Below are 72,089 nucleotides of genomic sequence, written 5' to 3'. Positions count from 1 at the left end.
AGAGGCAGACAAATCAAACGGTTGATCACATGTGAAAATGAGTTAAAGTAACTTTGTCAACTTTCTTGGCTTAACTCTTTCATGAGGTCTAGCACAGACTGTAGGCTAGACTGATGACCCAATATGCTATTATTTTAAAACGATTATGCTATGATGGTGCGTTCCAAATCTCCTGTATTCTTGTATTTCAATCATTATTTTTATTAAAATTTATTTATTTTTATTTATTTATTTTTTATTTTTTTATGCATTTGTAATTGTTTCTTTCTTTTAATATGTTTATTTTTCTTGTGTAAGCTGTAAACCTGTTAAAACAAATAAAAAAGGGATAAAATGTACAAAATGTCATGAATGGGTACACATTAGTTGTGTGGGTATCAATAGGAATGACTATGATAATCCTTTATATGAATTCTTAAACTGGGAATGTCCAAAATGTTTATTTTATACTTGCCTCAATATATATCTGAAAACAATGAAAATACAGAAATCAACGATAACATTGCATGTCAGGTACCATTGATTGATAATCGTAACTTGGAATTTAATGCTGATTTACAGTTTGCAAAATTACAGCAAAAGGGTCTAAAATGTTTACACTTGAATGTTAGGAGTCTAATTAGAAACATAGATGAAATTAATTTGTTACTGACTAAAAATGAAGGACATATTTTCCATCAATGAATCATGGTTGGATGCATCAGTGTATGATAATGAAATACATATTAACTGTTATCGTATAGTTCGTAAATACAGAAATCGTAATGGAGGTGGTTTTTATTGTCTCACCTGCATAGCAGAGTGAGACTATAGGCGCCGCTTTTCCGACGGCGGCGGCGTCAACACCAAATCTTAACCTGAGGTTAAGTTTTTGAAATGACAGCATAACTTAGAAAGTATATAGACCTAGTTCATGAAACTTGGCCATAAGGTTAATCAAGTATTACTGAACATCCTGCCTGAGTTTCATGTCACATGACCAAGGTCAAAGGTCATTTAGGGTCAATGAACTTAGACCATGTTGGGGGAATCAACATCAAAATCTTAACCTAAGGTTAAGTTTTTGAAATGTCATCATAACTTAGAAAATATATGGACCTAGTTCATGAAACTTATACATAAGGTTAATCAAGTATCACTGAACATCCTGCATGAGTTTCACGTCACATGACCAAGGTCAAAGGTCATTTAGGGTCAATGAACTTTGGCCGAATTGGGGGTATCTGTTGAATTACCATCATAACTTTGAAAGTTTATGGATCTGATTCATGAAACTTGGACATAATAGTAATCAAGTATTACTGAACATCCTGTGCAAGTTTCAGGTCACATGATCAAGGTCAAAGGTCATTTAGGGTCAATGAACTTTGGCCAAATTGGGGTATTTGTTGAATTACAGCCATAAATTTGAAAGTGTGTTGGTCTAGTTCATAAAACTTGGACATAATAGTAATCAAGTATCACTGAACATCCTGTGCGAGTTTCAGGTCACATGATCAAGGTCAAAGGTCATGTAAGGTCAAAGAACTGTGGCCACGTTGGGGGTATTTGTTGAATTGCCATCATATCTCTATAAGTGTATTGGTCTAGTTCATAAAACGTGGAAATAAGAGTAACCAAGTATCACTGAACATCTTGTGCGAGTTATAGTAGTTTTCAAAATCAGCACTGCTGCTATATTGAATCGCGTGATGCAGGTGAGACGGCCAGAGGCATTCCACTTGTTATACATCAGGAATGATTTAAGCTTCAGAATATTGGAACACCATTGTTTGAATAACATTGAAGCACTTCCAATCTTGGTAGATAGTAACCATGCCAAACCGTTTATTTTTATGTCTTGGTATCGTCCTCCAAACTGTACAATTTGTATTTTTTATAACTATGAGGAATTGCTTACATTTCTCGATAGCTTTCATCTCAATATATCACTGGGGACTTAAATTGTGATATCAAAAGATCACCGTTAACTAACACTACAAAACGACTTAATCAAATTCATAATCTTTTCTTATTAAAATGGATTAATATAACTACATGTACGAGAATATCCGGCGATTCACTTAGTTTAATAGATCATATGCTATCAAATTCAGTGGAAAATGTTAAATCATTTGGTATTATACTTACTGGGATCAGTGATCATTCCCTCTGCTTTTTGATCTGGAATTTACATGTAAAAAGATTTATTCCACGAACAATAAGCTATATAGAAGAACCTGACTCTAGTTTGTGCATTGATCACTTAAAATCTCAACCCTGGCACAGAGAATACAATGCCAACGAAATAGATGACAAAGTCAAAATCTGGAGGAATTGATTTTAGATATTATTAATAATCACTTGCCTATCTGTCATAAACGTGTTAAGTCTAGACACTCCCCTTGGATGTGTTCTGAGATAAGTAATTTGATCAAAGAAAGAGATAAATTGAAAAACAAGATGTACAAATTGAAATTGGAAATACTTGAAGAAAAGAATGTATTTTTAATGAATTCAAAAGAAAAATTATCTGATCAATTATGGACCCGTTACAAAAAACTTCGAAATACGATTACGTCTAAAGTGAGAAAGTGTAAACATAAATATTACTCTGATAAACATTAGTCTGGCTTTGGAGAAAAGCACTCAACCATCACTTCTTTTATAAGAGTCACTGATGAATGGCTTCACGCTCTTGACAATGGTTAATACACTGGAGTGGTTTTCATAGACATGTGCAAGGCCTTTGATACCATTAACCACTATATTCTGTTTGAAAAACTCAAATCTCTTGGAGTGTCCGATTCTAGTCTTACATGATTTAAAGTTAAATGAACAACCTTAAGATATGTACTTGTATAAATTCCACTGTCTCTGACTTAAAGGGGATTTCCAACCCAAATAAAAACTTGTTTCTGTAAGGAAAAGAAAAATCAGACAAGTTGATAGGTGAAAGTTTGAACAATATTGGACAAAATGAGTTATGAATTTTTAAAAGTTGTAAATATTGGTAATCACTATACCCATGGAGACTTCAAATTGGCCGTATTTGGGATGTCATAGTGATGTAAGGCAAGGACTACTCTTCCTTGTACTCCAATACATATTATGGCTAAAATGTCATTTTTCCCAAAAGTTTTATTTAAAATTATAATTTTCTTTCATGAGGACATAAAACAATATACTACCTGGCTAATATTTAGATTACTGCCCCAGGGGAATGGATACTTAGGAGAAAACCACAAATCCCTGATAATAAAGTACATGGCCTATGGGAAAGTTGTCCTTGCCCCTTGTCATAAATTACTTACCAAGTTGCCAATTTGAAATCTACATAGTATTAGTGATCTCAATTTTAAAGCAGCTATAACTTTCTTATTGCTTGTCCCATTCCTTTCATACTTTCACCATTCTGTTTAATTTTTTTTCTCCTTCACAACACAACATTTGATGGCCAAGGCTGGATTCCCCTTTAATAGATATACAATATGGTGTGCCTCAGGGCTCAATCTTAGGGCCTCTGCTCTTTACTATATAAACAACATCATAAAGAATGTCGATCGATGTGCTATCCATCTTTACGCAGATGATACTGTCCTTTATATTTCCCACAAAAATGTAAGAAATATAGAAAGTATACTGAACACATATATAGTTAAACCATATTTATAAATGGATCTGTTCTAATAAGTTGAGTTTAAACTTTGATAAAACAGAATGTTTGTTGATTGGATCCCGCACTATGTTATATAAGGTTCCCCACTTCAAATATGTATACAGGGAATGTGGATTCAACCTAAAGAAAGTGCTAAATATCTTGGAGTGGTTATTGATCAGCAGTTTAAATGGGACAAACATATTGAATACTTGACTGTAAAAGTGAGCAAACTCAAGTTTTTTGGGGCCGTCTTCGACACAGTTTTAATGAGCCGAGCTTGAAATGTATCTACCTATCAATTATTCTCCCTATTTTTGACTATGCTGATGTAGTGTACGATTTCTAGTAACAAAAGATGTGTCACCCAATTGCAAAAGCTGCAAAACAGAGCTGGAAGAATAATACTTGGGATAAGTCCATTCAAACATATATCGAACTGTAATATTCACCAAATATTAAACTGGTAATCTTTGGAATGTCGTCGACAAAAACATATAAACTTGATCTCACTGCCCCTTACTTAAAAGATTCTTTTAATACTATTCATTACAACTATTCCTTACGATCAATAAGCCAGTTCGTAGTTCCTTTCTGCACATGATCAAAAGATTCTATGCATGATCAGAGGAAGGTCATTTGTATTTAAGGGACATGGTGGTTTAAAATCTAATGAGATAAACACCAACTTTGATGTCTTGATTATTCATATATTCTTTTGAATAGTGGTATTCATTTACATCCACAAAAAACAACAATGCATCCACGAACGACTGGTATTTCACAGTTTGCCAAGTACATTGTGCAACATGCTATGATATGCATTCAAAGTAGGAATGCAACAAATACCTTCATAAAGTGTTCATTGGTGTGCTATTCTAGTCACCTGGTCTATTCAATTTCTTCATCCTGCTATGTAAGGCAAGCTTACGTAATATCTTGCTTTTAAATCTGCCTATCATAATGAAAGAAATGAAAGGTTATTTAACCAAAATTGTCCATGAAGTAACTACGAACTGGTCTATTGGAAACTTATCTTTACCCAAGCTATGTACTGAATTGTGTCGTCGAATGTTTTCATACCGTGGGGCCTCGCAATTTAATTCTTTATCTCCTTCTATAAATTCATCTTCTAATTATAATACATTCATTAGGACACTTAATGACCATATCCTGAAAACTACATGTATTTCCCTGTAAACCAAAGTTCAAACATATAACTTGGGGGCACTTTTGGGGTGGCTGGTGGGTGGGGTTAGGTACTCAGTTTTTACTGTAGGGTGGGGTGGGATTGCTGTTCTTTCTCCCTTTAACTGATGTTGCTTTTACGTTACTCAAATTTGTTAATGAATTTATTTTTGTTCAATGAATTTCATGTTGTTTATTTGATATAGTTGGACCCCTCGGCAGAACAGTTGTGCTGTAATGGCTCAGCTGTGTAGGGCGATTTTATATAATTTTATATGTATTATGTTTATATTGGTAAATAAAATAAAATTAAACCATCGTAACATAGCATCCAAGGCCATAGTCTTCAACAATGGCCCCAGATTAATTCAAACCTGAAATAGCCCCCCCCCCCCCCCGTTTGAAAAGTGGAGACAAGATTATTACGTATGTTGGTTGTTTTAAAGTATTTGCAAAAAATATGTGTAGTCACAAAGTGGCAGTAGCCTTTAGTGCTCAATGAAGTGTCAGTATGACAGGAATAAACATTGGGATTAACCTGCAATACAAATATTAGGATCAATTGCCTGGTCTGAAAGAGTGTTTACCCGGGGGGGGGGGGGGGGGCACTCAATATATAATGCATAGTGGGTATGTGCTGCGGAGGGGACCCCCATTTTCACACTCAAATTTCCGTTCCAAGGCATAGCATTTTTGTCTTATTGAGAAAAAGAACAAAGAAAGCCGCTCCAAAGCATAGCATTTTCTTCTTATCAAGAAAAAAGAAGAAAGAAATCCGCTCCAAAGCTTAGCATATTTTTCGTTACGCCGTTCCGGTCGCATTGATCTGCTACAATGAGCTGCAATTTTGGTGAAAAGCGGCCGCAGAGCGCTGTCCGACCATCGCCTCTGCGCGAGCGCACCCGACGGCCGGGCTGCCGGGCTAGCTGCATCATGCACGCATGCCCGTTCCATACGGATGCATATTACGCACTCACACGCTGGCGATCCGTTCCAAGGACCCCCGTTTTCACAGGCATTTGTAGTTCCAAAGCCCGTTCCGAGGACCCTCCTTTTTACAATAAGCCCGCTCCAAGGCCCCCGTTTTTTGTCTCGCCCGCGGCACACCCCTACCACTTTTTTGGTCGAGTGCCCCCCCCCCCCCCCCCCCCGGGGTGTTTACCAATCAATACCATATCAGCCAAGCTATAGCCTAATACATTTGCTGCACCAAAACTCAGCTACTGTAACCCAAGTTGGATTCAGAAGAACAGAGTAGAAAGATACATGCAAAATGAAAAAAAATACTGTAATCACGTTAAATATAATGAAATTACATTGTTTCCCAAAGCAGTGAAATCAACTTTGTTATGACGAGAATGGTGATTATCATTGCTCACTTTTTTGTTGTTTTATATATTGTACATGTATGCATGGGCTCAAATCCCACCGCTGCCACAAGTTTGTAGATAATTCAAGAAATCACTTCACAATTGATCATAAAACAAGCAAACTCAGTCAAAACAAATAGCTAGGAGAAGCACCAAATTGATAAGAAGGAAATAAAATATACTAGTTGTAAAGATCAAAATAAAGATTAAAGTGAAGTGTAGTGATGCTGGGAATTTTCAGCTTCAGGTAATATTGTGGTATATATAGTTTTTCAGATTAAGTAAGAAATAAAACTGATCAACTAAAGAAAAGGTGATACCCTTTGGTATCTGTGGATATATAAATATGCTAGGCAGGAGGACCTTCCAATTTGTTTCCTCCTTTTTACCTCTTCTCTTCCTTTTCTTTCTTTTTTTTCCAATAGCACCATATTTTCCACAAATATTTGCCAGTGAATAATGTATTTTTTTTCCTAAAAAATATTGGTGTTTCAAGACATGTTAGTCTGTTAGAGCTAATATTGATTTGAACGAATTAGCAACTCTTTGTCATCAATTTGGCTTTTATTTCAGTTACAATATATTTGAATGAGGTACATATAGTAGAAGAAGATGATGGGAGTGATAACCAATACATATGCAAGCAAAATGTCATGTGGATTGGGATTTATTTGAGGAATGTCTTTGAGCTGTTGTGAGCAAACACCCTCAATAAACATCCCAAGTAGTACAAATGATTCTTTAATATGCTACTGGACTCCCCCTTTTCATTTATTACATAACATCAACTGGTGGAGTCCTTGATGAATAGAAGTTCTAGGCATTGAAACACGAAGAAGAATAGTAGTAAGAACAAACAGAGAATTCAATGCTGATTGTAGCTACTGTCTTAAAGTGCTTCAACCACCCCCTTCATCAAGATGCTATGAATATTGAAATGTTTTCTTTTGCAAAAACTCAAATATGGGTGTGAATGGAATTGTGATCTGTCATTTTGTTACATCCTCTACCCTTCGAAAGTGTACTTATGTGTACAAATATAATTTTTAAAAAGAGTTCCTTTTTACCTTGCGTTATTTTCTTTACATCTTGATGTAAACATGGAGATTTCTTTCTACCTCCATGATCATGTATATTCTCTGTTCGACCTTGAACGTTCATGCCATGAGGCTTTATTCAAGAAATGGTAAAATACTATAGCACTAACTGTCTCAAAATAGAATATATCTCTCTTCAGTCTCCTATGCACTCCTGTTCAAATCAAATGTCCAATGTTCTCCTATAAAAATAATAATCTGTACCTAACTGAAGTAGGGTGACCACAGAATAACATAAGATTCCCTCTTTATTCAGATTTTTTTTGGAGGACCAAAAGACGGACAAAATTGTTCTTATGTTAGTCTCGTATCGTGTGCAACAGTTGAAATATATTTTGTTAAATTTGTAATTGATTGTAATGTAATTTTGTCCAATCTTATGAGATATGTATCAAACTCTGAAATATCAATTTGGGTATTTTTTCCCTTAAGTTCAGTCTTTTTTGTTTCTTTGCTAAATGTTTTTTATCTCTGCACTTTGACCTCTATATGATTCTCTCTCCTGAATGATGCTTTACAACTGAGATTAAAGATTTTATGTTTTGCAACATAATATGTTTTTACATTAAGGTAATAATTCATTACCTTATTACCAAAGTTTGAGGCTCATTACTCAGCATCTCAGCATTTAGAAATGTTGATTTTGAATATGTCCAATATACAGGTAACCCTACATTCATATTCGTAGGTCACCCATTCACCTTTCTCAATGAGGTGCTTCCCAAAGATTGGACACACCTGTGTGTTATTTGGAGCACACCAAGTGTTTCTCTTCAGTGGAGACATCAAATAAAAAAAAATAAAAATAGCAATATGATCTCTTAACCTCAACAGCCTCTTTCTTGAGTCAATGTATTCATCATATCAATTCAGATCTTTCAAAAGCAAGTAACATTTATTTTGATAAATCAATGACTCTCACCCATTTTCCTCATTTACAGAGTTAGTTCCCTTTTAGAATAATCTAGAATAAGTACCTAAGCTTTGAAATATCAAACAATATTATTTCATACTTGTGATTCAATGGAACGTGGGCATTTAGATTTAAGTTCTCATTATGACCAGGAGAAAAATCTTGAGCACTGATTGCATTTCATCAGTTGGGCTATGAAATTTAATGTAATTCAGAGAGTTGTTTGTAAGTGGTAAATTTCATAATAGTCATTCCAACAAGATACAAAATAAATTTTGTGAGCCTGTTGTCTTCTGCAACTAGTCAGACCTGTGAACATACATATGAATGACACAATCAGTAGTCCACAGATTGATATTGTAAGGGTTGAATTTTGCCTTGTTTTGCTTATTTTACACTTTGCTTTCCATACTTCTCTTCACTTCCCATTTCTATGCCATTGTCACACATCTGTTTCTCTCAAATAGTTTCTACGTCACAGACATTCCCATTTTTGCCATTCCAACTCCATGCAGCTCCACATGATTGTATTGTCCTTTTCTCATTTATATTAAGAACATTCTTCATTCATATCATTCTATCTCATCCTCATTGCTTCACCTTTCACCCTTGGTTCTTCCACATGTCTGGGTTCTTCTATTTTCTTTCTCTATTGGTTAAATTAATCATGTGACACTATTTTTCAATTTAATATTTGTGAAAGCAATGCCTTGTGAGGTCTGGATTTCAGGCCAATAAATCAGAGCATCACTTAACTTCATTTTGTCGACATCTTTAATTTGAGTTTAGTTCAGCTGCAATTATATTTTAGGTTCTTATGTGGTGCTTCTGTCTGATATGATTTGAGTTTGCTTGTTTATGACTGTTTTTGTGAGGTGTATCTTTGAACATCCGGCTACTCTACAATATTTTACCAAAATTTGTGTAAAGGCCACAAAAGGAGAGTAAGAAATGTGATTGCGCACTCTTGAATGCACAATAAAATAGGAAGAATTCAAGAGGTTTAAAAACAAAAGCTCTGAAATGCACAAATTCCCAAATGTTTACTGATGTTCCCCCCAAATTATCCTAATTTTGGAGACCAAAAATATATTGGTGAAGCAAGATTCAGGCATTTAGTTTGTTCTGTTTTGTTTTGTTTCTTTGCAGAATCACATCATGAACGGAAATTCCCAGTTTATCACAGAATCAAACAACAATACCGGTGAGATACTAAAGGTGATGGTCACCGGAGGTGCAGGCTACCTAGGAACTACCATTGTACCTATGCTTCTAGCTCGTGGCCATGAAGTCAAGATCTATGATCGTCTTAGCTGGGGTGTCCAGTCTATCCTATCAATTGTAGGGTCACCTAAGCTCACAGTGGTGCGTGGAGACATCCGAGACAATGACAAACTGGCCAGGGAGATGCAAGACTGCAACGTTGTCATCCATCTAGCTGCCATCGTTGGTTACCCAGCCTGCGAGAAGGACCCTGATGAAGCCAAGGAAGTTAATGAAGATGGTACAGCCAACATCGTCAAGAACCTCAGACGGGACCAACAGCTTATTTACTCATCCACAGGCTCCTGCTATGGAGCGGTTGATGGCACCTGCACCGAGGAAACGCCCATCAGTCCTTTAACCCTCTATGGAAGCACCAAGGCCAAAGGAGAAGAGCTGACCAGATCTGTTGGTGGTGTTGGACTTCGGCTGGCTACTGTATTTGGCATATCTCCAAGGTTACGTCTTGACCTCCTGATCAACGACTTGACCCACAAGGCTGTTACCTTGAAGCACTTTGACCTCTACCAGGGTAGCTTCCGAAGGACCTTCCTGCATGTGAGGGATGCTGCTAGGGCATTCCTTATTGCCATGGACAACTATAAAACCATGAGTGGCCAGGCGTACAACGTTGGCCATGAATCCATGAACATGACCAAGAGGGATGTGGCTGATACCATTCAAGATCTTGTCCCAGAGTGCAAGATCACCACTTCCAACAACGGAGAGGACAAGGACAAGCGGGACTATGAGGTATCCTATGCAAAACTGCGCAAGCTTGGCTTCAAACCCACTATCACGGTAAAAGATGGTATCAAGGAACTGCTCAAAGTGGTTCCGCACATGACTGAGAATGAAGTCCGGATTGCACGTAATGTTTAAATATCATGTGTGTGAAATAGAGTAGATGTTAGGCTGTATAAGAGAAAGCAGAATTTATGACTTGTGACCCAAAGATCAGTAGATATCAACAGGCAATACTGTGTGATAACATGCATTTTTGGAATAAGAATACAGATATGCATTGTTTAAATTGCAATATTCCAAGGTTTGTAAAGGTTTCCAAATCATGTTATATTTTTATACATGTATGCTTTTTCAATAAACCTTTATTCAAAAATTTGTCCTACAAAAAAATTGGCTGTATCTCCTTGCTAATGAAAAAAGTGTTAAATTGCTTATAATATTAAGGAATTCTAAGCAGGTCCACGTCACCTCTCTCGCCCCATCTATGTGCCCCCCCCCCCACCACAAAATAAAATGAAATACTGCATGACTATAGAGTTTTTCAATTACAGGACAGACATATCCCCCCCTGTTTATGCATTAAAAAGAAAGCACATTTTAATTGCCCTCTTTTATCATCACATTGTATTAGAATGTTTTGAGGTTGTAAAAGACCTCCAAGATGAAGGCTAGGAGACTGCTACGGTATAGAGGACGTGACACAACATTTTCATCGGGTTAGGGTTTGGGTTACAGTAGGGGTTTTATGTTAGGTTTAGGATAGGGTATAGTGTTAAATCCAGTTTTGAAGTTTGTCATTCCATTAGTATAAAGAATTTACAACAGAGCAATTGTTGACAGCAAATGTCATGGAACCTGTAGAGGTGATATTGAACCATGTGACTTCAATTAGACAAGTGTAAGGACAATTGAAGCAGCTTTTCAAATAATAACTACAACATTCTGGCATTATTGATTTTGTTTCCCCTGTATATTATGGTACAGGTTATCTCTTTTTCCTAAAGAAACTAATCAATTTTGCTTTTTCTAACAAAAGCAGCATTATTTTTATATCTTGTTCATTGTGGAAATGAGAGAACAAATAATGTCAATACCCTATTGCATTTATTTTCTGTTACATGAAATATGAATTAATTATTTCCTTTTGCAATGGAGAATATAGTTTGACTTCAATCAATCAATTCTGTCAAGAGTCTATATTTTGATGAAAATTTGATGTTCGATAATAAATGGTGAGTGTATGACACCATCATCTCTCTCATTTCCACATATCACCTTTAATGTGTTTATCACTACTTTGTGGAAACAAGAGAAATTTATATTCAAATCATCTTACAAGTCTTTTAAAAGTAGGGCCATAATCCTAGAATCCTCAGAATAATCCCAATCATAACCCCCACCCCCAAATAAAAATATAGAAAAATTAATAATTTAAATGATAAAAAATGAAGTATTTTGGATAAAAAATCTGTTCTGCTATAGGGCATTGCTTTGGGTTGCTCTTAAATACATGTACGTACGGACCATGGTCATGTTTCATAAAGACTTCTTAGAATAAAAAAATGCAACAATTCTACAATCAGCCAATTAAATTGAATGAATTCAGTAGCTTTAAGCTGTTAAGTCATAAGTTTTATGAAACAGCACCTGTATTGAAAAAAAAGGTGATACGAAAATGCTACAGGTATTTCTCTCTGAGTTCTTGGCTCTATTCACTGCAAAATTTGCTCAACCCTTATTTATTTTATATTTTGCTTACCAGTGAGCATTAGAAGTAAAACTGTCAAATAACAAGGGGAAACATGAATAATAGTTCACATTTCAATTGTTCAGCTTTCATAATTCTCTAGGCCGTGTCAAATGGCTTCGGTAAGATTTTCGCCTTTGTAAAACCACAATTGATTGAATGGATCATGCATCATAAAAGTGAATTGGTTGTGGCTATAAATGGTTCAGTGCATGCCCTTTTAAATATTTGTGTAGGTGTCTAGTGTATTATGAAAAAAAGTGTATGTGATTATCTCTTGAAATGTTTAGGGTGAATGCATAACAAATTTAGTATTTGCTTTAAGGTTAACCTTAATACTTTAGTGAAGTTATGTTGGAACCCCCCCCCAAAAAAAAAAAAAAAAAAAAACAGGAAAATCTGCCAACCATCTGGCAATAAGGAAGAATTCAGATGTTCATCAAAATTTGGAGAAAAAAAAAATTTCACTAAATTCTGCATGTATATCTAAAATTGGCAAAATGATAACAGCAAAACATCTTTCTTATTTTCAACATTTACAGTAATTACACATTTTTTTCTTAATCTGTTCAGATTATCCATACGCCAGTTCATAGTTCCATATTGCGCATGATCAGAGGAAGGTCATTTGTACTAAAGTGATATGGTGGTTTAATATTTATTGAGATAAGCACCAACTTTGATCTCTTGATTATTCATTAAGTTCTTTTGATTTGTGTTGTTTACTAGATCACAAAAAACAACATTGCATCCACTAGCGACTGGTATTTAAAAGTTGGCCAAGTACATTGTTATAACAGCATGCTATTATGCATTCAAAGTAGAAATGCAACAAATATCTTCATAGAGTGTTCATTGATGTGCTATTCTAGTCACCCACATTTCCCGTTGTTTTTGTTCCAGATTTGTTCATATATTCATTAAGTTCTCTTTTACGTGTCCCCTAAAATCAAATCAACTTGATGTGACTGTTGGATTTCCCTTTGATAATGATTGCACTCATAATATCGATTGTAGTATTTCATTCAATCTTGCTTTTGAAATGTATAGTAGCAATCTTGAGCACATGTATTAACCTTTTGCATGTATTTTCTATTTTTTTATGTTGAATAACTATAAACTTTCTTCCATATACATGTATTTGTATCACCCTTGCTTCTTCAGGAAGACAGGTACTTTTTAATAAACATTTCCTAATATGAACAGAAACTAGTAATGTGAGATTTTTAACCCAATTCTATTTCATAATTTTTGAAAAATTATTTTATTTGCTTGAATGTGCCAGCAAACAGTAACTACTTTTGAAAGAAGTTCCGCTTGCATGATTCAAGTTTTTATCTTTGTATTTTCTTGCATAATTTATTTCTTAGTTTTCACTTTAACTTTGTTAACTCGAGTTGCAATTTTCCTATGTATACAATCATTATTACCTTTGAGTAATAGTTTAGCCGATAATTTATACACGTGTAGAGTTTATATTTTTGGCTGTAGTGTAGTTTAGATTGAAATAGGCGACAGTTATGATTTTCTTTAAGAGCACCTGTGAGTCTTTTCTTGTACATGATTTTGCACCTCATCTCAGCAATATGTAATTACCTTTTATTATACCATATCGAATTGATTTAGTAGAGGTACGTGAGACCAAGGAGCTTCAAACAGAAGCTCCTTGGTGAGACAGCTATTTACTCAAATTTTTATCCTACCCTTTTAGGTGTGATTTTATTACCAGAGAGACAGAGAAAGAAGAATTTAGGTGTAATCTTTCTCTGTCTACATCAGTTCTTAACTCTTCCTTGGATCATGCTTTGTTAGATAATTCTGTGTTTCTTCACCATGAAGTGATAGTCTGGTTATTTACCAAAAAATAAACAGTAATGGAATGTTGCTTTGTATTTGTGTTACAAAGAACCAAAATATCTTACGTGCCATACATCAATGCGAACATTTTAATGTTTTTTTAAGTGTTTCTTAGGGTAATGAGAACTAATATATGTATCTATTGAGAAATTATGGTAATTGTAGATACGTCGCTATTTGTGTGTCCATAAGAAAACAAAATAATATTGCACTTTATCTTGGACTATGGCTGATTGTCTTTTACCTTATTTGTGAATTCCTATTAAAAATGTTGATGTGATGATGATTTTATGATGGTGGTTATGATGATGATAATGACGATGAGGAGGAGGATTATGATGGATGTTGATGGTGAAGATGATGACGCCGATGATGATTACTTACGATTACATAATTAGGATTGCGATTGTGTTGCTGTTTTATGATGGGTGGTGATGATGATTATAATGATAGATGATGATAATGATTATATGAGGATAGTTATTGTGTTGCTGCTGTTGTCGACAATGATGATGAAGATAGTGGTAGTGAAGATGATGTTGATGATATGATGATGATGAGGAGGATTATGATGGATGTTGAAGATGATGACGCCGATGATGATAACTTGCGATTACATAATTAGGATTGCGATTGTGTTGCTGTTTTATGATAGGTGGTGATAATGATGATGATGATGTAGATAGAAGGTGATTATAATGATCGATGATGATAATGATTATATGAGGCAGGCGCGGATCCACGGGGGGCCTTCCCCCCCCCCTTCGGCTAAAAAAAAAGAGAGGAAAAGAAAAAAGAGGGGAAAGAAAGGAAGAGGGGAAGAAAAAAGGGGGGAAAGAAAAGAGGAAAGGAGAGGGGGAAAGGAGAAAAAAGATAGAGGAAGAAGGAGGAAAGAAGAGAAGAGAGAGAAAGGGGAAAGGAAGAGGGGAAAGAGATAGGAAGAGGGGGAAGGGAAAAGAGAGGAAAGGGGGGAAGAAAAAGGGAAGAGGGGGAAGGAAAAGGGAAAGAAAGAGAGGGAAAGGAAAAGGAGAAAAAAAAGAGAGAGGGGAAAGGAAGAGAGAGAGAAAGAAGAGAAAAGAAAAGGAGAAAAAAGAGGAAGAGAAGAAAAGAGAGGGGGAAGAAAAAAGAGGAAGAGGGGAAAAGAAAAGGAGAGGGAGGAAAGAAGAGAAGAAAAAAGAGAGGGGAAAGAAAAGAAGAGGGGAAAGAAAAGGAGAAGAAGAGGGGAAAGAAAGAGGAAGAGGGGGAAGGAAGAGAAGAAAAAGGGAGGGGGAGGGGGAAGAAATAAGAGGAAGCAGGGAAAGAAGAGGGGGAAGAGGGGAAAAGGAGAGAGAGGAAGAGGGAAGAAAGAAGAGGGAAAAAAGAGAGAGAAGGGGGGGGGGGGGGAGAGAAAAGGGAGGAGGAAGAGGGGAAAGAAAAGGAAAGAGAGGAAGAGGGAGGAAAGAAGATTTAAAACAAGAGAGGGGAAGAAAAGAAAAGGGAAAAAAAGGAGAAGAGGGGAAAGAAAGAGGAAGAGGGGGAAGGAAGAGAAGAAAAGGGAGGGGGTGGGGGAGAAAAAAGAGGAAGAGGGGGGAAAAGAGAGAGGAAGAGGGAAGAAAGAAGAGAAGATAAAAGAGAGAGAACGGGGGGAAAGAAAAGAAGAAAAGGGGAGAGGAAGAGGGGGAAGGACGAAAAGAAAAAAAGAGGAAGAGGAGGAAAGAAAATGATGTTCGAACCAAAAGGGCGCCGAAATGATGTTCGAATGAATGTCGATGATGTTCGAACTGGGGGCCGAATTGATGTTCGAACGGGGGGGGGGGGGGGGGGGCGAATTGATGTTCGACGTAGAGGCGCCAAATTGATGTTGGAACTAGGGGGCGCCAAATTGATACTCGAGCGAGGGGGGGGGCCGAAATGATATTCAAACTAGGGGCGCCAAATTGATGTTGGACCTACATGTAGGGGCGCCGAATTGATATTCGAACTACATGTAGGAGGGCGCCGAAATGATGTTCGGAGGATGTTCGAACTGGGGGCGCCAGATTGATACTCGAACTAGGGGGGGGGGCCGAATCGATGTTCGAACTAGGGGGGCGCCAAATTGATACTCGAACTAGGGGGGCTCAGAATTGATATTGGAACTAGGGGGCGCCAAATTGATACTCGAACTATGGGGCGCCAAATTGATGTTGGACCTACATGTAGGGGCGCCGAATTGATATTCGATCTAGGAGGGCGCCAAAATGATGTTCGAAGGGATGTTAAAATGATGTTCGAACTGGGGGCGCCAAATTGATACTCGAACTAGGGGGGCGAATCGATGTTCGAGCTAGGGGGGCGCCAAACTGATACTCAAACTAGGGGGGCGCCGAATCGATGTTCGAACTAGGGGGGCGCCAAATTGATACTCGAGCTAGGGGGCGAAATTATATTCGAACTAGGGAAGCCAAATTGAGTTCGAAGGGATGCCAAAATTATGTTCGAACTGGGGTCGAATTGATGTTCGAACGGGGGGGGGGGGCGAATTGATGATCGACCTACATGTATAGGGGCGCCGAATTGATACTCGAATTAGGGGGGTGGGGCGTGGCATTGCATGTCCTTAAAATTTCTCTATTAGGTCAGCATACCTGGCAACTGAGCGCGCTCCCTAAGTGACACCAAATTTGTGGTGGTGCCCCCCCCCCTGCCGTGACCCACGGTACGCCACTGTACCTATATATTCTATAACAAACTACTTGAATCCCCCCCCCCCCATTTAAAAATTTCGGATCGCGATTTGCGCTCGCATTATTTGCTATAAATGTATCAACCCATGAATGCTGTTCATGATTACAAAAAATATAAAATATCCAGTTTTTCAGGCCTCATGCGCTGTCAACAAATTTCACGCACTCATTAGGCTTATTAGATTAATAAATATGAAAAAAAAAATTATGAATTCATAACTAAATTGTCCCTTTTTCAGAAAAATATATCGACAAGTTTTAGGAAGAGGAATAGAAGATAGGCATCATTTTTATTTAATGACAAAATGTCCTTAGGCCTAAAATGTCTCGATCCTAGTTTAAAATAATAATAAAATATCAGCTCGCGCTTCGCTCGCATCATTTATTAAGTGCTTTCCACATCCACTTCACAATTCCCCTATATACAGTGCTTTAAATATTGCTTAAATTGACCCATTTCATATCGGAATTTCAAATATTATTTCCAGCTTGCGATCCGCGCTCGCATTATTGATTTTCATGATGAAAAATTAAATGTATTCAGAATGTCCAGATTCTGTCTAACTCTAAAACACGTGCACGCATGTTTATTGAGATACGCATCTTGATCTTATTAAAAACGTGCTAAAATTATCCAGTTTCAGATCAGAATATCAAAAAATTTCTGCTCGCGCTTTGCGCTCGCATTATTAATGTAGGAAGATACAAAAAACTACCCATCATTTTTCCTGAGTGACAAAACATGAATCGAGTGTCCCGTTGGGGGTTTGAAATATAATTTTTATAGGTTGGAATATCAAAAATGTTCAGCTCGCGCTTCGCGCTCGCATTATTTAATCGTTAAAATATGTATCGTCTTAATGGCTAATTTAAAACGTCCTTAACAGGTCCCTTTTCGACCAGGCCAGAACGCACATTAAAAATTTCTGCTCGCGCTTCGCGCTCGTATTATTAAAAATTTCTGCTCGCGCTTCGCGCTCGTAGTAATAATCTAATTACATACGCATCTTGTTCAGGTTCACAAACATTGCCCAGAATGTTCAATTTTCAGGTCAAAATACATTAAATTTAATTATATTTTTATCTCGCATAGGGCTTATGAGATTATTGCACATTAATGTTGTTTATAAAGTAAAGCTAGGAAATGACTGTTAGGACATGGGCGTTTTGCCCCCCCCCCCAAAAAAAAAAAAAAAAAAAAAAATTACGACCAAGATAAAAGAGAGAAAAGGAAAGGGATTATGGTAAAATATAATGTTATTTTCCAAATATTATGTCAAATATACTGCGCTTCGCGTTATCATTATTTATTTAGGCCTTGTGAGATACCTCAATGTGTTTTTAAGAATAAAATTTCGGAATTTCTTTAACTTCAACCCCCCATTTTATTTATTTATGTTTATCTTGGTGCCCTCTACAAAAGTTCAACAAGCCCCCCCCCCCCCCCCGTGCAACCCTGCTGAATAAATCACAGCTTCGCCACTGATGAAGAGATTGAGTCGATTGCTTCGAGATTGCATTATTCCCAAGAGGTTATCATTGATATTATTGACGGCTATTCTAAACAACTAGTAAAGAAACTACAGCCCCCGTTCACACAATATTCTAGTAGTGCCTACTCTGGTGAGAAGTTAAACCAAATTGAGACCCCCAAAATCGCTCACGCTTCGCGTTCCCATTGATATTACATTATATATTCATGGACTTTTTTTCAAGAACACATTAAAAAAGTGGTCTTTAATTGCCTTTTTTTTAAATGTGATTATGTAATAAGATAATTCAAAGTTACATTTAAGTTAGCCTGGCCGGCCGGCGTGGAGGGGGCGCCATTTTTCGAAAAGTACACATGGGCGCCAAAAATCAGGTCAAATTTGGGCCCCCCTCCCCACGAAATCTTGGATCCGCGCCTGATATGAGGATAGTTATTGTGTTGCTGCTGTTGTCGACAATGATGATGAAGATAGTGGTAGTGAAGATGATGATGATGTTGATGATATGATGATGATGGTGATGATGGTGATGATGATGATGATGATAAGATGATGGATAACATGACGATGATGGATGACGATGATGCAGATGCTGATGACCTACGATTATAATAAAGATTGTTTTGCTGCTTATTTTGTTACTATTTTTCTGTATATCATTTTTATAATCTCTATGTATTTTGCTCGTGTGTTTTGTTTTTTTATACAAAAACAAATTGTTATTCGTGCTCCCAAATGTATTGTATAATAATTTATACGAAATTAATAGAATCGATTTGAATTTGACAGATTTCACCAAACCTTTATCAATAGTTTCTTTCATTTTTCTGCTTCTATCAAAACCAACTTAGAAATCGGGATGAAGTTGACACAATTAGGTCGGGTATCCGACAGTTGTGTCTGAGAGTAATTAGAGATTATGGTTACTCGGCTGGAGGTTCCATCCTCGACATAGCGGTTCAAATACTGGTCATTAAAGGGTGACATTTTATTTCAGAATATTCATAAGTTTTAGAATGTATTAAATGCAAGGCACTTGGGGTCATGGGTATGACAATTATAGGATCGAGGGATAGAACCAGGGCCGTCGCTAAAGGAGGGGGGGGGGGGGGTGGGAGAGGGGTGCGACATCCCCCCCCCCCCCTAATTGGATATCGTCGGTAAATCATAACATAAAAAAAGGCGAGAAGAAAAAAAAAGGGAGAAAGAAGAAAGGAAAAGGGAAGAAAAAAAAGGAAGGAAGGACGGAAGATAGAAATAAAGGGACAAAGAGAAAGATAAAATCTAAGAGAGACGAGAATGGGTTGGACAAGGTTTTGATTAAGTAAACCTGTGTGTCGGTGTAATTAATGATGCGGAGTCTGCGATGTTGGAAAAATTACAAACTGTCTGTTTCGCGAGTGCAGGGCTGTTGACTGTTGTCGGAAAAATGAAAAACTGTCGGGTCACACGGGACACAGGACTGTTCCAACTCCTCCATGTACCTTGTTCTTGCTCGGTCTTTGAGTTCTATTATCTTTGTCGGTAAAAACATGTCAAAATGCATAGGGGAAGGCGGGGTAAGTTGTGACACTTTTTACATTTTGCATGTTAAAATTGATATGACTAGTAATATTGTAGAAATAAGTACCTTGCCTTTAAATTTGATTCTTGGGAAATATTTTTCACCTACATAAAACTTTCTATCCCCACACTGAAAATCGTTGTGACCTTTGAAAAAACCGATGTCAAATGGGTTATGGCTCAACTTGCCCCATCTGTGGGGTAAGTTGTGCCACCGTCTGGGGTAAGTTGAGCCACAAAAACTATGTGCAAAATGTATGCGGGAGAACCAAGATGTCAATTTTTCATTTAAAGTCTTTTCAATTGCTAATTCTCTATAAATACTAACATCTTCTAAAAGTAAAAGAACCGTCATGTGAATTTGCTCCTTTCTGCCTGCATATCAATGGCTTTTTATGTTTTTTAATTTTTTTATTATATATTACCATAAGAGTTACCATGGCTCAACTTGCCCCATGTTGGTTGGCTTAAATTAGCCCCGTCCAAACTTTTTGTGATATTTTCACATCCACACATTTCTTATGCATCCATCATGTAAAAGACTATGACAAGAGTGAGAATCCATACCTGGACTAACAATATTGTTCTTATTTCTATAATATATTTAAAGACGTGTGTGGGTAAAAAGCACTTATCTATTTTACACCCTTTTTTACTTTTTTGGCTGAAATTTGTATTTTTACCTCTAAAAAAGTACTTTTTGTTTCAAAGTTGAAACAATGTGGTGGGGTTGAGGGTTATGCAATGGGTCATCAATAAATGACACCACCACAATGTCTGACTCATTCATTATTAGCCTGGGAGCGGTGGCTCAACTTACCCCGCCTTCCCCTACTATTGTCGTTTTTGTCGTTAAATTGTTTTTTTTTTTGCAATGCGATCGTGGGAAGCTCTCTGTAGGCTACCGATCATGCCGATAATGATTATAAAGTCCTGGTTAATCTTTAAAAAAATCAACTCCCGCTTTGCGCTCGCATCAGCCATTAAGTGAAAATTTTGCTGAAAATATTGCTTTAATTTCCCTCAGAAGTTTGTTCTTTAATATAAAAAAGCGTGTAGAATGTTAAGATTCGAGTATCAAAAGTTGTCAGCTCGCACTTCTGTACCAACAGTGATATTGTCCCGGTTTATAGTCTAAATCTAAAAAAAATCAGCTCGCGCTTCGCACTCGTATTATTTATCTAGTGAGATCAATTATTATCTCCACAATTTCCTTCATGTAGGACAGAGCTCAAAATTTCACTTCCGGATCAGTACTATACAAAAAAATTCAGCTCGTGCTTTGCACTTGCATTATGTTTATTGAGATACACAGCTTGTTCAATTTATGCGGAATCTAAGTTTTGTTCTTTATACAAATACGTGTGAAGTTTTCAAGTCAAAATATCATGAGTTGTCAGCTTGCACTTCTGTACCGACAGTGAACCATTTCCTTCATGTTGGAAAGTGCATAACATGTTCCCTTTTGGGTCTGTAAATCAAATGTTTTGTTTGCGCTCGCATTATGTTTATTATAAGATACACAGCTTGTTCAATTACAGATGCAGAAACTGGGTTTGTTTTAATGTAAAAACCTGTAAAAAGTTTTGGTTTCAAGTCAAAATATAAAAAAAAATTAAGCTCGCGCTTCGCGCTCGCATTATGTATTTTGAGATACACAACTTGTTCATTTACAGATGCAGAAACTGAGTTTGTTTTAATATAAAAACTTGTAAAAATGTTTTCAAGACAAAATATCCCAAATTTTCAGCTCGCGCTTCGCGCTCGCATCATTCAGTGATACCCTTCCTTTTTATGATTCTAAATCTGAGTAAAACTTCAGCTCGCGCTTCGCGTTTGTTTACTGTGTTCTTTATTAAAAATGTGCTTAGCTAGTCCAGTTTTCAGGTCCAATATCTAAAAATTTATCAGCTCGCGCTTTGCGCTCGCTCTATTTGATTAGTGAAAAATATATTCTATTCATGAGTCACTGCAAACAGTTGATTAGCATATCCTTTTTCAGAAAGGTTAATCAAAAGTAGCAGCCAGCGCTCGCATGAATTGTTATACATGTATATGCATATTATTCATGCAAAAATTGCTTAGAACGTCCAGATTTCTGGTCGGAAATCATAATTTCAGCTCGCGCTTCGCGCTCGCATCAATAATGGGGCTTTGTGGCCAAGTGGATTAGTCCTCGGACTTTGAAACAGAGGGTAGTGGGTTCGAATCCCAGCCATGGCGTAATTTCCTTCGGTTTCAATTTGAGCGAAAGAGCATAGCAACCAAATAGTTATAGTAGTATATAGTTTTAAAAAAAAATACAAAACGGATGGATGACCCATATTCAGTTTGTAAACATGACAATACTGTTCTTCCATGTGGTCCAAATGAAAAATATCACAGAGGTTAAGAATGTATTGTAGGTCCATCCACTTCATCTGCTTGTATTAAACCCAAGACCTTGTCATTTTGTTTCACGATAAGGGGGGGGGGGAGAAAGACTTACGATCGGGAAGGGGTCTGTGTTGAAACCCTTGGCGTTGAAACTTATAACCGAGGGAGCGTAACAAACGAGCGAGAAGTTTTCACAAGCAAAAAAAAACGAAACTTTTTTTCTAAACATATAACTTAGTATAAGGTATGAGAGAGCGTGAGAGCCAACTACAGGAGAATGACAAAGATTAAAAGCGATTAATTTTTTTAACGAGTAGGCAAACTCAGGATTATGCTGGTGTTTTAGTCTTCAGTGAAAAAGTGCCTGGTATATTAAATAACTTATTTTGCAATAAAAGGATAACCATGCATACCGGCATAATAAGTGTGTATGATGCTACTCGAGAATGGAAAGTGGAGCAATAAGTGGCTTGTCTGTCAGTAAAGAATACTAAAGGGAGCTCTTAAGATCCTGGTTTGCCTACTCTGCTTCAAAGCCCCCCCCCCCCCCAATTTTTTTTTTTTTTCAATCGAGGAAAGAGGTCAGATCTGACAACTAGTCGATGAAAATGTTGATGAAACGTTCCCCAGGGATAGGATCAAACATTAACCTTTTGTCATTTTATTTCCCGTTTAGATGTGTAGAACAGGAGTATAAACCAACTTATAGGTGTATTCTGGGCAGGAAATAATTACATCTAACTGAGTAGAATAAAACATTCCTGAGCAAAACGCTGAAAATTTCATAAAATCTGATTTCAAATAACAGCGTTATTTTAGTTTACAGTTTTATTATTTTGTGAAAGCCGCCGGGGAAAGCCGTTATATGCACGTCGTTATGAATATGCAATAGTAGGTCTACTTGGGGCTGGTGATGCCCCCCCTCCCCTTTCGCAGTTTCTTATGTTATTACATGAAATCAAATCGTATGTATGGGGTCTTCCTCGTTACAAACAAATAAGTTCCAGCAATGATCGATTACCTTGTATATTCAATCAGTTGCCATTCCATTTTTTCGATCTTGGTGATGGGCAAAATTTGAATAATGTAATTTCATAAAATAAAATAAAATACAACAGAATAAAGTTCATTCGCTTTTTCATTGCATATATTCATGAAGACATGCATTGAACTGTGTCACCAAAATAATACCAAACTTAAAAGTGCCATAACCATAATAAATTTGTTATTCCTTGACTGATTTTGATGAAATTTTCTGTAATTTGATTTTACTCTATCCGTTTAAATCAAATAATTTTATTCTCGGTGTATCCCTTTAAATCGGCTTTGATATGCCTAAGAAGTTATCAACAAAGACTTTTTTTCATAAGATAAGTATAAGTATCCAAATTATTACGTCCTAATATTCTATGATGTATTGATAAATATCATGTTCATATTTCACAATTATAATAGTGAAAATTTGTTTTCTACTTCAAACCAGATCAATTAATTTACAATTAAGCTTAGACATCGGGAAAAATGATGCTTATAGATTTTAGACGGAAATCCACGGAAATCTAAACATTTCTTATGTAAATGCAAAAAACGTAGTTTTTTCAGCCTATTTCGAGGGATAATCATCCTATAAACCTCCTGAAAGGTGTCTTTTTTCTACTTTGAACCCTTTCACACGAAAAAATAATATATCAGGATTATGTTGGAGCCATTTCAGATTCCTACATGAAAAACGTCCTGTGAAATGGCCTGTTTTTCAACTAGGTTGTCATATACGCGACATTTCGCTTAATGTCACATTTTACGATTTGAGGTAGGAAATTAACAACCTTTATGCACTGATTCCGGAATGAAATATTTTGCTGAAGTATTCTTCAAAGTGTTGTCGTTCAGCTGGGCATAACAAAAATGAAAAATCTGAAATTGCCCAAAATGACTTTTGGCGCACTTTTGTTTCGCCCCGGCCCACTATGCGACGGATGTACCAAGCTACCAGTGGCGTAACAGGGGGGGGGGGGCAAGAGCCAAAAATTTCCCGGTCATATCATGGTATGAACAGGATTTTTTATGATTGTGCCCCGAGCATTAGGGCGAAGCTCAATGCGTGATAAGTACCCCCCCCCCCCCCAAAAAAAAAAAGAGGGGGTAGAGCATGGCGCGCGCAGCAAAAAGTTGCTTAATATATAAGTCCCGAGCGAGCGAAGCGAGCGAGAAAAAAAAATCAGCTTTTCATGAGAATCTAACTTTGAGATTGATTTTGACATAGTATTCAGAAAATAACATCATATCTTAAACCTTCCTTTCCTTTTCTTTCATCTTTTCTTTTTAGTTCTCGGTTGTAGAACTTTTGGGGGCCAGTGCTATGCGGATCGGATGCATATCTCGCTAAAACGAATAATGAAAATTATAATCGCGAGAAGCATATTGACTTGAACATTGGATTTTAAGCCCCTTTTGAACAGATAATTTACTTATCTCAGTCAACAGCTACTGCGAGGAATTTTGTATACCTGAAAGATTTATGTTAGTGACAAAAATTATTAGGAGCTAACAGTGAATGGATGAGAAAAATTTAAGGAACAAAAAAGCCGTTTTGGAGCACTTTGCAGCTTTAGTAGGAAGTTTATGACAACATTTACTATACATTTTTTTTTCTTCAAAATTTAGGGGGTGGGGCGAACTCACTGGGGGCAAATGCCCCCCCCCCCCTGTGCCTCCCCCTTGGTGCCACCACTGGTCTGGGACTCTGGGGCGGAGCCCCCGGAACCTCGTGATATTTTTAAACATTGCAGATGACCACTGTTTTATCAAATCGCGGGTATATACATAAACAACACATTAACTTCCATGCAGTTGCAGATAATAAACGACATATTTTGCGGCAGCACAACATAGCGAATGTGTAAAAAATTGTAAAAGTCGCCAGCGAGCGAAGCGAGCCAGAAAATTTTGGCCTTTAAAAATGATTTTGAAATTAAATTCTACTAATGTGATAGTAGCTTTGGACATTTGGCCAAAGTAAACAGGCTTTTACGGTAAATCTAGCCAGCGCAAAGCTTTACTTAGGTTAGGACATAATATCGGGGGATCGATATATCTAGCCCTTGGCTAACTTTACTTTGGCTAAGGATTTTTCCCAGGATTTTTGTCCTGATTGCGACCATTATTGCATAAAATTTAGCAAGCTTATAATAGACGCCATCCAACTTTCTTCCCGTTCTTTATATTTTTTAATGCTCGGCAACACGGTCGTGTTAATAAGTTCTCTTTTTTTCTCGTCCCTTTTATCTATTTTCTGATTTTCTAATTAAGCTTTTGGTTCTACCTTCATTTCCCGTTTTTCTCAACCCTTTCTCCCATTTTCCTGCGATTCTTGCCCGTGCCATTGAGTCAAGTCTTTTGATTTTATACCCCTCTCTTGCTAATCATGCCAATGTATTTGTATTTCAGAATATTTGTACTTCCTCACATGTTCTTCTTTCATTCCTTTTCCCGCTAATCTTCTATTTTCCCTATTTATGTTCTTCCTTTCTTTCCCTTTCTTTTCACTTTTTCTCTTTCCCTTTCCTTTTTTCCCTTTCCTCTTTTTCTTTCTTTCTTTCCCTTTCCCTTTCTCTCTTTCTCTGGTCTCATCTACGAAGAGACACGCGGTGTACTGAAAGTCTTCTAACCTTCTATTTTCCCTATTTATGTTCTCCCTTTCTTTTCACTTTTTCCCTTTCCTTTTTTCCCTTTCCTCTTTTTCTTTCCCTTTCCCTTTCCCTTTCTCTCTTTCTCCATTTTCTCTTTTTCTCGTTTTTTTATTTTCCCGGTGAAATCCGCCAGGGGGGCAGCTTGCCCCCCCCCGCCAGTTACGCCACTGCAAGCTACTGAAATCATTGCATTTGACTGTCAGTGAAAATAATTCGGTGCAAAATCACTCGTGAAAGGCACCCCCAGTCCTCTAAAGCTGTGCCGACACGATTTCTTTGCGAAGGCTGTTTGAAAAAGTAATTTCAGAAATCGTTTTTGGAACATAATTTTTAATGACCATTAAGGCGCAAAAGGATATTAAGTACAAAGACTGAGATATTAGCTCGATATATATCTTTATAAAATACACTCAAAAGACATTATACATGTAGGTTTGTTAAACACGTTTATATGCATGGATCCTATACATAATCCATGGTTTAGATTTAAAACAATATAATTCGTTGGCAAGGATCATGACTTTGTAAACTAAACATTCGCATATGATTGAAAAGAGAAACATATCATGAAATGATCATATTTTACTCTGGAATATCCCCTCCCCTCTGCCCTGCCCCTTCTCTCTTGATCCATTAGGCTTACTCGGCAATGACCCCCCCCCCCCCTCCCGCAAACACATACACACACACTCCAAGTGTGCGCGTATAATCGCCCTTAAGATGCAGTGAAAAGATAATTAGTACACAATATACTTTATCAAAGATAGCTAACAGAATACACCTTCATGGTGTGACTCTAGTCCTTCCAATTCCAATGATTATTTCATTCCCAACAGAGCAAAGAAAATACAAACAATATGAACTGAGGTAATGTATGCATGATATTCCGTGTGAGTAAAAAAAAAATATTTACCAAAATATGTGATGAACACATAAAAATTGTTACAAAATGCTGGAATGTATCCGTTTTATTTCAATTGACTAAAAGTACACGGGAAATGTATGAGAAATGTTTCGCAGGGTAAGTTAACTTTGATTTCGCCCTTTCCCCTTGACACAGCGTAAAAACGGCATTTCTGCGCAAACAGATTTCTGCCAGCTTTACAAAAATGGACAGTGCTCACTCAAGTGTAACATTCTGTCATAACTTTTACGTTCATTGGATAGATGAGACTCAAACCCAAGATTTTATGTGAAAAAATTACCCACATGTTGTATATTTTTTAAATCCCAGGGCTTTTTCAAAGTGTAAACTTTTTTTATACGCACTGTATACATCACAGTAAAAATACCTCCTGATTATTCGAGCGTTAACACATACCACATAAATACGGTATCAAATTATTTGAGAGAAGATACTCTTTCAGGCCATGTATAATAATCATGTGTTTGAGAAATATTTTTTTTCTAAAATTGGGGATTTGTGAGGTGATATATTGCCTTGTAGATAACAAAATACTTGTGAAAAAAATCTGTAGAAATAGAGGGATCCATCGAAAAAGCAAATGCTTGTAGTTTGTTGTAGGACTTGGGAAGCACAAAATGATATCAGAGCAGAACACAGAACAGTAAAAAGTGTAATCAAATCACGGAGGGGGGACAGTCAAATATATTGATGTACACTTGCGTGACCACCCCCCCCCAAAAAAAAAAAAAAAAAAACGCGTTTAAAGGGGTGTTTTTTCAGTTCGCGCGGGCCGCGCGTGCACTCGTTAGGGTATCAAAACACCGATTAAAAAAAGGGGGGTTTTGAAAGACTGGTCAATGGTCAGTCGCAGGGTCAAACGTATTTAGGGTAAGTTTTTTTCCAAAGCTTTTTTTTGTGACTAGCCAAACGTTTTTAGGGTACGCTTTTCCCCCAAGCTTTTTCCTCCCCTTTTTTGAAAAGTGTTCGGGTTCTTCCCGATTGTACAAAACTTCTTTAGGGGCACTAGCGTACCTACGGGGGGGGGGGGGGGGGCAGAGGGGGCCCCTGACGAGTCACTGCCCATGCAAGGGACATATCCCTGCCCCCCCCCCCTGACGAGTCTTGAAGACCTTTTTTGGGGGGCGGACGAGATCCTTTATTTGTGGTTGAAGACCTTTTTTTTTTTTTTTGGGTTGTCAAATTTTTTGGCGGACGAATTTGCCCCCCCCCCCCCCTGTGGAAAATCCTAGGTACGCCACTGTTTAGGGGTCATGCTGGCGACAGCTTGTTTGGGGCTAAAATGTGTAAATGAAGCCCGCGAAAAACTTGTTTTTAGGGGGTTATTTTGTACACAGAGAAAAACTCGTTAAGTGGGTGTTTGGAAATAATTTGGTCACGCATGTGAACAGCAATATATTTTATTGCCCCCCCCCCCCCACCCCCGAATAAAACAAACAGACCGACAAACAAAACATACACCAGTGAGCTAAATCATCGCACTTTGTTCGATCGGCAAATCTAAAACTTCACATAATTTAATATTCACCAATCAGAACGCAGCATTCTTATTTATTAATCTTTGGTGACAGCCTCCCCCCCCCAAAAAAAAAAAAACGAGTTACAAACAAGTCTCCAAGCTCAAAATAATTCGATTATGAAGATAATCATCTCTAAATATATTACATTTCCAAACATTGCTTGTAAATTTGCTAGCTATTGCACATTCGATTTTGATTACTGTGACTTCAAATAATAGAAATATTGATAACCAGGCGAATGCATTCCTCTGTGACATTTTTTTGTTTCTAACTGGCAAACAGATATGGTACGGCGATTGTCTTGAAGGCAATTCAAACAAGATGGAATGATGTTTAAAAGCAAGCAGAAAAAAAACCCAGAATAGTAGATTGATTAAAAAATGATTAAAATCGGAAGAATGTTTTGTTTTGTTATGTTTTTAATTAAGCCAATACCTGTAACATGTCTAAGAGTTGTAAAAAATATTTGCTTTCCGAAAATTATGTAGACATAGTCTCAACTCCTTATGAAAGTCTAAATCCGTCCCTGAACTAAATCAAATAAATCCTGAGTAAAAATAACCCAAATTCTGAACGTGATTTAATAACCGCCTTGATCACCAAAAACGGCTCGGATACGTGCGTTGTTTGGATTGGTCAATGATTTGATGACGTCAGGTAGCTGTTGGACTATCTCCTGCCATAGCACGTCCGATGATAAATACATTGCGATCTGTTCGACAATGAAAATAAATCAGACAGACATGTAGACTCTTGAAAATGTTGGGCAACATTTTACTGTCCACGCAAAAATTGACTAAAACTTTATCCAATTGTGGGTAGTTTTAAACAAATAATGTGTGCTTTGGGTGAAAACTACACAGTATTGATGATAAATTTTTAACCAATTGTTGTGTGGACAGTATGTTGCCCAACATTTTAAGAGTGTAAAATCATGTGAACTCATTCCTAAACGGAAGAGTGGTATAGAGAATAATCCAGAATTAATATGGCCACCTACACACAATCTATTCTATCTATCCGCTTTATATTTATATCATTTTATTGATGTGATTTATATTCTCTTCTGCATACATTCATATCATTCGTATAATACATTTTTCACAACATAACAAACAAAACCATTCATTACTGGTTTTGGCATGAATCATAGATAAACTCTAATAAAATATATCATTCCAAACAAAAATCATCTACTACCAAATTATCATAACATTTACAATAAACGGGAGGACTATCATCATAAGCAGATCGCTTGAAAAAAATGACAACCCCAGATCTTATTATTGATTAATATACATTTACACAGCGGAATGGGTATATTTTTATATGAAAAAAATCACTTCAAAATGAAGATGGAGATTATAAGGATGACAATGACAATGTTAGATAAAGGCCATGGGGATGATGATAGTCATGATGGAGATATTGGTGACGATTAGGTCAAAAGAAGAATGATTTCATGATCAACTGAAACATTGTTGCAGAAATTTTACTTCAAATATTCTGATAACGTTTTCCTTAAATGAGTAAAGAGACGATATCCTCTTGATAGACACTGGTTAAGAGTTCTATAAATCAGGACCATATGGTATCTTATGAATATCTGCGCAATAAACAATTGAGGGTTGATTAAATGAAAATCCGGGTAGGGTATAATGTGTTCATAGTATAAAATTGTGGAATGAAGGTGCATGGTAGAGTGAGAGTCTTTAGTTTGTAGAATAATGGATTTGTGTGTGATGATAAAATTGCGAATCAATACAAATTCGAATTCTCTATTATAAGTACATGTATATAGTATTAATTCTAGTTTTGCATAGGTTGCCTAAACTATAATTGCAGTACGATAAATGAATTGTTTAGTTTGACAAGGGTAGTATGTGAAATTATGTTTTTCAATTTGTATGTAGTACACTGACGCGACGTTTTTTGATATACTATGCGGAAGACCAACATGACTGTGTCAGTCAAGCTGAATGTAGGCAATCCAACGTATATTATTGTATATGCTTTTCAATACGATATAAATCGATAAATATATTACTACTACTACTACTACTACTACTACTACTACTACTACTACTACTACTACTACTACTACTATACTATACTACTACTACTACTAGTAGTACTTCTACTACTACTACTAGTAGTACTTCTACTACTACTACTACTTCTTCTATACTACTACTACTACTACTTCTAATACTACTACTACTACTACTACTACTACTACTACTACTACTACTACTATACAACGTATATGTTCATTCCAATTTATATTTTCAGCTATTGTGACACCTTTGCTTCTTTTTTTTCTAGAGCAATGTTATGTATGTTTATATTGTAGGTAAATTCAGTGATATATGAATTTGTTAAGTGAAAGCTTATTACATATACGACAAAGATATTTTGGCAATTCACGAATTATTGTATCTACAAATGTTGTTTTAGCTTTTGTGTGAACAAAAAGATAATTGTGCCAACTGCAAATAATACAAATGATAAGAAAATATATTAGTCAAGTCCTTAATATGTAAGTAAAGGGTCTTGAATCGATCCGTGAGGAGCTCTGCATTTTACTGACTGAAACTGAGAAGAATTATTTCAGGTCTGGTAATTGATCTGTATGTAATTTTTCTGTATCGTAACAGTATGATGATGGTGGAAATGGTGATGAGATGAAGAAATGGTTAAGTCTATAAACACTATTATATGCATCGGCGGATCCAGGGGGGTGGCGCAGGGGGCCGGACAAGAATAATCAGCGCTATTTGGTTATGAATCGGCGCAAGTCAAGAAAAATTGACACTACCAGAGTCTTAACCGGCGCCAATCAAGGATAATCAGCGCCACCTAAATCTAAATCGGCGCCGGACAAGAATAATCGGCGCCATCTGGTTATAAATCGGCGCAAGTCAAGAAAAATCGACACTGCCAGAACCGGCGTCAATCAAGGATAATCAGCGCCACCTAAATCTAAATCGGCGCTGGACAAGAATAATCGGCGCCATTCGGTTATAAATCGGCGCTGCTAGAGGCTTAACCGGCGCAGATCAAGAACAATCAGCTCCACATCTAAATCGGCGCCGGGCAAGAATAATCAGCGCTATTTGGTTATAAATCGGCGCCAGTCAAGAAAAAAATCGGCACTGCCAGAGTCTTAACCGGCGCCAATCCAGGCGCCAATCAAGGATATTCAGCGCCACCTAAATCTAAATCGGCGCCATCTGGTAATAAATCGGCGCCGGTAAAGAAAAATCGACGCTGCTTGAGTTCTTAACCGGCGCCGATCAAGAATAATCAGCTCCACCTAAATCCAAATCGGCGCCAGTCAAGCATAATCGGCGCCTCCTGGTTCTAAATCGGCGCCAGTCGATTATTAATTGCCGCTGCCTGAATCTTACGTGACGTCTGTAAAAATAATCAGCACTACTTGTTTGAATCGGTGCCGGTCAAGACAAATCGGCGCTGCCTTTGTCTTAACCGGCGCCACCTAAATTTAAATCGGCGCCGGTCAAGAATGATCAGCGTCCCCTAGTTCCAATAAATAGGCGCCGGTAGAATAATGAAGAATGGCCTATTGCCAACCAAATCTAGATCGTCGCCGGTCAGGAATGATCAGCGGCACCTAGCTGGTTATACATTTTATTGTTGAATGGTCATAATGAATAACAAAGCTTATCGCATGCCCTTACAGAGTGGACTAGGGCAGTTGCCCACAGATGTCATGAAATCTTTAATTTGTTATTTTAAGAAATCCAAGAATCATACAAAAGTGTAGAGCAAATCCTTTAATTTTGATCTTATTTTCCAACGCTTTAGTAAAAAAAGGTCAGTCACTTTTCTTCTTTACACATTCCACATTGTGCCACCTCTATGGCCTTTAGTGTAAGACAGCTACTCTAATGTTTTATGAAGATGATTCGATATTTTATTCCAAAACGTTGCTTATACCGGGAGTGTATAATTACGCAACCATGCAGACGTATATTCGTTAGACCTTAAACCACTAAATATCATTTTCAATGTGTAAATACAGTTTGTCATTACCTTTGTTTTAACGTTTAAATGTTTACGCCACAAAATTTGATTTATTTTCATCTTCCATTAAGTTAAATATTATTCATCAGATCACTCAGGAAGAAGTTTAAAACAAAGATAACGATACCTATAAAACTGGTGAACTTTTTCCAAAGCTCTGTCTTGAAAGAGCTCTTTCTGAATTCAACTCATAAGCATTATATCCAGTTTCATCAAAGTAATTAGATAAAAATTACTCATCATTACAAATTGCATTAGATTTAGTGAAAAGCATCACAATATATAATTCTGTATATAGGCCTAAACATCATGTACATGAAAATTGAATGAAATTATATAAACCTGGGTCGGTGATGTATTACAAATGATTCACGATGACTTGTAGTATCATTGTATATGCAGTGGCGTCGATCCGGGGGGGGGGGGGGCAGGGGGCGATCGCCCCACCAATGAAAATATTTGGTTTGGGAGGCAAACATATCGTTTTGCCCTCCCCCAATAGTTCCGCATGTGCAAAAATAAAATAAGATGGTAATGTTACACAGAAATCAGCAAGTGAGATAAAGCTACACAACTCGTTCTTTATTTAAAATCGTGCAAATTGTCCGCTTTACAGATTGGAATATAAACATTTTCAGCTCGCGCTTCGCGCTCGCATCATTTCTGTAGCAAAACCCCATACTTTTCATGATTAAATATATGTGAATAGAATGTCCCGTTTTCAGTTCTAATCAAAAGAACTCCCGCTTCGATTTGCAATAATCTTTTATTGGATATAATCTTGTTCTCTATTAAAAACGTCCATTAAACTGTCATTTTTTCAGATCGAAATATCAAAATTTTATGCTCGCGCTTCGCGCTCGCATCTATTTTTTTTAGATACTCATCATAATCATTGCTAACAAAATGCATAGAATATAAACCTTTCTGGTCAGAATATAAAGAAATTTTAGCCCGCCCTCGGCACTCGCGTTATCTGTGTAGTGAGATATGTATCCTTCTCATGAGTTACGACAAACAGTCCTAAACAGGCACCTTTTTCCTTTTTAAAGGTCAGTATACTATAAAAATTTCAGCTCGCGCTTCGCGCTCGCATTAATTTGTTGGTGAGATATGTGTCTCTATCTCATGAGTCATACAGATATATATATATGTATATATATATATATATATATATATATATATGTATGTATATATATATATATATATATATGAATATATATATATATATATACACCTTTTTCAACATTTTATTTTATGGCGCCGGTGAAGTGCAAAAATTTGTGCGCCGCTCGGCAGTGCGCCCCCCCTTTCGCAAAAAGCTGGATCCGCCTATGATATGACACCTAGATAGATCCTTGTGATTTAATTGGTTGTTTGAAATCGTTCATTCAGCCCATTTTGCGATGACGTCATCAAGTGCAATTTTGGATCCATACGATTTTGTCCATTGCACGCGCGCGTCCGAGACTGCAGCTCATGCAGGCACCAACAGTGCGCATGTTGTAATGACGTATCAACAGACCGAACTCGCACTGCATGAGCATGTTTTGCATCGAAATTCATAAATTTCTTATGAAAAAAAAATCAATTTTTAGGCGTCATATAAACCAAATAATGAATTTTTATGAGTGCAATGGACAGAATACTTCATTCGGTGAAAGATGAAATAATGATCCATTCAACTCGGCTACGCCTCGTTGAATGGATCATTTAATCTTTCACCTCATGAAGTATTCTGTTCATTGCACTCATAAACATTTATTATTTGTATGATAAAGGATGAATGTAAAATAGATGCTGCTGCTGATAACTCTCAGTATGTTTAACCTTTATGAGTATAGGTGTGCGAATTAATGCTCCTGGGCCCCGACTTACAAAGAGTTACGAATGATCCATTCAATCGTAAGTCTATGGAAATCCATCAGTGTCATATTTTTTTATACAGAAAATTTGCAAAATGTCCTTTGTAAGCAATGGAGAACACACCAAATTGTCAAGAAATCAATGAATTTATGGATATGCATTCATATATAGATTTTTTTTAAATAAACATGAGTTTTATATGTTGACTTTGCTGGCTTTCCATAGTTGCAATTGATTGGATCAATCGTAACTCTTTGTAAGACGGGGCCCAAATATTTCGGGGTGGTTGTCTATCTACACGGTATAAAATACAATTCTCAATATTATTAGCAGCTAACAAGTGAAGCCGTATAATTCTAATAAAAATTGTATTAAAAATAAACATCAATTCAAAATAAATCAAGCAGAACACCAATGTAAGATTCAAAGCTAAAAGATCCAGATCATCACATCATCCACATCACTATTTTTTCATTAAATATTAATTCACCTGACTTGGATGAAACCCATCTACTGGTTCGATTAGCTGCCACGTTTCCCCTCCCATAGCCTTCCACTTGTCCACAACTATATAGAAAAGAATGACATGGTGAGAAAGAAGTCAATTATAGAATAATATAGGCAACCTCGAGCCATAGGCCTACTTTCTACGAACCAGAGGCCTATCATTAAGTTCAGGTCGGCCCTTGTGAGAGGGAAGGTACCCCCCCCCCCCCAGTCCAACATAAAGGAAGATTCACAAACTTCACATTTACCCCCCCCCCCTCCACTTCAGAATAGTAGCTGAGTGGATTGGCGCTGGGGGAGGGGGTTAATGTCACTTCTGTGAGTCTCGATTCTTTAAGCATGTTAAGTTGGGCTGTGACATGTTTGGGGAAAAGCTACCCTCTCACACTGGGGGCCAAACTGGGATCATCCAGCACCTACTCACCGTCCAATACGCGATTCTTATACGGGTCACGAGTCTTCCATGCTGACTAAAAGCTACTATTTTTTGCCCATGCGTCTATGGTGAGCCGTATGCCCAGTAATTCCGATGCACAGTGATTTTCAGGGATAAAGTGTTTATTGGAATTTGTGGGCAAATGGCGCGCCATAAGCGTCATCTAACCCACGAGCAAACAACAGAGCCATCCAGCCCACGAGTCATATCCGTTCAGTCCACCAGACAATGCAAAGACCTACGAAACAGCTCGGATGGCAAACAACCAATGCCGGACTATCCGAGATATCCACCTATCGTGAGCCAGACAGCACGAGCTAGACAAGATAGGGACTAGTTCGTGCTCTACGACCTATTTGGTCTAGCTCCTGTATATATATAGGCCCCTGAATATCTTGTCAATATATCATTTATCATTAACAAATTATTCTATCATATTTGTCTTTATCTATTTCATCTAATTCATTTATCATAATTTTGTTGGACGGAATATAGCAAATAATTATTGTTTTTAAAGTTAGGATAATAAGTAAATTAATAATACCTCTTTGAAAATCATATTCGATGAATTTTACTTCAAAATTGTTTGCGTTATAGGAGCTGGCTACTTGCTGTAGAGCTCTACTCAAATTTGCTGCCCTCTGGAAGTAAAAGATATAAATGATTAAAGGGAAAATGAATTAAAATGAATTTAAAAACATAAAATTGCAGGGAAAATACATTTTGTGAAAAGAAAAAAAAACATTGGATGCCAATCATGTCTTGGTTTTTATAAAATCAAGTATCGCTTTGTCATCAATAAAATTTAAGTGACAATGTGCCTGTCACTTAACATGGCATGCTCTGTAAATGAGAAATTTTTCGTGACTTGAATACTTCAAGGAGAGGGAAGAGAAGTATTTTGCGATTTTGCATGAAATTAATTTTGGGCGGGATGCCTACCAAAATGAAAATAACTATACTTTTTTTCGAACAATACCACTTCCCGTAAGTGGAATGGGCTGAAAATTTCATGATACAATCTTTGTCTGTAGCTTTCTGAAATGCAATAAATTTATAACATTGTTCAAAATACCCTTTTAAAAAAGAAAAATGCTAAACATTACCGATAGAGGGTAGACCATCAAAAATAATATTCAAATAAAAAAAAAATATATAGCTTCAACATACACTCCCTCAACTTTCGTAAGAAACTATTATGTAAAAAAACAAAACAATACTTTTTTTTTTAAGTGTGGACTTCTCCATTAAAAGAAAAAAAAAACCTTTCAAAAATTATTGTTTAATTCTAAATAACAGTAGTTGCGTAAAACTCAAGTCTGGCGCTCTGGAGAGTATAGACTTGACGCTTTGCATAGTTTCCTGTATAGCCAGTATTGTGGATAATATCAATGTTGAAGGACAAAACAGTGTACCTCAGATGTGAAGTTGCGCAAAGACTCGTTGGAGGACATCCATCCATTGCAGGGCGAAACCTCCAGGCAACTCAGGTAGTTGTATACATCCGGGTACTTGACATCATGGCGCCATTGACCGATCGGATGTACACGGTTCTTGAGGGTATCGTAGAGTATTCGACCATCTGCGAGACCGGTGGCGATAACGTAGCTACCGTTCGGGAGTTTAGTATCCTGCGGGAGAGGGACAGGGATATTGGAAGAAGAAAAATAATGAGAAAATGTTAGGGGAACGGAGGACAACGAATACAGAAGTTAAATGGTTGAAATGCTATGATATAAGAATAATGACAAAATGATATGAATGTTTAATTTTAATGAACAGAGGTGATTGGGATCAGAATTATTGAATATATTATTTAACACCAAAACTCTTACAGTCAACATTATCTTACGAACAGCTATATGAAACGCCCCCTTGTGACAGAATCTATATTCTACATTGAAACGACAGATATCAATGAATCTAGAGAACTTGAAGGTAGGGATGTAATCGAGGCATGATTTTGCCGGCCTTGGTCTCGGTCCGATTTATTTGTACAAAGTCTATAGGAGAAGGTTTTTTTCTCTTTCTCCAGCGGCCCCGTGAGTCCAAAGAACCGACCTTGATTGCATCCAAACTAGAAGGATAACTATATCTCGAAAGATGAAATTATTGAAAGATTCAATCAGTCGTCAATGAATTGAAAATCAACACAAAATAAAGTTGAACAGAGTTAATCAATATTAAAGAATCAATAAATTATTGAATGATTATTATTATGTCATAGTACGGTGTATGCAGGCTTCTCGTTTTCTTACCAAATATTTCAGTGTTGATAAAAAGTTGCTCTTCATCTGTTCTGTGGTAGTCATATGGTTGATGGTGTCATTATGTCTTCATGGGAAAATAATTTGGGGTTATTAATATTGAATGTAAACCACGTGGCATATTACAAAATTGCGTATCATACTATTAGCAATATTCCCTGCTAATAGGGACACTATAGCTCATTATTATTAAGGATAGATAATTCATGTGAAGAGAAATGAATGATTTATCTGATATTTATCATTCAAAAAGTTTATTATTGTCACAGTTTCATGTTTCCTTTTATCTAGTAACAACAAACCTACATATTCTATAATTTGAAAAAGTGCAGTGGGATTTTTTTCATCTGAGGATAGATTGGCAATTACTATTTTTTCCGAGTGGCAATTATTCTGTAGGCATTTTATTTTAACATAATTCGCATTATATCCAAAACATGTTTGGTTTCATTATGTTATTTGAACCAATCACTATCCAAATTTTATTCCATGTATACTGATACATTTTTTCTTCAGTCATTTGAAAAAAAAATCCCCTTTTCACTTTAATCAGTTAATAGATAGAGTTTTCAAATAATTAGAACTGCAAATTGTGTACTTAAATACCATGAAATATTCCATTGACCATTCATAATGTACTGTGAAGAAAGAATGATAACACGTGTCAAGTGACATACCCATTACATACGTCATTGCCAATCACGCTGTAGATAACCATAGCTGGATGATCATATGACTGATCACGGCTAAATCTGTGAGATTAATAAATGGAGTCTTCAAATTAGTTGAGCAAAAAACCCTCATGGCTGTATATACACAGCGGGGAAGGGGGACAGTCGCCCCCCCCCGAAACTGTTAGAATTACATTTTTACTGAAATTTCATGCCCATTATTCATAAAAAATACAGTAAAAACAAAGAAGGTGACAATATAAATACGACGCAAGAGGGAGGTAGACTCGATAAAATTATAGATAAGATGTAGTTTATCAATAAGGGGTGGATGAATAGTATATGGCGACGGCAAGGGAACGAACTGTTCTTTGAAAGAGGTTTCGTCCCTAGCTGGTCTTCTGGAATAAAATATCTCATTGGTGTCAGATGATGGGGGATATAATATTTCTGCAGGAAACTTTCAGCACAAAAGACACTGAAGGTGGATGGAAGGCTGATTGGAAGGGGGAAATGTTTTTCAGTCATGGGAGTAACCACAGTAGGGGAGTTATCATAATGTTTAAATCAAAGGTTGATTTTCTCAAAGAAAAAATTATCATTGATAAAGAAGGACGATATGTTATAATTAAAGGAAAGTGTCAAGGTAAAAAGATTATATTGGGCAGTGTATATTTCCCCACAGGGAATAAAGAAAACTCACAATGCAATTTTCTGTCTGATTTAGACAAAATTTTATCTTCTGTAGTTAGTCAAGAATATTCTCTTATTGTTGGAGGGGATTTTAATATTGCTATGAATCGAAACTTAGACTAAATGGGTGGAAATAATATTTCGAAACATAGATATAAAGATTCATTGGTGGATTTTCTTGATAGGCTAAATCTAATTGATGTGTGGCGGAAGCGGCATCCTAACAAAAAAGAATTTACCTTCAAACAAAATAATCCCTTCGTTCAGAGCAGATTAGATTATATTTTTATCTCCTCGAAATTAGAAAAAGACGTGAAAAGTTCAGACATTTTACCCTCTATCACTCCTGACCATGCTGGAGTTCAGGTCGAGTTTAATAATTAAGTCGAAAGTTTTGCATATGGGAGATCGTACTGGAAGTTTAACAGCAGTTTATGCTCTGATAAAGATTTTGTAGACGGGGTAAAGATGAAGATTTCTGAAATAGAAAGAATATGGCGGGACCAAATAACAAGCAAGACTAAATTTTGGGAATTTATGAAAATGAAGTTAAGAGAATATATAATGGCATTTTCCCGTGAAAGAGCAAAACTCAGAAAAAATCACATTGAAAAATTACAAAAAGAAATTAAAGATTTAGAATATCGCTTGAAGATCACTTTTCATATTGACATCCAAAACGAAATTGAATTTAAAAAAGAGGAACTAGATAAACTTTTCGACTATTCTTGTCAAGGTCTAAAGGTCCGCTTAAGCGCCCAATGGTCTGAAGAAGGAGAAAGAAATTCACAGTTATACTAAATAGGTTCATTATTGCGGACTGAAATAATCGCTAGAGGGTATTCATTTGTCTCGCAATCTACTATGGTCAACAAGGAGTGATCACGAATTTCCTTGTTGACCATAGTAGATTGCGAGACAAATGAATACCCTCTAGCGATTAAATTCAGTTCTTTGAACAATTACTTAAATCCGATAAAAGGAGAAGTGCGATTAAGGAGATTTATAATGAAAATCAGGAAACGGTGCGAGATTGCAAAGGTATTATAAAAATCATTCGGGAGTTTTATAAAGATTTATATGCATGTAAAAATCTTGAAACTAGTGATGATATTGAAAATATGCTTTTTAGTGATTTACCCAAATTGAGTAAAGAACAAATTTTGTGAATATCCAATAACACATGAAGAATGTTTTCAGGCTTTAAAGGAAATGAAATGAAATAAATCGCCTGGTAATGATGGTTTTACCGCAGAGTTCTACTTTACATTTTGGCCACTTTTAGGGAAAATCATAGTTGAAGCTTTCAATGAGAGTTTTGAAGTTAAAATGTTGTCAAATTCGCAGAGACATGGGGTAATTACTCTAATTGAAAAAGAAGGCAAAAATCCTTTGCACATGAAAAACTACAGGCCGATAACTCTTTTGAATGTAGATTATAAAATTTTGTCAAAAGTGTTAGCGACAAGGGTGAAAGGAAATATTATTCATTGCGATCAAGTGGGTTATGTCAAAGATCGTAATATTGGGGAAGCAGTTCGGTTAATTGATGATATATTTTTCAGTCTTTGTATCAACCCTTAGGTTTTTTAATCGCAGTAGATTTTAAAAAGGCATTCGATTGTATCTCTCATAAACTGTTATTCAAAACTTTAGAACATTTCGGGTTTGGGAAAAATCTGTGTTCTTGGGTCAAAACTCTTTATAATAATGTTAGTAGTTGCGTGTTGAACGGGGGGCATTCTACGGGATATTTTGAAGTTAATAGAGGAGTAAGGCAGGGGGATCCACTCTCTCCATATCTATTTATCATAGCGATTGAATTATTAGCTCATTATATTAGGAGAGATGTTAATATTAAAGGGATAGGATTTAGGAAACGGGAAATAAAACAAGTTTTGTATGCAGACGACATTACATTGTTTTTAAAAGATATGAACTCGATCCATAGAGTAAAGAAAATATTCTCAGATTTTGAAAATTTAAGTGGATTGAAGATCAATATGGATAAAACAAACTTTTTATGGTTGGGAGAAGAAAGAGATAGACCTGGTTTACCACTTCTTGGACATTGGTTAGAACATATTAAAATCTTAGGGGTATATTTCGCACGGGATTGTAAAGTCAAAGATGACTTGAACTATAAAAAACTTATTGGTTGGTGGAAGCAAAGAGATCTTACGATGTATGGTAAAATAAAACTTTTGAAAATGTATGCATTTTCAAAATTAAATTATGTTTCATCTCTGATGACAGTCCCAAAGGACGTTTTTAAGGAAATAGAAAAAAATTCTTTTAATTTTATTTGGGGAGGAAGAGAGAATAAAACGCAAGGTTCTATATAAAGACTATTCTGTTGGAGGACTGAGAGCTCTAAATTTTGAGGTCTTTGTTAAGACCCAACGAATAATGTGGATTAAACGTTTGCTAGATCATGTAGATGGAGGGAAAAGTTCGGGTTGGAAAGCAACCTTCGAATATTTTTTTTAGCTCTTTAGGTGGTCGAATCATATTTCTGTGTGATTATGATAGGAGTAGAATGAATTTGAAAGGTATACCATTATTTTACATAGATATGCTGAAGGCATGGCACGAATTGGATAAGTGTAGACATTTTGGAGGGAAAAGTTATCCCATTATTTTTAATAACAATCGTATATGCCTCAATAATAAGACCTTTTTTATTGAATTATTTCAGACAGGTATAGTTAAGGTCTCGGATATAATAGTTGGAGGTCATTTAAGACCAGTTTCATACTGGTATAATCTGAAATTTTCATCTGAAAACTTGCTCAAAATTCAAAATATATTTTCAGTAATAAAAGAAGAGTGGATACAAGGTGATTTTATGGAAATGGATACAGACAACTTTGAAATTCAATTGATGATATGTGGGCATGTTCAGATACTATGTGATATAAAATCTAGACGAATGTATGACCACTTCATTGAAAATTTTCAAATTGATTATGTATTTCATGTTACAGATGGGCAATCCGAATATGATTTGGGAATGGGGGAACTGAAAGAAGTATTTCTGAGACTGAAATGTGCAATGCTATGCAATAAACACAGATAATTTCAATACAAACAATTACAAGGGGATGTGTACACGAAAAGGGAACTTTTTAAATTTGATTTTGAGACAGATAATTTGTGTTCCTTTTGTAAACAAAGAAGTTGAGTCTTACCAACATTTATTTTTTTCATTGTCCTGAAGTTAAGCGATTATGGGAAGAGATGAGTAAAATATTTCAACTGAATGAACTTGGCAGTGACAGTTGGAAAACAATTTTCATGGGGATATCTGGAAACACTACAAGAGTAGCTTTAATAAACTGTATTATATTCTTAATTAAGTATATTATTTTTAGTTCAAGAAAACAGGGAATATTGCCAACCGTACATAAAGTGACACATTTGGTTAAAGAGTATAGAGATACGGAATATCAAATAGCGTTTAAAGGGGAATCCAGCCTTGGCCATAAAATGTTGTGTTGGGAAGGAGAAAAATAAATTAAACAGAATGGTGAAAGTTTGAAAGAAATCGGACAAGCAATAAGAAAGTTATGGCTGCTTTAAAATTGAGATCACTAATACTATGTAGATTTCAAATTGGCAACTGGGTAAGTAAATTATGACAAGGGGCAAGGACAACTTTCCCATAGGCCAAGTACTTTATTATCAGGGATTTGTGGTTTTCTCCTAAGAACCCAACCCCCTAGCTGGGGCAGTAATCTAAATATAACCCAGGTAGTATATTGTTTTATGTCCTAATGAAAGAAAAATATAATTTGAAATAAAACTTTTGGGGAAAATGACATTTTAGCCATAATATGTATTGGAGTACATGGAAGAGTAGTCCTTGCCTTACATCACTATGACATCCCATATGCGGCCAATTTGAAGTCTCCATGGGTATAGTGATTACCAATATTTACAACTTTTAAAAATTCATAACTTTCTTGTTGTTTGTCCAATATTGTTCAAACTTTCACCTATCAACTTGTCTGATTTTTCTTTTCCTTATAAAAACAAGTTTTTATTTGGGTTGGATTCCCCTTTAAAAAGGGGAAGCTGGGGGTGCACTTAAGGAAATGGGAACAAATCAATGCATACCTTTCTTAATACTATGGATGTATTGGTTGCTTCATTTTGTTTCTGTTTTGTTTTGTTTATTTGTTCAAATACAGATAGTTGTACCAGAGCAGGATGCATCGTGTGTGGGTGTACGTGTATAGATGGATGTGTGAGTTTTGTGACGGGGAAGAGGGGGGGGGGGGGGAGCTGTGGGTGGTGGTGAGTTGAAGTGAGCTTGTGTGAGTGTCTGGGGAGAGAGATGAGGGGGGAGGGGGTATGGGGGTAAGGTGGGTGTGTAGGGACGTTTTAGGATAATAACCTTCATCTAATTAACATTTAAAATAATCTTTTATCCTTTTTTTTATTCTTGTTAAATTAATAATTATGTGCAAAAGAGATTATTTCTATTCTATTCAGGGAAAAAAGTCATCTTTTACAAAGTATGTTTTTGTTTATTTTGACGATTGATATGGGTTTTTCCCCTCTGCTTTCACATTGTTATAGAAGAGAAATTTGGCAGTTTAATTTCATTTGTAATCATTTTGAAAATATTCGTAATCTCATTGATATTGATATGTGTATTTGTTTGATTGTTTATTGATTGTATACATGCAAAGAATCTTTATTTATATGAACTGTGATAATTGTAAACTTATTGATTTGAAAGAGGAAAAAAATAAAATATTATTTAAAAAAAGAAGAAGACCGTACACTTTTTTTAACAACGGTTGTTTTTGCCAACCTGAAAGTTTATCAGATGCAATAGCTTAGTCTAATAGTATGCAGACTGGATTTCAAATATTTTCTTTTTTTAAATATTGTATTCTTAAGATCGATAATATAGGGCTTTTCTGAAGAAGATAGGTGTTTTCGAAATGAGCATCCTTCATGCTCCTTGCACTGATTTATCATTCATTTGTTTAACATTTCTAATAAGTTTGTCTTGTTTAATTTAACCATGGTTTATCACGTGGCAGTCATGGGCCACTTTTAATCGTTTTATGATGGCAACATCAGGCCCAAAGAACAATCTAAAAAAATGAATATGGCTTTATGGCCCAGTGGATCAGTCTCCGGACTTTGAAACAGAGGGTCGCGGGTTCGAATCCCAGCCTTGGCGTAATTTCCTTCAGCAAAAAACTGATCCACAATGTGCTGCACTCAACCCAGGTGAGGTAAATGGGTACCGGTAGGAAGTAATTCCTTAAAAAGCTGTGTGCGCTATGAACGCCTAGCTTAGCCGGGTAATATAGGAGCGCCTTGAGCACTTAACAAGGTGGATATGTGCGCAATATAAATACCCTATAAAAAATTTATTTTGATGATTTTCTTACCCGTATTGATTTGAACTGTTCATGTTTCCACTTTTGGCTCCTGTTAGGATTCGTAAAGGAGAATTGATATTTCCATTAATGATGGTGACGATGATGAAAATCATCATCATCATAATCATCCATCATCATCATCATAATCATCATAATCATCATCATCCATCATCATCATCATCATCAAGATCACCATCATCATTGTACGGAAGAAGTAGCTATTCTAGGACACACATCTACCTCCAAGGTATTCCGGTACAACTGCCGATCGTTCCTTCGAATCAAAACAATAATAAAGTTTGATAAATAATAAGGATGATGATAACAATGGTGAAAATTATGATAGTGGAAACAAAGAATAATGATAACAATTTTTTATACAAATAATCATGCTAATTACCATTGACAGCAGTATTCTGAAAATCTCGATGGTTGCAGTGATTCAGCTCTCGAAGACGAAGGTACAACGAATTGGTTGGCCCGCTGGAATGGAATTAGGAGAATAATCAATGAGGGTACCCAAGTGATGACGTCACAAAAAAAATGATAAAAGAATGATAAAAGACCCAACTACACAACATTTGGTGGAAATCGGTCCATGGGGGCCTGAGATATGACCTCATGAATACATAATTAATCCCATTGAAGTCAATGTATTATTGGCCAGGTTCCTAACATTTAGAACCAGGCCAATATTACATTGACTTCAATGGGGCTATTGGGCTATTCATGTATTCATGAGGTCATAACTTGGGGCCTCACAGACCGATTCTTACCAAATTTGGGTTGTGGGGGGTTTTCATCATGCTCTACCAAAATATGGTATAAAAAGTGCTGAAATGCAAATAAGTGAAATTTGAAGACGTCACACTTCGGTACTCTATATTGTGTTATTTGAAATTTTATTCAAATAAATGTAATAGGTAGGATGTAAGAACATAAGGGCATGAGGGGGGTACAAAAAATCCACATCAAAAGAAAATGGAATAAGCATAGCATGAAGGAGGAAAATACTATATTACAGTAGAAAACTAGACATAAATAACATAATTTAATAACCTTCTGGAGTAACTTATTACCCCTTCAAATTCATAACTCGTTGGTCATGTTATTTATAGACATTTGCATGTTTTTACCCCTAATACTTAACTTTGTGACTTTGAAGTATGCGGCATATATAGTTCAACATCATAAAACTTAAATTAGAACAAGAGGAAATTTAAAACATGAAATAAAAATTTCTGATGATATCAGATGTGCTGATTGTAGTATAATAAAATGAAAGTTTGTTGGCGAAAATAAAGAAGAAAAATAGTAAAAGATTTTGTTAGTATAATGTCATAAGAGAGAAAGTTAATATTTTTGTATCCATCAAATTTTATAATATTACTTACTTTAAAACAGACCAAGTTGAATTCATGTAGCCTATATGTGAAAATAAAAGATAGGAGATATGAAAAGAAAAAAAAAGAAACAGAAAGAGATCACTGGCTTTTAAGAACGTTTTAACTGATGCATGTAGTTCCAATGATTTTTTTAAAATCCTATAAACGAAAACAATGTTGAAGTTACACAAATTACGAGTTTGTCTATGCAGTAAATAGGCCCATCATACAAATACATAAATTAAGGGGATCTAAAGATACATAAAAGCAGAGTATCGATTTTCTATATTTTTTCTTAATCGTAATCACTGAAAGAGGAATCTGTCACATGGATAAATTTTGCGATCTTCGATAATTTCTTACTTCACTGAAAAATTTCTTTGTTTTTTTTCGATTCGTAGAAATATCAAATTTTCAATTTGTCCATAAAGGATATGCCGTACGAAAAGAATAAAGCTACGTAAAGTAAATCGGTGAAAAAATATAAAAGAAAATGTAAAAGAAATAAAAATGTGTAGTCTACCTGTTACAGCGGACGTCATGGGCCAGTCGAATTCGTTCTCGATAATCATTGCAACGTCTTTGAACACTTCCTGTTTTAGGAGCAGATTAAATCGATGAAGTGTTTAAATTACATTTTAAACCATGCATGCCGGGTGTGGCAGTCCCTCTATAGATGCGGTTAAAACAAAGTAGTCTATACATTATCATGTAAATGAGTCATTATCCCTAATTTCTTTGAACACTGATCAATCCAGCTCTGTCTTTGTCACTCTACATGTATAAGACACACTGTGATCCATCTTCTGATGGTATTAAGAGGTCAATACCCGAGGGCCAATATCAAAAATTTAAGTTAAAGTTTGGAAACTTGGCCCAATTACCTAAAAATAATATACATTCGCCCAATAATCTAAAAATATGTATTTCGTAAACATATAAGAAAAATATTATTCCACAGTTTTACGTGAAAACTGTATCCGGTCGCGATTTTTATTCGTATTTTTTATATCAATTTTTAACAGGGGTTGCACCGCAATCTCAAGAGGGCGCAATAATCTGTGCAAAACTGATTAAACAGCATCACGACCAGACAGCTAAAAAGTGAAAGATTGAGATTAATAAACTTAAATAGAAAATGCATGTATACATGCATTTTGGAGGCAATTTTACAAAATCAATATCATTAAAGTTCATTCTTACCAAGCTTAGTTCTGAAGCGGTGAACCATTCAGGAGGAATATGGAAGTGTGCCCCGGCAGAGTCCCCGAGAAGTATGGTACCCATTCGCTTGGTACCATCGCAAAGCGTCTCTTCGAATGGTTTCAGAACTGACGGATCCATGCCCTATATACATAGCGGGAAAGAATAGAACGTCTCTAGAGACTCTCTATCTATTGACTAGACTAACTAGTTGGAGATCATTATTTACTATATATTTACTGAAATTATTATGTACTTTTTACTTGAAATTATTATTTACCTGGCTAATGTAAATGTTTACCACAAAATATCATTTTTTTCACACCTTTTCTCTTAAGTCGACCCATCTTAAAAAAAAAAAAAATTCTTGTTCTCCTACGTATCAAATTTTAAAATGCAATTTCTAGCTGAATTATTATTGTTTAATATAGAGTTTATGTATATGTTTTTATTCCTGAGGATGTCACCTTACAAGTCCAGATCGGTGAGGAAAATGAGTGGGCTACAGTAATTCATTTTACCTTTCCCATGCAACCTGCACATATTATGGTACTGAATTTCCTTTGTAACTTGATCTTTGTTGAAATACCAACTAGAATTATAATAATAATGATAATAATAACAATAACAATAGTAAATATGAAAGCATCGACTTGGTGAAACTGTTTTAGACTTATTTGAATATTTTCTACTTAATTTTCCATGATTAAACAAACTAAACCATCATTTGCATCCATGCACCTGACTACTAATTAGCTAAGTGGAAAGGGAATAAAGATCGAGAGCGAAAGGAAGGGGATGGAGAGAATGACAGTTTAAGTTTGGATAAAACTTTACTAATTTTATGGTATGAACTTACATAAATCCCGTTGCAGTTGGAATCTAGTACTTCATCTTGTCTTAAAGCTCTGTGAGATGGAGTGATAAATTGAATTGAATTGAATTGAATTTATTACCAAATATCACTGTCAGATACAGTTACAAGGAATAGTACATCACATATAAACAAAACATTTGGTAATTGGAGCTAACATAATAGCAAGATGCTAATCGAGGTTAGCCCCAAATAATTTCATTATCATAGTTTAAACAATAAATTTAACTAAATCTCAACATTGTACATCAAATTCAATACTAATTCTACTTATACTGTTGCAGAAAATTTCGATCATTTTCAATGAACATATTTACACTATTTACAAGAAAAAAATATCTTAATTATTCACAAAATCTTTATATAGAATTATTTGTTTTCAGGCAGTATTTTACCATACCTAATTGATTATAATCTTCCAGTAGCATTAATTTTAACGATTTGCTAAATATCTTACGACTGGGGGTGTTTCTAACATTACTTGGCCGAAGATTCCATAAAGTAGGACCAGAAAATTGTTTTCCCAAATTTGTATTATTTTTGTCAAGATTAACATTTCGCTTTTCTCTATTTCTTGTATTGTATGGATGGTCTATACATGAAAAATAATCAATAAAAACTATGCGGCAACCGATTATTAATTAAATCGTGCATAAATACTCCTATCAAATATTGGTATTGTTTGAAAATATCGAGAATATTTAGATCATAAAATAAAGTAGCATAGTGATAAGTATGATGGTTGAACGTCATTATTCTAGCTATTCGTTTTTGAAGTAATAATATAGGGTTCAGGGTTGTTTTGCACGTCCCACCCCATACTTCCAGACCATACGTTATATGTGGTAAAATAAATGAGTTGTATAACATAACTAAGATTCTCTTTGTTACATAATTCCTCAATCTATAAAGTATTCCCATTTTTTTGCTTAGCACATTGCAGACAATGTCAACCTGTTTCTTCCATGTAAGGTTTTTGTCGATACATATACCAAGAAATAATGTTGATTCAACACACTCTAATAAAGTTCCTTTCAGTGACAATTGTCCTGATATCATAATATTTTTTCGTCTATTTTTAAACAACATATATTTAGATGACAAGAAAGAATAACAATATTTAACAAACAAATTAAGACGACTTGAGAAAAGTATTAAAAGATATCACTAATAGTTCGTGTGGAAAACTATCAATCATTACAGGGGCGGATCCAGGATTTTTCGAAAGGGGGGAGGCCATTTTCCCGGGGAAAAATTTGAGAAGCAAAAAAAAAAGGGTTTTAACCAATAATTAAGGGGATTTCGTCCACGAAAAAAAGGGGGCATACTTCTGTTTAACGGCATTTTTTTACGTTACAAATTTTAATTGTGCCTCTCAAGGGGGGGGGGGGGCGGGCCGGCTGTGCCCCCCTAGATCCGCCAGTGAATAATTGGCTACTCCAACCCTAGCCTCTTGTCGAGGCCCTGGCGGTTGCCCTTTTTTCAATTATGATCCCGAGCGAAGCAAGTGATACCCTAACTCGCAAAGCGACTTGGGCCTCGCAAGGGCCTCGACAAGAGACTACTTTCACTCCTTCTCTCTCTGTTATCTCGATAACTTCAGAACTGAATATCTAAACAAGAACCTGTATAAACTCAAATATGCTGAATAAAACGATTTAAAAAAAACATGTAAAAATATCTGCGTCAATAAACACAAACTAACAGATCGATTTGAGTTTAGTTGATCTCAGCCAGATCTTTCTTACTCCTTTTCCGATCTATTTTGAATCATCATCTTTACTGCTGCGTTTATGCGACCTCAAGCCAGAATCATGATTTGAATCATGATTTGAATCATGATTCAAAACACAAACATGAATCACAATATCACAGGATCAGCGTTTAGACGACCTTCATTCCAATGCTGTTTCTGCTCAGAATCGGGCCAATCCAGTGCGCATCACTAGTGCGCAGTTTGACAGAGGAAGTTTTTCGCACGTGTTTCGGCTCTCGAAATATATTTTGCTTCCAGAATTCAGTCTATACCTCATTTTGTTTACTTCTATCATATAGGGTCCATATGCTTCTATTCATCTTGTTAGTTTATCCAAAATGGTGTTCGGAAGTTAATTTCAGCGTAGATCCAATTTAATATTAATACTGAATACTCAACAACAACTGAGATCATTGTCTGTCCAGTTAATTAATTTACTAGAACTTGAAGTTGAAGACATGACCAAAAAATGAAAAGTAGTGGACGATGCGATGACCAACACAGAACTTGAACATGACAAGAAATGCATGCATAGTACACATACAATGAGCATATAGAGCGCATTGAGCTTGGCAAGAATCAAACCGAACTGGTAGCCCGACACAACAGTGAGGTCATAGAATCATGATTGTAATCACGATATCGTTTATTCGAACATTTTCGTACGTGATTCTGCAGAAACGTCTTTCCAAACGCCCCTTTTTTCGTGTTTCATGTTTGTGATTCTAATCATGATTATATTCAATTTCGACTAAACGCAATCGTGATTCTGCAGAATCATGATTTTAATCATGATTCAGATCATGATTCTGGGGTAAAAAAGTGGCGGATAAACGCACCCAAATGTTCTCTCGACTTACTTTCTTCCTGGATACAAATCAGCTGATAGATCTGAGCAATCTTTCCCTCTCCAATGCGAGCCCCGGAGTGTCTGTGTTAAATCATTAAATATTCATAATAAGTCAACATATTCAGAAAAAAAAATAATTCTGATACATGTAAATGAAAATACTAATAAAAAATACTAATCCGAAGATCTCATGGCCATGGGAAACGGGGTGCTGGGGGCTGAAGCATGTTTTTTTTTTTGCTTGCTTGTCAAAATATATCTGAGGACGAAAATTGCCTTTTTGTAGTGAAACCTTTTTTTTTTTTTTTTTTTTTTGCTTGTCAAATATACATCATTATCCCCAGCCAAAAATCGTCCCAGGGCCATGGAAGTTCTCATAACAAGTGGAGGTATTTTCAAATAGTGATAGTCTGAATTGATTTTTTTTTTATTTAATTTTTTATGGCTCTCAAGGGGGGGGGGGGGTTCGGGATGGATATGCACCTCCGATCTGCCAGTGGCCACCACCACAATATTCAACGAAAGTCAAACTTTTGCATTACTCTATATAGACGCCTATCATAATTATAAATGAATATCATACCTTATAAATGCTAAACCTGTCCTGATCGACATCTATTATGGGTAAGTGGTCATCCCCAAACCTCCTGTTGTAACGCAAAAAAAATATATTACCATAAATACTATCAGAACGTAAAATAATAATATATATATATATATATACAATAAAAAATATTACATAGCCGAAACTCATAGGCCTATAGTATAACATGTATAATGTCTCGATCTCATACGGGTGCATTCGAAAACTTGTGGTGGCGCGTGTGTACAGCTATTAATAATGACTACCCCTCCCTCCCACCCCCCTCCCGCTTGAAATGATGTTCGCTTAATCAGTCAGACTGCAGGTCCCAAGAAAGTGGCTTCTTTCATCCAAGTGATATTCATGACTTGAGATGTTTTGCATATTTAATGAGCTTGATGCGGACCAAAACACCTCTTTTCATTCGGTCATTGCTGCTCTAATTGTGCATCGAATTTCATGAATTTGGTACCATTGTAAAGTAGAAGAATCATTCTTTCAGGTCATGTGTTTGGATTTATTCAAAGATTTTGTAATATAGGTTAAAATTTTGATCTAAAATATGCTACAAAATAAATATTTTCACCTGACAAAAGCTGCTATTTTCACACTTTATTTTTGTTTGAGCCCAAATGATTTTTATATCATGATAAAGCTGAATGTGTATGCTTTGAAATGATATAGGTTTCAAAATAAGAATTGGTTTAATCGGGTCAAGATCACACTTTTCATTTGCCAAGTACATAAAGCAGTTTGAAAACAAGAATACTGCACTCTGATTGGTCAAAGAGACCACACAATGGCAAATTCCAACGGTCCCAGTGCCTGGGTTAGTGGGAAGGTCACACTTCCCATGTGGTAATCTCCTCAAATACCCCGCGCCTGTAGTTCTGTGAACCTTATCCAGCCAATCAGAACTCTGGATTTCATGCAAGTACAAAATTTCAGAAATCTCGTCTTGTACCTTGGTGGGAAAAGTGTGATCTTGACCCGATTAAAAGGTGCCGCATATCAAGAGTGGCATTGTGAGAAAGTACAGAAATTCAGCTTTATGGTGATAGAGATATCATTGAGGCTCAAAATAAAAAATTTTGCACAATTTGCAAAAGAAAACAGGAGAAGAAAATTCAGTTTTGAGGCACATTTTCGGGCCAGAAATTTACTTATTTAACAAAATATTGTATACAAAATAAATGACCAATATGAAAGAGTAACTTTTACTCTATCTGATGGTGCAATAATATTTCATTTAACTTGAGGTTAAAACAGGTAAATTCTTAGAGAAAGAAAATCTCACGAATCACGAGATTTTGCAAGGAGGAGGATTCAGCCACGAGATGATTTGGATGAATCTGGCCTTTTTGCTCATTAGCATAGGAACCTGCGGTCTGACTGAATATTGTTTACTTGGAAACGAATAGTTGGTTTCAATACCTTTCATCGAGGCCTCCATCAATTTCAAGCTTCAAGCTTAAGATGGCGGTCTACCATATTTCTACTGGCGATAAATATATACAATTAAAAAAATAAAGAAACTTTTCCAGGTATGATTTATATTTGAATTTACAATAATGTTGTGTACGTGAATCATTATCATGGAAAATGTCTGCTTATTGTCATGAAAATAAATTAAAAAGTCAAAAAGGGGCCTAAGCTTTCGATCGTAGCAGAATCTTCGTCGGAGGCAAAATGACAAACATGTAAAGTGGAACAACCATAATATAGACCACAAACAAGCTACAGCAACACTAGAAACAAGGAGACAAAAGGGGCATTAGTGAGTAGAAAAGACCAATCAGGTTTATAGTGAAGGGGATGAAAGAAAAGGAGTAGGCAGACACAAAGGGAAGTTAGTGTAAGTAAGGCCAGTAAAAGACCTCAAGCCAAGAGGGATTAAATTAAGATATATTGAATTGCATGTATATATATAATAAGATTTTCATACGTTTCAATGAGTTCACATAGTTCTTTGAAGATAGGCAGTGTTGAGCAATCCACATCAATTCCAAGAGGATCCACCTGAAAAGAGAGGGAAATCATATGAAACTTTTTACATTTATAAAAACAAAACTGGTGGAGTGGGGCGAGTCTCCCCTCCCACCCGTCTCAAAGAAAGACATTTAAGTTTGGTGAAATCTGTTAGATTATTACATTTTTGTTTACATCATATAGTGTTAGACTTTCTCTAATCGGCTTATTTGTTTATACCGTCCTTTTCGCAGCAATGGATACATTGGAATCATCCGAAATCTATGACAAAAAAAAAATCACGATTTATTGAATAATGTTTGAGGACTGTAGTCTGAATCGAGTGGCGTATGTTAAAAATTCAGCCCCCTCATTTGGATGCTCATTACGATTGTAAACAAATACAATTAAAATTTACTACATTCATAAGAAGAAATTTGCAAAAGAGGAATTTTGTTCCGCTTCAAATCTTCTCCCCATACTCATTCTTCTTCATTAGTTCTTTTATCACCGGTTTTAATCAATTAATTAACTAATTAATTAATCTATTTATTTATTCATTTATTTATTCATTTATTTATTCATTCATTCAATTTATTTATTCATTCATTCATTTATTTACTTATTTATTCATTATTTACTTATTTACTTGTTTGCTTAATTATTCATTCAATTTATTTCATTTCATTGTTGTTGTTTTTTGGGGGGGTTACATCAGACTTGATATCTCTTAATTGAGATCATTTATACAATTGTAAAACGAAAGGATCTCACCTTCGTGTTCTTGTGTTCCAGTCTCTGCCTTGCCTTCTTGACAACCCTCTCTATTCCAGGGTTTGGTAGGGGGTATAGGTGGCAGGTTTGTTGGCCAGGCTCCGTGAAACAGAGATTGAGGAGCTGGCAAGCCACATCGGGAGTTATGAATTCATCAAAGGCCCTTTTATATGTAATTGAAATAAGGGATAGGAAGTGGTTAAAGTCCTCTGATTACAAACATTTTCTCTACTATTTTGAAGAGATGAGTTCAATTACCATTTCTATCTCTCTCTCTCTCCCTCTTATGGAATTCCTTTTTCATAAATTATTTATTCGTCTTGTTTAATTTATAATTTATTCATTTTTTGTGGGTGTAGGGGGTCAAGAACACGCATAATCTTATACTGCATTCGCTGCTGACATGTATACAAAAGATAAGTTGTTTTGAATGTTTGTTTCATTCAGATCCATAAACAACAATAAGAGCCACCAGTGGAGGGCCAGGCATTTTCACGATCAGGAGGAACATTTTTTGCTCCCCCCCCAAAAAAAAAGGGTTACGGTTGATGGGAAATTATCTTAATATTCGGGGGGGGGGGGGAGCAAAGCAAAACAAACTACAAAGATTGTTATTTTTTATCTCGAATCGGGGGGGGGGGGGTTCTTTTCCATGGACATTTTATTTGCGAATCAACCAGGGGGAGGGGCAGTGAATCCAGACCCCCCCCCCTTCCAGGATCCGGCCACTCTAAATTACCAAAAACTTAGGTTAATTTGGATATTGAAAAAAAATTCCGCATTCCGAAAGCACACTATGGAGCAAATAACAATTCTTAATAACAATTCTCTTGTCATCATATGCTGTAGATCTCGGTCAAAATTTATCATAACAATAGATTTTAATTACAAACATGCCAAAAAGGTAAACATTCTTGCTCACTCGCTTCTTACTTGAGATTTTATCCCCTCAAAATTTTGCCACGTACGAAATGTTGTTCTTTCTATAATTCTGCTCATTACGCCTCTAATATAGAGTGTCATGAAATTCATTTGACATTAAAAAAAGGGACTTTGGCTAGTAATGCTGGAGAATTTAAATTGACCATGCCTTTCATATAGATTTGATTAACTTACATCTCAATAAGAACTGGGGTTGCTATTTCCACGAAAGTGTTGCAAGTCGCCTGGAAGTTACCTATACAGTATTTGTGAAAGTTTATTAATAGATATCATCAAAATTGAATTGTAATATAAGCATTCCATTCATAATGTATATATTGATTGCAATGATCGTAGGGCCTTTTTTTACACGTGAATCTTGAATCATCATTGTAATAATGATTGTAATTCGTCTTTAGAATCATCGGACCTTTCACACGCTCACTCGAAAACTGTAATTTGAATTCGAATTTCCGAGCGAAGGCGGTATGTGTCCTAGTTGACTTGTCAATTTCACACGCAAAATTCGTACCATAAGTTGAGTGAAACTTTACTGGAATTCAGTAGAATTTGAAATCGTAATTGTGATTGGCGTTCGTGATTCTATAATATATAGTTTGGTTTCACACGTGCTAAATATTCGTCATTAGCCTTATTTTTCACTGGAATCATCTTTCAAATTTCGATTTTTTTTTTTACCGTGTGAAAGGGCGGTTATTTTTTAATTAGAACAAAATACTAAAATTGTTTGCATGGAATATTAAGAAAGAAATAAATACTTTTATAATGGAATAATATAAAGAATAATCACACTTATTTCAATATTATATATTTTAATAGTTTGATTGCGACTGGGAGATTGCTTACCAGGTAAAAAGGAGCAAATCCTATTAATTCCATGAACTATGGTTTCATTATGAATCTCGGCTACCTGCTCGGCGATGGATACAAGTAACGAACAAACTGGATACAGAGAAAAAAGAGAAATAAAAAGATGTGTAAATAAAACGAGTTAACCAAAAAGTATATTGACAACAGGGGGAAAAAACACCCACTGCAACTAATTAGTCTTACGGAAATCAACATGAAAAAATACAAAATATTAGAGAATGTCAATTACTGTTGATGATGAATATCAATAAGAATTATTAATGTCAAAATGTATTTTCAAAAATACTAGTCAATTTTCATTAATTTTGAGAATGATGTTTGGATGGAATGAAATCAATTAAAAATTGTGGTCATGTGATCGTGAAGAATCTTCCTAGGGTTATAAAAAAAATTATAATGATATAATCGTATATTTTTCAAATGCAAATTATTAATCAGTCATTCTGAATAAGCGCCAAACAATGTATGTTTGAACTTAGAAATGAAATTATATTAGCAATTCCAACTGCAAATACTGATTTTAACGCAGAAATGAATTGAAATTCCCCCTATCTTTGTAATGTATAAGATAATAATGAAACCAAAATATGATTAAAGTCTCGAATCCGTTCACATCGTATAATACCACTATGACAATGGAGGAAAGACAATTTAGTTTTATCCCCTAATTGCCGATCACGGGTGCAAGAAAAAAGGAGATAATTATCATTCGAGAGTGAGAGAAGGAGGTGATAGTAACTAATTGAGAATGTTGAGTGGATTGCAAAGTCTCATTAGGACTATGTCCTGCTCTCCTGGTTACACGGGCCTAATTACAACTGGCAGGCAAAAGATATTCATTCGAGCCAACCCATTCTCAATTTTTAAATTTGATATTGCTGATTGACAAAAATGAATGAATATGACTAACAATCTAACACTGATTCTAGGGAGGGTACCTACTGAACTTCCTTTTTCCATATTTGAAAGATATATCACTACTATGGAACTATTTTTTTTTTTTACTGGCGGAAGAATTAGGGCCATTTTACTCTCTGAAGTGACGAATTTGATCCCGTTAGGTGTAGTCTTCATAAATGCCGATTTATTTTTAAAATGGGCCGGTCGAGGAACCATTTTCTGGTCAGATATGGAATGTTATACATGTATCCTATTCACTCGTAGTAAACATTCAACCCTTGAATTTCCTCCTTATTTTTATGAATTTTTTTAAAGTGCCACTTTAACACACGAATCTATGGGAAATGAATTAGGCCTGTGAAACCATGTTATTCAGAATGTTAGCAAATAGTGCGGGGGAGCGGGTTGATATAATATCCCCTTTTATTCCTGGTGAGCGCAAAAGCTAAAAGCACTCCGACTGTTTATAAAAACTCACTCAAAAGTAGAAAAAATAAATTACAACCATGTGTTACAAAGTAACATCCCTATTATAAGAAACCTGAATATAGTTTCGAATAATAAAACAATCATAAAGTTTATCTCATTATGTTAGGTACACGTAACTAATAAAAACCACTCAAGAAGAATGTGTCATTGGTAAATATGATTTTCGGTTTCTAATGTTGTTAATAACTCAATGAATGACAGTTGCAATATAAGGTTTAAGAAACTAAGAAGTAATATATTATCAATTTAATTTGCCTTTCAGTATTCAACATCACGTGTTTAGCCCATTGAAATGAAAAAAAAAAAATCCACGGTGTCAATACTCTTGCATAAACCCTTATCGACAACAATAATGTTAATGGAGATATATTGATACAACTATTACTATAATTACTATACCACTAAAATTAGTTGATAGTAGTAATGGTAATAAAATAATGATAATAATAATAATAATAATGATAATAATAGTAATATAATAGATAATAATATTGTTATTATCATTATAATTGATATAATGTTGTAATAATAGCAGGGCCTGCTGCATGGGAGAACAGTTTTCAGAACTGAAGTGTCTTCCCTGGGTAAATATACTTATATAATTATTATTATTATTACCATAATAATCATCATTATCATCATCATCATCATCATCGTGATTATGATAACAATAGTATAATCGGAACATTTTTTAAATAGTATTAATGGATTGAAAAACAAAAGCATTTGATAAAAAAAGATAAACTCACAAAAGGAAAATCTGAAAATCAAAATCATCACTGTTTTGTCAATCACATTTGATAAGTAAACCGACTATCATTATACTTAAAGTATATTAAATGTTTACCATTACTCATTCGTCGTTCTTGACTTCCAAACATTGAAATCAATTAAGTTTTTCCCTATCGGTTAAAAAAGAGGAACAGTGTAAGATTCAATATCAAATGTATTTACAATACTAACAGGAAATTAATCAGTTTAATATATATATATATATAAAATTATAATCATTCTACCACCATTACATTCGACCACGTACCATACTGCTCTACCACCACCACCATAATTTTTATCACCATCTTTCCACTACTCCATTCACCAGGAAATTGAATTCCCTATGCTAGGTATAAGCAAATATCAATCAATTCAGTTATTATGATTCTATCCAATCATCATCTCCCATACCATTCTTCCATTAGAGGCGCGTTAGCTCAGTCGGTAGAGCGGGGGACTCGTATTCCGATGACCCGGGTTCGATTCCCACTTGGTGCGCTAGTGCCCTTTGGTAAGGCATTAATCCTCAGTACCAGGTCCTTCGGAGAGGACCTTAAGCCGTCGGTCCTCTGGTTGCTTGCTTACAGGCATTCATGCTTTCTTAGCAATCAGGTAAAAAATCACCACCAATACAATTATTAGTCTTCTTCAACACCACTGTTTATTCAAATCATTTGATGTTATTATACCATTTTACCATCATTTACCCCGCATACCGCCTCCAGTCCACCACCACTTCTCTACTTACCAGCGCAAGTGGTACCACCGTTTACCCCTCCTGTCAATATCGAATCTTTCCATGCTCCCAACGGAGACACTCTCGTCTTTCCCGTAGTTCCCTGGTCATGCTGGTCGGCTGCAGCCAAAACAACAAAAGTCGCTACTGAAATCAGCAGAAGACTACCCCATAACATCACCCTCGTCATTTTATCGAATCTTTTTCAAACAAAACTCGGGCCCGAAAAATGCTATCCACCATATCCTACGAAGATCCTGATACCTCAACTTCCTAGGGATATGGGTCCAACAAAATCCAAAGTGGAATGTGGATTCCTCATATCTGTATTAATATATAATAAATAGCTTATCGATAGGCCTACTCTTTATATAGGTTAAGTAGAAGGTTCAGAGTGTGAAATCTTAAAACTGAAGTGTTAATGAATATAAAGTATGAAGGTATTAAAGCATGGTGTAGCTATCAAAACTAAATAATAGGCGATGGACTTTGTACTGCTCACATGTTATCGTGATTATTTTTGGCTCAGAGACAAGTCATGCATATCAGATAATTGATAGTGAGATGATTACAATGGCAAGGAGGTAGACCATCCCATTCTCGGTCCTAAATTCATACAGAAATGATTGATAACATTTCTTTAAAAAAATAGCCTAGATCCTCCTATTCCTTTTCTTCCTTTTCTTTCTATTTCTTCTGTTTTTTCTTCCTCTTCTTCTTCTTCTTCTTCTCCTCTTCTTCCTCTTCTCCTTCCTCCGGTCACAATATAGGCAATGTATACAACTGTAATATGTGAAAGTGTTACAATTACTATATTCAAGTCTTAATGCATATTGTACAAGTATAGTATGAATTGTGTGATTTAGAACGCAGAAATAAAAGCAAAAAAAATTGTTAGGTTTACTAAATGATTTATCATCACATTATGCAATGAAAGAAATAAGGCGCGAATTGTTTATGAAGGCAATAATTAAAGGTCAAGTCCACTCCAGAAAAATTCTGATTTGAATAAATAGAGAAAAATCAAACTATCAAAATGCTGAAAATTTCATCAAAATCGGATGGAAAAAAAGAAAGTTACGACATTTTAAAGTTTTGCTTATTTTTCACAAAACAGTGATATGCACAACTCAAATGAGACAGAAGATGATGTTCCTCACTCACTATTTCTTTTGTTTTTTTATTGTTTGAATTATACAATATTTCATTTTTTTTTTATAGATTTGACATGCAATAATAGGCCAAGAGCATTAGGTTTAACATGGAAATTTCTGGTAACAAGCTGATTTTTTCAGGATAGGTCCTGGAATGTGTCTAGAATAACATACTTAAAGTCCTCATAAATCCTCCGTGGGGGTTTTCCGCAATCCAAGATAGCGTCCAAAATGGCCGCCATTCACAGAAAATGGGCATAACTCACTCATTATTCACACTAGACATCACATTTCAGTGCATATTTCATGGTTAAAAGAGGTAAAAAAAAGTGATATAGGTTAAAGTGAAAATAAGCAGACCAGGGTACCTAAAAATCCAATATGGCGTCCAAAAATGGCTGCCAAAGCCTAAAAATCCACTATTTATATATTACTTACTTTAACGTCTTTAATTTTGTCTCTATTTAATGGTTTTAAGTAATGGTTTTTCAAGTAATAAATTAGGACAAGTTACAAGGACAGTCAGTGGTCAAGTATGTCTGAAAATGCAAGATGGCTGCCAAAAATGGAGTCCAAATTGACCGCTGATACTGAAAAATTTACATACTTCATTAAAAAATCCACCTGAGAGATATGAGTTTGGTGTCTAAACCATGGTTAGAAAGGTCAAATAATACATTTAGACACGTTATAGGGACATTCAGTGGTCAAGTATGTCCAGAAATCCAAGATGGCTTCCAAAAATGGAGTCTAAAATGGCCGTTTTTACTTACAAATGGACATAGTTCATTTGATATCTGCCTGAGATATATGAGTTTGGTGTCTAAACCATGGTTAGGAAGGTCAAATAATACATTTGGACACGTTAAAAGGCCATTCAGTGGTCAAGTATGTCCAAAAATCCAATATGGCTTCCAAAAATAGAGTCTAAATTGACTGCTGTTACTGAAAAATTGTCATACTTTATTAAAAATCCACCTGAGAGATATGATTGTGGTGTCTTTACTATGGTTTTAAGTGTCGAAATAATACATAAGCACAAGTAGAAAGGACAATCAGAGGTCCAGTATGTCAAAAAATTGAAAAAGGCTTCTAAAAATGGAGTCTTAAATGGCTGCTGTTACATACAAATTGAAACTGGTCATTTAATATCTGCATAGGAGATAATATTTTGGTGTCTAAACCGTGGTTTGAAGGGTCAAATAAAAACATTTGGACAATTCAAAAGGACAGTCAGTGGCCAAGTATGTCCAAAAATCCAAGATGGAGTCTAAATTGACCGCTGGTACGTAATAAGAATACATACTTTATTTGATATCTACCTGTGAGGTATGATTTGGGTTTTTAAACCCATGGTCTAAAGAGCCAAAGGAAACATTGGGACAACTTACTATAGGACAGTCAGTGGTCGAGTATGTCCAAACATCCAAGATGGCTTCCAAAAATGGAGTCTAAAAATGGTTGATGTTTCTTACAAAATAACATATCCGCCTGAGAGATAATATTTGGGTGTCTATACTATAGTATACGTGGCAAGGCCTTGGAGTGGTTCAGGAATTACCTTTCCAATCGAAAACAATTTGTTTCATTGAATGACCATTCTTCCAACTTATGTGACATTAATTGCGGTGTGCCACAAGGAAGCCTTTTGGGACCTCTTCTTTTCATAATATATATTAACGATTTTGCAGATCATCTGAAATTTTGTCTTTCATAATCTTTGCTGATGACACCAATTTATTTATTTCTGATAAAGACCCACACACTCTTGTTCAAACAATCAATCAAGAACTGTCTAAAATACTCGAATGGATTAGAAGTAACAAACTTTCTCTTAATATTGAAAAAACAAAATACATGTTGTACAGTAACACCTTAAATTCATTACCTAACAGTATTAAGTTTGATAATTTTCAATTGGAATGTGTATCGAATATTAAATTTTTAGGTGTCACTGTAGATAATAAACTTTCTTGGAAGTGTCAAATTGACAGTATTTGCAAAACAATTTCTCGTAATATTGGTGTCATGAATAAATTGAGAATGTTCCTCCCGTCGACTTCCTTACTCACACTCTACTCTTCTTTAGTATTACCATATCTTCACTACGGTCTTCTTATATGGGGAAACACACATCAAACTTTACTTAACAGGATTTTATTGCTGCAAAAGAAAGCACTTCGGATTATTTTTTCTTCTCACGCACGTTCCCACACTGATCCTATTTTTTTCGAAAACAAAATTTTGAAGATCAGTGATCTTTACCTACTCCAGCTTGGCCAATTTATGTACCAATACAATAATAATATGCTTCCTTTTATTTTTCATGACATGTTCTTAAAAAACAGCTCCTCACACAATTACCCTACTAGACGTCGCGATGACCTTCATTTGCCTATGCTCAGAACGCTGTTCGCCCAAAATACATTTATATATAGTGGCCCAAAATTTTGGAATTCTCTTCACCCTGATATCCAGCTTTCCCCTTCTCTTAATTCTTTTAAAAGAAAATTAAAATTCATTTTGTTGCAGTCTTACAAAACCCCACATTGATTCCTTTACCTCTATGATATATTTATTTATTTATTGTTTACCTGTTTATAGGTTACCCTCGGTGATTGTGTTAGATTGACTACACTTCTCTCATTCTCTCTCTCTCCTCTCTCTTTGCCTTTCTCTTCATTTCTCCCTTCTTCGGATTTTCGCAGTTTGTGCAGCAATGTTTGTTTATTTTTACTCTGTTTGTGTGTCTTATCTTTTGTTGTTGTTGTTTTGCTTTGTTGTGTCTTCATGTCTTTGTTGTCTCTGCTCACCTTTAATAATTTATTTCATTTATTATAATTATTTTTTTCATATCTTTATAATTATTTTTTTATATCTTTATTTAATTATCTTTTTTGTATTGCTGCTTTATTTGGCCCATATAGATTTAAGTGTTATAACGTTATACTTTTTTTTTCTTTTTGAGTGGTCCACCCTTTACAAGCTTTGCTTTTTAGTGGGCCACTCCATTTTTCCAACATTGGAAATATTATCTTCTGTATCAAGTGTATATTTTTTATATTTGGTTTATTTGAATATTTATGTCATTTATATTGTCTGATGTTATGTTTTATATATTGTTATTATTGCATTGTAAAATTTGTTGGAAAAATTAATAAATAAATGAATGAATGAAATGAATGAAATAGTTTCAAGTGTCAAATAATACTTTGGGACAGCTTATGAGGATTTGCAATTATCCATTTTCCTTCAAAATCCAAGATGGCTTCCAGTATGGCGTTTAACTCTCATCGCTTAAAAATAGTCATACTCAATATTTTTTGTTTCTGCACTATGGTTTGAAATGTCAAATATGTATTTAGGACAAGTCAATCGCAAGAATATTCAATTTTCCATTATATGTGCAATTTGGTTCCCAAATTGAGCAAAAATGTCTGCTGTTACTTATTCCTAAATCCTTAAGATTACTTTTCCCAAATGTATTTAAGCGTAGACTCCACAATTATTCCTCACATTAGGATATTGTATGAATAATGATAATTTTTAAGTGATTGGAGTCATTTACACGCCATTTTGTAAGCCATTTTGTAGTTTTTTGGAAAAATGGACAACTGCATTATCATTGTTAGCAATCCCAAAATATTATTTGAAACTTCAAACCATGGTTTAGACACCAAAATCATATATATCAGGCAGAAATTGAATTAACTATGTCCATTTGTAAGTCTAAGAAGTCATTTTCTTATCATTTGTTTTGGCGTCACCTGTGCCTGGGAGGCATAAAGCAAACTGAATCACTGTGATCCACAAGTCTCTCCTCCAGATATAACTGATTTATACTCCATTTTTGGAAATCACCTTGGATTTCTGAACATACTGGACCACTGGCATATGGTCTAGACACCAAAAACATATTTCTTAGGTGTATACTAAACAAACTGTCGATTTTTAAATAACAGTAACCAACCATTTATACCCAATTTTTGGAAGCCATCTTGCAGTTTTGGGCATAATTGACTAATGTATGTCCTTTTAACTAGTCCAAATGTATTATTTGACCCTCTAAACCATGGTTAAGACACCAAAATATTATCTCCCATGCAGATATTAAATGAACTTGGTAAATTTGTATGTAACAGCAGCCATTTTAGACTCCATTTTTAGAAGCCGTCTTCGATTGTTAGACATATTGAACCTGACTGTCCTTTTTACTTGTACTTATATATTATTCGACCCTTTAAATCATTGTTTAGACACCACAATTATATCTCTCACGTGGATTTTTTAATGAAGTATGTCAATTTTTCAGTAACAGCAGTCAATTTAGACTCCGTTTTTGGAAGCTATCTTTGATATTGGACATACCTGACCACTGAATGTCCCTTTAACTTGTCCAAATGTATTATTTAACCTTTCAAACCATGCTTTAGACACCACATTTATATCTCTCACGTGGATTTTTTAATGAAGTATGTCAATTTTTCAGTAACAGCAGTCAGTTTAGACTCCATTTTTGGAAGCTTTATTGGATTTTTGGACATACCTGACCACTGAACGTCCTTTTAACTTATCCAAATGTATTATTTGACCTCTCAACCATGGTTTAGACACCAAAATCATATATCTCAGGCAGATATCAAATGAACTATGTCCATTTGTAAGTAAAAACAGCAATTTTAGACTCCATTTTTGTAAGCCATCTTGCATTTTCGGACATTCTTGACCACTGACTGTTCTTGTAACTTGTCCCAATGTATTACTTGACCATTAAAATCATTGAATAGAAACAAAATTAAAGACATTAAAGAAAGTAATAGATGAATAGTTGATTATTAGTCTTCGGCAGCCATCTTGGATTTTTAGGGGCCTATAGTCTGCTTATTTTTTTACTCTTATCTGTATCACTAGATCTTTTTCCTCTTTACACCATGAAATATGCACCGAAATGTGATGTTTAGTGTGAATAATGAGTGAGTTATGTCTATTTTCTGTAAATGGCGGCCATTTTGGACGCCATCTTGGCTTAAGGAAAACCTCCACGAAGGATTTATGGGGACTTTTAGTATGTTATTCTAGACATTTTCCTGGACCTATCCTGAAAAATCTGCTTGTTACCAGAAATTTCCTTTCTTAAGCCTATTTTGGCCTAATGCTCTTGGCCTATAAGGACCAACTTGACTGAACCATATACTGTAGTATTAAACAATGATCATTCCACATCTTCAGGGAGGAATTAATCGTTGTTCAGTTGATAATGAGGAGAAAAATAGAATATTCCCTATTTCATCTAATAAAATACAAAAGAAATAGTGAGTGGATGACGTCATCAATCTCCTCATTTGCATAGCGAACAGGATGTGTTTTATGAAATTAAATGAAACTTTAAAATGTCATAACTTTCTTATTTTACATCCGAGTTTGATGAAATTTTCAGTGTTATGCTCTTTGATTTTTCTCTTTTTATTCAAATCAACTTTTTGTTGGGGTGGACTTGTTCTTTAAATTTAAAATTAAGATTCATGGTGTTCAAGATAATTTCCACTTCTACTGACACTAGTAGCATTTCAGTCTAGTATGCACCTATTATCCAAATGTCTGGTTGTAGTGGTATGATTGCCATGTAAAATGATACGTCCTACTTTTAAACTGATATTATTTGAAGGAAATTATTGGAAGACATATTTGAGAGATATATTCAGAGAATAACAAAATGCCCAACCCCCCTTCTCCCGCCGCTCCCTTCTCCTCGAGCCTTATCAAATTGTGTTGAGTTCGAAAAAGCGAGAGCTCGCACATACGATGCAGAGATGACAATGACTTATTTTTCAGTTTACCCAGACTTTGCAAAAAAAATAATTAATATACCGATTTTTCTTTTTTATACATGTACAATTCAAACAATTAGTTTACTGAAATTTTAGAATCTCAGCAACAAATCTAATATGATATAATCATGACAATCTTATCGATCAGTAATTAGAACAATTGGCTTAATCTTAAGTAATTCTTAAGTAAACAAGACCTCTGTATATGCATATAAATACGTCGTTTTTTTATCACCGAGCAAAGGTTCAAATAAATTCGTTTTGCATTATTATATTAATATATATTATAATTAGGGCATGCATACAATGATTACACTGTATTATAACAAATTCTTCTTATGAAAAATTGCAATTAGTGCATGATCTAAACACATATATCCCGGAAAGGGGCCTAAAATATTTTTTAAATCATTTTCAAGAACTAGGCGTGTATACTACCAACATAAAATACAAAAAAATGTTGCTTATATCTGATTGAGAGTTTTGGAGGTAAAAAAAAATAGATCAAAGTTTGTTCTGGAGGTATCGGGGTGCGAACCCGAGGCCTCTCGCATGCAAAGCGAGCGCTCTACCGCTGAGCTATTCCCCCTTAGGTACTACGATACACATGGTCTAAGAGAGTGAAGGTTTGAAATCGTTTTCTTAAGAAATACAATCAGAGATGAATGAATTATGAAGCAGGGGATACTAATTTAAAGGAAAAGAGATGATAATTGTGATGTTATTGTAATTGTTTATGATGATAGTAATTGTGATCATATTGGTGAATATGAGGAGGATGAGGGAAGAAGGGATGATGATGTTGGTGATAATGATAAAAAGAACATGATATCAATAACAACAATATTAGGTAATTACAATTTAAAATGATAACGAAGACGATAAGCAATTATGATGTAGGTAGTGGAGTGTGGAGCTATGTTGGGCATATTGGATGTGCTGGAGAGGTCTCCACAGAAAGCAAGGACCATTTTGATTTATGCAGAGGTCAGATTCTAATATGGATACTTGGGCCAAGCTAGGAAAAGAAGCAGGGTTAGAAGGTGTTGATTCGACCAACTTTGTAAAAGAACGAGAGGCATCTGCCCGCGAAGAAAGGGTACGTACAGATGCTGGAATTGAAAAGAAATGAGATTAAGATACTTAATTGAATTGAAACCACAGTTATAAGAAACTAAAACAAATGCAGAGTTTGCTGAAAATTTCTTTGCACAAAATGCTTCTAAATTGTCTCCATTCAATGAAGATGCCACTTTGCAAGGATGGCCCACTTCTTCATGGGCAATGAATCTTATTGCACTTCTTACAGGTAAGTCACTTCAAGTGTCTGCTAGGTTGAATTCTGATGAAGCTCAAAGCTACCCCAAGGTAAGAGAAGACTTATGCAAAAGATTCAACCTTAGTGAATAAGGATTTAGAGGCAAATTTCGAAATGCACGTCCTGAAAAGGACGAGAATCCTTCACAATTCATGGAAAGATTATCATGTTTGCTTGACCGCTGGTTAACGTTAGCCAACGTTGAAACCTCTCTTGATCTGATGAAAACTCTCATTATACGTGAACAATATCTTAGCAAATGTTCTCCTGATTTACTTGTCTTTCTGAAGGAGCGGGGCTTGACTAACTTCAAGGATCTTGGACAAGTCACCTAACAGTATGTTGAGGCACGCCAGATGTCTTTCTTTCAAGTCTATAGGAGAGAAGAAGCCTGGATCAGCTTCCCAGGGGCGACCTGTGATGGGTGCACCAGGTAAAGTACAAGGGCAACAACCTAGGTCGGTACCCCCGAACCGACGACTTCCTAGGACCTGCTATCTTTGCAAGAAGGTTGGACACTTTGCAAATGAGTGTCGATTTCGGAGCTCTGCCCTCCGAGCTTCCTGTATGCAAAAGGTAACAAAGTCCGTAGAACCCAAAGGTGAGGTACATGATGCTGAGCTAGGCGAAATGATCACGGATAATAGTGATAGTACTTTTGGCACAGATAATCGGACCAAGATCATGCAACGTTTTGTCCCTGCTAGATAAGGTAGGTGTGTAATTTAGAAATTATAACATACATGTATGTTATAGGCCTACGTAACTCAACGAGAAAGAAAGGTAAGTAGGTGTCTTTTATTTAAAATAGGAAAAAAATATGTATATATTTCTTTTTCTTTCAAGGGGGGGGGGGAGAGAATTGTCAGAGTGCCCCTTGAATATATTTACTACTTTTTCCTCTACCCTGAATTCTCATGATTCATTTGAAAGGAGCTGCACTTGATCTTTGTTATGCAAATCAACTCCACCACTAAGTACTCTAGGTTGACTGAACTTGAATAGGAGCTATGTTGGGCATATTGGATGTGCTGGAGAGGTCTCCACAGAAAGCAAGGACCATTTTGATTAATGCAGAGGAAACTATCAGACCCTCATTGAGAGGAGTTTCGAGTTTTTGTTTTGCTAGCTTTTGAGATACCAACTGGTTTTGCCAGCTTTAAAGTATCAACTGGCGGTTTTATTTTATATTCAACTTCCAAGAAATCAAGTGTAAGTCTTTGATATTTCTATACTTGTATTAATTTGGAAAATCAAACTTCTCGTAGCCATGATATGTTAAGAAATTATGAACGTATTAAATTATTATTGGCATTGATAACGCTACTAGACAAATAAAATTATGGTAAAACAAGTCATGTGAAATTATATATTGAAATCCCAAATGTATGTACTCACAAATAGAGATTTTGCTAAAATCATTCTGACCTGAACCTGATTGATACAGAAGGACAAAGTTGATATTAAGGTGTGACAGATTAATACTAATGAGAATTTATATTTATGTTTGGTTTTACTTTAGTGCGTAGCTTGTTCTCTCATAATGAAGTTTGCTGTAATTTTCAGGTGGCTCCTAATTTATGGGAAAACAAATCAACGCCCGGAAGAACCCGGTTCGTGTCATTTGTTCGGGAGGGGCGCTATTCTTTATGAACAACTGGTGTATTTCACCCGACTGCTACGTGGCCCCAATCTTAGTGAGGGGGATATTTACAATCGCTCCATGCTTCAACGAATCACGGAACCATAATTAGCCGGGACAGCCAACAACATGAAATTATAGAATTATGATCAACCTTGTCAACGATGGACGGTTTACAGTAGTAAGTAGTTTTCTGGTAAGCGGTTGATTACCATGTGTACTGTTTACTACATCTGAACTTGAATCAATGATGTAGTAAACAGTACACATGGTAATCAACCGCTAACCAGACAACTAGACTTACTGCTTGGTACTCCTCTAAGTACTTCAGATTGAACTGGAATATTAAATAAAGCCTTTCCCACTTGAAATAGATTTAATACGGTATATTGTCAGATGATGTTATAAAGGGCAATAAGTTTGTTTTATTCTCAAATAGAACGTATTGCATTGCTTATTCTGTCGCGGATTACACTTGGAGTTTTTTAACATTTCACACCCATTTTACAGTGTGGTTGTAAATGATTTCACATGTGGTGGTAAATGATCTAATTATGTTAGCCAATTATTATGTTAATAAACATGTACTTTAATTTAATGCAATAGTTTTATTCCATTTATTTTGTGTGCAGTCGCTTTCCTGACACTTACAAGTAACACAAATTTGAAAAATCATAATCCGCCTGGGCATTCCGTTGTCCTACACTTTAAGGCAGCGCTTCTCAACCGGTGGGCCGCAAAGCTTTCTCAGGTGGGCCGCGAGAAGCTCTGGAGAAGAAAAAGAAATAGGGGGAAATAGTATATTTAACATGTTCTATATTTAATGTCCGAAAATTGTATGTTTGATCGGTCTTCGTGGGTAAAAAAAAGCTAAAGGCACGCCTATATAGGTAGCATGTTGTGATATACATACACATTGTAAGATGGTTTCGATCTAACTTTGATGTGAACATCAGGCCTCATGTGCATGCATAGTTAATTATCGCCCATACACCGGACCTTTGCAAATGCATTTATTTCACGAGCTGATTGCTTCGAATGTGCTTAAGAGCTTTATGTTCAAATTTCACGAAACATACTTTCATCAAAATGGATCGTGTTTTGAAGCGAAATAGTGAGGGAGGAAACAAATGTAGCATTAAAAAGTCTCAGAAAGTAACTGTAAGAAAATATGAACCGTCAGAGCTTCAGAGACACCTAAACATAAAACACCCGAAGAGCGCAGGAAAGCCAAAATAGTGTTTCGAGAGGAAAAATGCTGGATTTACTTCACAGCATAACACTTGCGTACAGATGGGGGGTGGGCTCTTGGCCCCAGATATTTAATGACTAAGAAAAAAAGAGAAAAGTAAAGAAAAGAAAAGGGATAAGGGTGAAATATGATATAATTTTTTTAATATTGTGTCAAAATCTATCACAAACTCGCTTGCAACATTTTATTAATTGTACGTGATACGCCATATCTAGCCCCATCAATTCTTTGGCTCAATACGCCACTGCACTAGAAGATCATAAAGTTACGCATTAATATGCTCTTTATAATCATTGTCGAGACAATCTTTGAGTCGAGACAAGTAGTCATATCCTTTAAAAAAAGTTTGGTAGGTGGGCCTCGAAAAAATCTGAGAGTCAAAGTGGTCCTCGAGTAAAAAAAAGGTTGAGAAGCACTGCTTTAAAGGACAAGCCCAGTAGGCTCATAATTCACAGGACACAATCTCCCAGACAGATATTAACTACATTCTTACAAATACCAAAAATTAAAAAAAATACATCATCTGACTGGGTGTTCCGTTCTCCTACACTATAAGGGGCAACTCCAGTAAGCTCATAATTCACAGGACACCATCTCCCAGACATAAATTAACTAACATTCTTACAAATACTAAAAATAATAATAAAAATAATAATAATCTGACTACAGGCGTTCCGTTCTCCTATACTTTAAGGGGGATGCTCAGTTGCCTCATAATTCACAGGACACCATCTCCAAGACAGAAATTAACTACATTCTTACAAATACTATTAAAAAAAAACATAATCTGACTGGGCGTTACGTTCTCCTACACTTTAAGGGGCAAGCCCAGTAGGCTCATAATTCACAGGACACCATCTCCCAGACAGATATTAACTACATTCTTACAAATACTATAAAAAAAAAAACCATAATCTGACTGGGTGTTCCGTTCTCCTACACTATAAGGGGCAACTCCAGTAAGCGCATAATTCACAGGACACCATCTCCCAGACATAAATTAACTAACATTCTTACAAATACTAAAAATAATAATAAAAATAATAATAATCTGACTACAGGCGTTCCGTTCTCCTATACTTTAAGGGGCAAGCCCAGTATGCTCATAATTCACAGGACACCATCTCCAAGACACAAATTAACTACATTCTTACAAATACTATAAAAAAAAAAAACATAATCTGACTGGGCGTTACGTTCTCCTACACGTTAAGGGGCAAGCCCAGTAGGCTCATAATTCACAGGACACCATCTCCCAGACAGATATTAACAACATTCGTACAAATACCAAAAATTTGTTTAAAACAAAATAAATAAAAGAAAACATAATCTGACTGGGCGGTCCGGTCCGGTCCGTTCTCCTACACTTTAAGGGGCAAGCCCAGTAGGCTCATAATTCACAGGACACCATCTCCCAGACAGATATTAACAACATTCTTACAAATACCAAAAATTTATTTAAAACAAAATAAATAAAAGAAAACATAATCTGTAGGCTCATGATTCACAAGACACCATCTCCCAGACAGATATTAACAACATTCTTACAAATACCCAAAAAAAAAAAAAAATACATAATCTGACTGGGTGTTCCGTTCTCCTACACTTTAAGGGGCAAGCCCAGTAGGCTCATCATTCACAGGATACCATATCCCAGACAGAAATTAAAGGGATGGTCCGGGCTGGAGATATTTATATCTCAATAAATAGAGTAAAATGCACAAAGCAAAATACTGAAAATTTGATCAAAATCAGATAACAAATAACGAAGTTATTGCATTATTCCGCTGAAAAAGTTTTAGGCATGTCTCTATGAATATTCATTAAGTGGGCTGGTGATGTCATATCCCCACTTGTTCTTTTGTGTTTTATTATATGAAATTAGGTTTATTCAAGAATTTCTACCAAGATATAAAACAATTGGATTACTGACTAAGTGCATTAGATAATTATTGCCGCAACGTATTTCATCATAACGGAGCCACATCATTTACACATTTACGAAAAAAATGAAACATTTATTATTTCATGTAATAACAAGTAAAAGGCAAGAGAGGATGTGACATCATCAGCCCACCTAATGAATATTCATGACGATGTGCATATAACTGATTTCACAAAATATTGATAAACTTTAAAATTAAATAACTTCGTTATTTGTTATCCGATTTTGTTGACATTTTCAGCATTTTTGTTTGTGAATTTTACTCTAATTATTTAAATATAAATATTTTCAGACCGGATCATCCCTTTAACTACATTCTTACAAATACCAAAAATTAAAAAAGAAAAAGAAAACATAATCTGACTGGGCGATCTGTTCTCCTACACTTTAAGGGGCAATCCCAGTAGGCTCATAATTCACAGGACACCATCTCACAGACAGAAAATATCTAACATTCTTACTAATACCAAAAATTTTAAAAATCATTATCTGACTGGGCGTTCCGTTCTCCTACACTTTAAGGGGCAAGCCCAGTAGGCTCATAATTCACAGGACACCTTCTCCCAGACAGAAATTAACTACATTCTTACAAATACAAAAAAAACCATAATCTGACTGAGCGTTCCGTTCTCCAACACTTAAAGGGGCAAGCCCAGTAGGTTCATAATTCACAGGACACCATCTCCCAGATAGAAGTAAACTACATTCTTACATTTACTAAAAATAAAAAAATAAAACTTAATCTGACTTGGCGTTCCGTTCTCCTTTACTTTAAGGGGCAAACCCAGTAGGATCATTATTAAATTACAGGACACCATCTCCCAGCCAAAATTAACTACATTCTTACAAAAAAAGCATAATCTGACT

General features: G+C 35.6%; 2 protein-coding genes and 1 non-coding gene across 3 annotated transcripts; 1 reads left to right on the top strand and 2 right to left on the bottom strand.

Annotated features, from left to right (window-relative positions):
- The first annotated feature begins 9,358 nt into the window (after positions 1-9,358).
- On the top strand, positions 9,359-14,042 carry LOC129268691 (GDP-D-glycero-alpha-D-manno-heptose dehydrogenase-like). The gene has a single exon (XM_054906217.2). It carries the CDS (start codon positions 9,364-9,366, stop codon positions 10,348-10,350), a length of 987 nt encoding a protein of 328 aa, XP_054762192.2. The 5' UTR covers positions 9,359-9,363; the 3' UTR covers positions 10,351-14,042.
- A 13,994-nt stretch (positions 14,043-28,036) lies between these two features.
- Positions 28,037-58,528, bottom strand: LOC129253785 (acyloxyacyl hydrolase-like). Its single transcript, XM_054892213.2, has 19 exons — positions 58,096-58,528; positions 55,161-55,256; positions 54,489-54,549; positions 53,373-53,535; positions 52,576-52,649; positions 50,631-50,694; positions 50,058-50,128; positions 47,427-47,475; positions 46,568-46,711; positions 45,888-45,957; positions 45,374-45,404; positions 44,380-44,462; positions 43,989-44,028; positions 37,888-37,962; positions 37,202-37,277; positions 36,359-36,574; positions 35,488-35,584; positions 34,491-34,567; positions 28,037-28,799 (listed from the first exon to the last, which is right to left on the bottom strand). Exons 1-19 carry the CDS (start codon positions 58,271-58,273, stop codon positions 28,668-28,670), a joined length of 1,797 nt encoding a protein of 598 aa, XP_054748188.2. The 5' UTR covers positions 58,274-58,528; the 3' UTR covers positions 28,037-28,667.
- A 7,054-nt stretch (positions 58,529-65,582) lies between these two features.
- On the bottom strand, positions 65,583-65,654 carry TRNAA-UGC (transfer RNA alanine (anticodon UGC)). Its single transcript has one exon. It is a non-coding gene; the product is annotated as a tRNA-Ala (tRNA).
- Positions 65,655-72,089: the final 6,435 nt, after the last annotated feature.

This window comes from Lytechinus pictus, chromosome 2 (genome assembly GCF_037042905.1).
Source record: "Lytechinus pictus isolate F3 Inbred chromosome 2, Lp3.0, whole genome shotgun sequence".
Classification (NCBI taxonomy): Eukaryota; Metazoa; Echinodermata; class Echinoidea; order Temnopleuroida; family Toxopneustidae; genus Lytechinus; species Lytechinus pictus.
Note: the sequence above shows the minus strand (reverse complement) of the source record. Positions and strands in the feature narration are given on the sequence as shown.

Excerpts from the sequence above, each read along its gene's own strand:
- LOC129253785 (XM_054892213.2), bottom strand. The coding sequence starts at position 58,273 with ATGACGAGGGTGATGTTATGGGGTAGTCTTCTGCTGATTTCAGTAGCG. Across the intron at positions 52,650-53,372 it reads TGGAACACAAGAACACGAAG|GTGGATCCTCTTGGAATTGA; the intron begins GTGAGATCCTTT and ends CTCTCTTTTCAG. Across the intron at positions 28,800-34,490 it reads ATGGGTTTCATCCAAGTCAG|ATCGCAATGTATTTATCATC; the intron begins GTGAATTAATAT and ends ATTGTCGAACAG.
- LOC129268691 (XM_054906217.2), top strand. The coding sequence starts at position 9,364 with ATGAACGGAAATTCCCAGTTTATCACAGAATCAAACAACAATACCGGT.